Source organism: Vigna angularis, chromosome 6, assembly GCF_016808095.1.
Source record: "Vigna angularis cultivar LongXiaoDou No.4 chromosome 6, ASM1680809v1, whole genome shotgun sequence".
Taxonomy (NCBI): domain Eukaryota; kingdom Viridiplantae; phylum Streptophyta; class Magnoliopsida; order Fabales; family Fabaceae; genus Vigna; species Vigna angularis.
Genome location: NC_068975.1, coordinates 5,721,625 through 5,793,713, shown reverse-complemented (window position 1 = coordinate 5,793,713; position 72,089 = coordinate 5,721,625). Strand labels below are relative to the sequence as shown.

Here is a 72,089-nt window from a genome sequence, read left to right as displayed (position 1 = left end):
ATCGCAAAGAGGGTTAAGACAATCAAGTTGCCATTCAAGTTAATTTCTCCTTACCCAAACTGTGATAATGCTGAGCAGCGGATGAAAGCAACAATTGAGAAACTGGAAAAAGAATGTTAGCATCAAGCTAAAAAGGAGACATCCATAAATAATGATTCAGATGAAAGAGTATGTCATTGAACAAGGACAAGTTACAAAGAATTGAAAGAGAAGTCTCTCACAGCTAGCTTCCCTTTCCAATGAAGCAATTGAAGACGTCCCTAAGTTCTTAGCTGATGTTGAGTCTGTAATGTCAATCATCAACCCGCCTAAGGGGATTGAAACATTCCTCAATTGCTGCAAGAAAATGATAAGAGAAATGAAGAATGTGATGGCTAAAGCCTAAGATGGTTGACCAAGACTTCCTATGTCTCACGTTTTGGGAACTCCTGAATGATGAACCACCTCATTGACTCTGTTTCGTGTTAATTTCCAAATTATACCGGGGCCATATTTTCACAGCTTTATAATTTTTTACTAGAGAATTTGAACTACGTTGTCTTTTCTTTTTCTTTTCATTTTTATTTTCTTTTTTAATTTGTTTCGCAAAAAAAAAACTAAAATACAGCTAAACATCTAAGATACCCTAAAGCGCTCGAACCAGTTAACAAGTCTTGGAGAACCAAAGAGAAGTTCAAGAAGGGATGAAAGTCGATATCCAACAACTGAAGGGACAAATGAGCCTAATCCTAGAGGCCCTGAATGCCTTACAAAGCCCTGGAGATTCGTGCGCACCATGACTATAATAGAGAGTTCTAGAGGCACAAACTTTCCCTCCTTATTGGTCTTTCCTGAAATTACACTCCACACTGAGGGGCAGACTTGGGGCATGTTAACACTCTAAAGGCCGAAGAGAACGCAGTTGAAGGAAGAAACGAGCTTGGGGCAACCACTTTCATGGTCCTTAGGGAAATTATTAAGCCAAGTATTGTGAGCACGATGAGGACAAAGCCGCCCGAGTTGAAATCTTTTCCCCATGTCATTACATCAATGAATGTTGAGGTTATCAGGCACAAATTTGAAGTGCTAGAAAAATGGTGAAAGCCATAGAAGGTGGATGAAACGCTAAGTTTGAAAATGTTGCAAGGTTTGCTTAGTCTCGGATCTGATGATAGCTTCAAAGTTTAAATTGCCCAAATTTGAGAAATATAGAAGGACCACTTGTCCCAAGATCCATCTCATGATGTATGGTAAGAAAATGGTGGTTCATGCATGTGATGAAAAGTTGCTAATTCTTTTCTTCCGAGAGTTTGGTTAGCATGACCTTGATTGGTGTACTCATCTCGAACCTTGGTGCATCCGGTCTTGGGAGGATCTGGTGGATGCTTTCTTGAGGCATTACAAATATAACATGGATGGGACATCTCATAGATTACAACTGTGGAGCATGGTAAAGAAGGAGTATGAATCATTCAAAGAATACGTCCAAAAGAAGAAAACGATTACTACTCAAGTGGAGTCTTGTATGAGTGACAGGGAGATGGTTTCCATATTCCTAAATACTTTGCAATCACCTTCTATGAGCCTATGGAGAGTAGTGTTCCCTCAAACTTCGCAAACTTGGTGATAATTGAAGAAAGGGTTTAGATTAACGTGAGGATTGGAAAGATCACACAAGGTCATACCATGACAACAAATGCGAACGAATTGGGTCTAAGCCTAAAAAGAGAAGAGGAGGAGGATTTCAATCTTGTCCCACCACTCAAATACCATTTGCCTACCCTCCATCAAAAATGTTTCCAAGACATAATTGGAAACCAGATCCAAACTCAACTTCTCACCAAATTGCTGGGCAGAAAAATGCTGCTGAGTTTCACTACTATCCTTATGACTTACGCGCGTTGCTACCAAGTCTCCTACAAAAAGTCCTTGTCTCTACTTGTTACGTGAATCCTATAAAACCTCCATGCTCCATGACTTATGATGCAAATACAAAATTTGATTACCATGGAGAGGCTATCGGTCATTCCACCAAAAAGTGTAGGGCGTTCAAGTGCAAAGACAAACTTTGATTGATTCAAGATGGTTAAAGTTTGAAGAAAGTCAACCCAACACTAAGGCAGGGCTTGAGAATGTCTCTATAGACGCCATAAAGAAATGAAGTGGGCTTTAGGACCGCATAAGAAAACATAAGTCATCATACAAGTGAATTTGATGTTGTGAAGTGTCTTGCTACTAGGGAGGTATGCACATTAATATCGCACTTTCATCCCTGAATTTCAATGTGAACATTCACTACAGGGTTTCTCCAAGTAGTGCTAGAAATCGAGTCTTGAAAGGGTATTGCGAAAAAAAAGAAAAAAAAAAATTGAAAAAAAAAATGAAGGAAATCTTGAGTCACTTGTTTTTCCTGCAAATCGTCAAACCTTTGTTTTTCGAAAATAACAAAAAAAGAATAGAAAAATGAAAAAATGATAATAAAAAACAAAAGTTGTAGTGTCAGATTTTTCCGAAGTCAAATTTTTAATAAAAAAAACAATTTGACGTTTTTCTCAAGACGTTTGTGCGCATGTTGCTTGAAAACTCTCACCCTTCACCTTCCAAGAATAAAGGATTTCCCCTCAATAAACACTGACATTACCCGCAGTAACAAAAACTTTTACACTAGGCAGATGGGCCTGGCCAACACTATCCTCGCTTGCGCTAGTTGAGTGATCCTTGAATCCATTGAGGCAAACAAAAGAACAAAAGAATTTTCCAAAAAAAAAGGATTAAGTCCACTAGGTTGAAAACCCAAAAGGGCGGTCTAGAAAGAAAAAAAAAACAAAAAACGACTCATGTTGAGATCATCTAGTTGTAGAATTAATCTTTTGAAAATAAAGCAATCAGAGTTCGAAATGATGTGTGGCATTCTTTCTTTATCCAAAAACAAAAAAAGTAAAAGATATATCCATTGATACCAAATTTGAGCCAATAAGAAATTTCTTTTCAAAAATTTACCTAAACAAGGGTTACCATCACAATAGAAGTCAAGTCAAATTGCAAACAATAAAAAACACACTTAGTGATCAAATGAAAAGAAATCATCAAAAGTAAAGTAAAAATAGAAAGAATCACAAAGTGATGACAAACAAAGAATGAAATTTGAGAAATAGCAAAATAGTCAAAACAGATTTGACGAATAGCTGATACGAGGTGTAGATGGTAACTCTTGTTTCAAATAATCCACAAACATTTATTTGAGCCTTTATATCTTTTCTTTCAATACCATTCAGCCCAAGCCACATTACAAGCTCAATAAAAGTCCACACAGATTGAATAATGGTTGCTTAAATTTTCATAAAGCTTAATTTTGAGACAAGACAAAATGACTAACAATGCAGTTGTAAAAAATGATAAAAAAAAATAAATGTCCTCGAAAGAAGGCGACTCCCTATTGATTAAGATTATATAAAGGAAAATCAAGCCAATTGGGGCAATCCTTTTAAGCCAATCATTTCCATATCCATCACAAATTTTTGAACAAATTCATATCTCATTCAAACTCTTCCCCCAATTCCCAAACAAATTCATATCCCATTCAAACTCTTCCCTCGATTCCCAAACTAGGGGGCAACTTTGTAGGTTTTACATAACCTTTTTGCCCGTTCTCCAAAACTAGGGCAACTTTGTGAGTTTCATATGTTTTGGCCCATTCAAAATATTGGGAAACTTTGTTAATCTCACAATCTTTTCATCTATATATTCAAAGCTCATAGCAAGTGATACGACTGTCGCGGTCATACAAATTTTATGTGCATAAAAGAATGCAGTATAGTACTAGGATTTGACTCCTAGGTCGTCTCACAAGGACCAAATGTGGTTCAGTTTTGGATTTAACACGAAGTGGGGGGTGTTTTTGTGATTTTGGTTGCGGTAAAATTAAAAGCGTTAAAATAAAATTCAAAACAGTAAAACAAAATTTAAAAACAATAAAACGAAATTTAAAACAGTAATTATGAAATTACAGCAGCATAAAACAGTAAAAATAAATCTGAAACAGTAAAAACGAAAATACAGAAAAATAGAAATACAGTAATTAGTAAATACAGAAAACAGTAAAATAGAAAACAGTAAATTTTAGAAAACAGTAAAAACAAAAATACAGTAACATGGAACAGTAAAAATAAATCTGGAACAGAAAACTAAAATACAAAAAAACTAAAATACAGAAAACAGAAATACAGTAAATAGTAAATACAGAAAACAAAAAATATGGAAAAACATTAAATTTCGAAAACAGTAAAAACAGAATTAAAATTACTGCAGTAAAATACAGAGAAAATAAAATTACAGTAAAATAATCAACATGCAAAAGAAATAAAAACAACAACAAAGATTTAATTATATAAAACTGGATACAGGAATTCAAGTACAGCAGAAATAAGATTACAGCAGTAAATAGAAACAGTAAAACAGTCTTGGAAATTTAACAACGGGAAATTAAATTAGTGCATTGGATTTAAATTGTGCATGAATTTATTACAAAGAAGAAGAAGAAAAGTAAATTGGAAATTCAACATTACAAGAAGTGTGCATCAACTTTGTGTACTGTGATTCTTCAAGCCTACACCGTTCCAGCCCTCCTTCTCTACTGTCCAGCTGTTGCTGGACTTATTCTACTCAGCAGCCCCTCTCCCGGCACACCTTGGAATGTCACAGCCCTTCCTTTTTAAAGCCAAAATCTCCCACACTTTTGTCTTCTTTTGACAATTCATTTTCCCCTTAGCTTTTTAGAAATGTGGAGGACCTTACCCGTTCACAAGCACAACAGCACTGCTAAATTGCTTTTGCCAAATAAAATATTCAAATTGGGTGGCTATGCTTGTAAGCAATTAAATTGCTTCCCTTTTATTTTATTTTTTACTTTCTTTCCCAAACTTCTCTGCACTCTGCTGTGTTTGTCTCTAGGTGGGCTCACCAAAATTCATCACCTTACGCCCCTTTTCATGCGGCTGGACATGCAACCTCTGCTGTCAAACCAGGCCATAAAAACTCCATAGCTGCTAGATGATGAAGCTTTCTAAACGACCGTGAATCTCCATTAACTCCCACCTAACCACCTCTTCATTCTAAACCAATTTGGTGCAGCATTTACAAAAGGAAATCAACTATCTGAGAGAGTGGCAGCCAAAAATAAACGCAGCTGTGTGCAACTCTTGCTGGACCGTGATTGCAACTGGAGCGTGATGTGCAACTTCCTTTGCCACCACATGATGCTTCCCTTCATCTATTTTTACCCAAGCACCTTGCTAACCAAGGCCGTGAGTCACTCACTCCAAGCTGCTGGAACAAAATGAACATGTGCCTTCCTCCTCTGCTGGACAGTTTCCCACCATTCCAGCCGTGACAGTGTGCATCTTCTTCATGTGGCAGCCGTGTGCTTCACTGGATGCTCTAACACTTTGCATGCGTGTTGCTACTGACTTCTCTACTGCCATTGCTGCTTCACGTGGCTGGACTTTTCGCTCGTTGCTCTGGACCGTGTGAAGGCTGCTGGATGAGGATCTTCCTCTTGGTGGCAGTTGGACGTGTTGGTTGCTGGAAATACCACCTTTGTTGGACTGGAAGATTTGAGATAGGAACCAACGTTGGTGGCTGTTGCCTACGTGAACCAGCCCTCCTTCTGCTCTTCTTTTCTCCAACTTAATACTCTACATTTAATCACCGTCGACCATCCAACATTACATCATTCTGCATGCGTACCGTGTGCTGTGTTACCTGGAAGTGTACCTTGAGCTTGGTCACGTGCAGCTTCAATTAAAAGGATGGAATGTGCTTCCAAATTTGGCTCACCAATTTTTCAGCAAGTGTGGGCCGTATGCTTTTCCATTCACCCATTAATTACCACTTTTCCAAATTGTTCACGTGACCTTTGTGCTAAAAAATGTAATTTGAATTAATGTGTTTTCTAAGGTAAGGCTAGGTGAAATCAGCAATTTCTTTTCCCAAGCCAAATTTCCCAATCCTAGGTGGCGGCTCCACTTCCAAAAGACAAAAGATATTCCCCCATTATTTGTATTTGCAACCGTGAAGTGTCCACATTCTTTCCATATTTTCTTCAACCAAAACTAACAAGGGCACCTCCAGTGATTGATATTTCAGCCTTGCCATGTACCAAGCCAATCCAAATAAAATATTTCATCCCAAGTTTCCACTGATCACCACACAAAATAAATCTTCCAAATAAATAACACTATGTGTAAATATTCTTCCAAATATCTCTAATTGTATTTCCAATATTTTTCCTTCAATTACTAATGCAAATAATTAGCTCAGATGATTCAAATTAATCAAAATTAGAATTTCTGGTCAAGTTAAGCACAATTAGCAAAACGGGATAATACTGGATATTCTAGCACAATTCCCTGATTAAATTCGGTACAATAAGCTAAGTGAAATTGAGAAAAATATTGATTCATCAGCAAGACTGGGGCATCCCTTGTTGGGCCTCGCATGATCTTGGTTCTCCCTGAATTTCATAAATCTATTACCACCAAAATTGGGGCAATTTTTGTAAATCTCACATGATATTCTCACTCCCTGATTCATAACTTATTCCCTCACATTCCTTTTCCCAAACACCAAACTAGGGTAACCTTTGGGTATATCATATTTCACATTGACATTCACATATTACATCTTCATTGATGATTGTATGAGGAATGATGTGCCCAACAAGCCATCTCAGTCTCCTCTAAACCCTTCGAAAAATCTTTCTTACCATTTTAACCAACCTCTGATATCAAGCATGTATACACTAGTATTTCATCAGAAAATGTCTAGCACACAAGCTTCATTTTGAACATTTGACTTTAGAATTTGACACCCATTGTATAAAAGAAAATGAAGGTCTAAATCTTCAGAAATTTGATGATTTCAAAGAAAACAAATTGACTCAGTAAAAAAAAAGTGTTAGTTTCATAATCTTCCATTATGGACAAAAAAATCACAAGTCAACATCATGTACATATTTTCATAAACTTTGAATTTGTTTTCATGAATGTTTATCAAATCTTCTTCCTTCAAAAAGACAAAAAAAATCAACATGCATCAAAGTTTTCTCCTCCAATTTCAAAATTTACATCAACCATGTTTCTCTTGCATATCGAGGCTTCAAAATCCTAATCCTTGTACAAAAATGCAACACCTTGTTTATTGATTTTAAGTCATAGTTTCAACCTTATGCAAAATTTTTAAAACCTTGTTTCTCATTTCATAAAAAAAAATGGACACTCATTTCTATCTCAAGAAAAAAAAATCAAAAAATTCAACATCTCAAAATTTCAAAACTTAAAAAAAAAAGCTCATTAAAAAAAATAAACAAATTCAAAAGTTTCCAATTCAAAACTATCAAACAATTCATTTTCTTCCATTGGTATCTCGGACCTCTGTAAGACAGTGGTCGAATCCAATTTTACTTTCTGCTATTGTTATCTCGGCCCTCTACTAGACAATAGTCGAAGCCAATAATCAACTCGAATCATTCACTTATTCATAGGGTATTTACACCCTCCACGAGGTTGTTACAGCTCATTCATTCATCCATAGCGTTGTTACACCCTCCACGAGGTTGTTACAGCTCATTCCCTTATCCATAGGGTTGTTACACCCTCCACGAGGTTGTTACACCTCATTCACTTATCCATAGGGTTATTACACCCTTCACGAGGTTGTTACACCTCATTCACTCATCCATAGGGTTGTTACACCCTCCACGAGGTTGTTACACCTCATTCATTCATCCATAGGGTTGTTACACCCTCCACGATGTTGTTACACCTCATTCACTCATCCATAGGGTTGTTGCACCCTCCACGAGGTTGTTACACCTCATTCATTCATCCATAGGGTTGTTACACCCTCCACGAGGTTGTTACACCTCATTCATTCATCCATAGGGTTGTTACACCCTTCACGAGGTTGTTACACCTCATTCATTCGTTCATAGGGTTGTTACACCCTCCACGAGGTTGTTACACCTCATTCATTCATCCATAGGGTTGGTACACCCTCTGCGATGTCTGCACACCTCAATTCTTTTAGCCCTGTTCATTTTTTATTTAAAATTTCCTGTTGTTCCTTGTTCATCTTGAAATCCGGACGAAATTAGTGTTTCTTTCTTTACTTAGCTTTTACTCCAATAATACAAAAATATCCCAAAGACGTTACTCTTAGAGGTCTTGTTGCAAGGCTTTATGTTGAACTTGGAGACTATAAAAAGTTGTTACATATGAGCAAGTACATCAACTCTTATATGAGAATGTTAATCCATTGAAAGTTGCAGCTAAGGTTAGTATTTGCTTTAAGATACCATGGACATGGATTCAATTTTGTCAATAATCCGTTGCCATTAATTTTTTTGTTAACGATTATTTCTTATGGAAATCACAGTTTGCCTTGTGATGTTTTATTAATGCATTTATCACATCTGCTTGTATTTCATATGAACTATATCTATATACCGTAACTAACATCTTTGAAATGGTAAGCAAATGTTTATAAAATGTAATGTATGGTGTCCTATAACCTCAGGTCTCTTAAAGACTATTGCAACCATATGCACAAAAATCAGAATTTGTACTAGTTTTTTAAGACACCGTAGGATGTTATGAACAATGTATGTATTAGTCTGAGCAATATTTGTATGTGCAGGATTATGACACAATAGTAGGCGAAAGAGGGATTCAACTATCTGGAGGGCATAAACAACAAGTAGCAATGGCACGAGAATAGTGAAGAATACAAAAATATTACTACTAGATGAGGCCACTAGTGCATTTGATGCAGAATCTGAAAAAGTGGTTAAAGATGCACTAAAGCGTGTTATGGTGAATCGAACCACAATAGTAGTGGCTCATTGGCTATCCACTACAAAGGGTGTTGGTTTAATTGTAGTAGTAAAAAATGGTGTCATAGCATAGAAGGGAACATATTAAGCATTACTGAGCAAGGAAGGTGATTATGCTTCCTTAGTAGCATTGCACACAAGTGCTTCTACATTCTAGTTTATTTTCACCTCTTTTGATTTTATCCGAGAAATAGCGCTGTGGAATATTTCCATATCAATAATTTTGCAACTTTAAATGTCACTTCATTATGCATATGTGTATGTGTGCAACTCTTTTATGCCACAACCAAGGATTTTCCTCCTTAGCAACTAAACATGTTATACTATGACTAGATTCACTTTCAATATCAATTAAATAAATGTTATTATGCCTAACACCTTGCAAAGCAATATCAGAAGAATTCTTAAAGTAAACAGTGCATTTGTCGCTTTCAAAAGTTACCTTGAGACCTTTGTCGCATAATTGGCTTATGCTTAGGAGATTGTGTTTGAGACCTTCAACGTATAAGACGTCTTTTATTATCAACGTGTTTCCTCCTCCAATGTCTTCAGTTCCAATGATTCTACCTTCGTTGTTATCCCCATATGTTACAAATCCTTTCTTTTTCTTCTCAAAATAGATGAACCTTTTCTTGTCACCGGTCATGTGTCTTCAACAACCACTGTCAAGATACCACAATGTCTTCTTTGACTTAGTAGGTTCCTACAAAACAAATTGAGCAAGAATTTAGGTCCCCAATCTCATTATGGGTCCTTGGGGTTAGTTCATGCAAGCATACATTATTTCACAACTTTAACCCATGCATATTTGTCATTTGGAACACCAAAAAGTTTAATGTTGCATTTGTTTGATGTATGTCCATGTTTCATGCAATAAAAACAACAAACATCATGCAACTTATTTTTCACAAAAGTTCCTTTTTCAACTCAAACTCTACGAGTTCTCTTAATTTTAGACATTTTGTGATGATGCATGTTCTTACTATCATTTTTGCTTCTTTTAAAGGTAGTTTTATCATTTGAGTTAGACTTGGAAGCCTTTGCAAGTAGATTTTCAAGAATGTTAATATCAAACATATGACTCTTACAAAATAAGCAATCAACAGGTTGTTCATTTGTATTAAACTTAGACAGTTTAGTTTCTAGATTACTAACTTTATTTCTTAATACCACTTCTTCATCTAAAGCTTTCTCATATTTAATTTGCAAATCTTTAAAATCATTTTTTAGAATTTTATGAGCAGCATCTAGTTTTTCAGGTTCATTTAACAATTCAAGAAATGCCTTTTGTAAATCAAAATCATCAGTTGACTCAAAACTAGAATCACTTACTTGGCTTCCAGCATCTTCTAAGTCTGCCATTAAACAAATATTTGCTTCCTCATCTGATTCACTAGCGCTTGAAGAACTAGAAGCGTTTTCTTCCCATGCAATGTAGGCTTTCTTCTTCTTGGGAAATCTTCTTTCTTTCTTTTCTTCACTTTTCTTGTTCTTAGGACAATGAGTCTTCACGTGTCCCCTTTCTCCACATCCATAGCACTTGACGCTTGATGGAGAACCTTGATTTTCTTTTCTTTCTTCACGGTACTTATCTTTTCCTTTTGCTCTCATGAATTTTGCAAACTTCTTTATCATGAGGCTCATGTTTTCTTCATCATCGGAATCATCATCTTCAATTTTTCTTGAACTTTTTCCCTTAGAAATTTCAGATTTGAAGGCAAACACCTTTCTTTTGCCTTGATTCTCTTCTGCAGTTAATCTTTTCAACTCAAGCTCGTGCTCACGAAGCTTTCCAAAGAGAATCGCCATAGACATCTGAGTGAGGTTTTTAAACTCCAAGATGGCAGTCACCTTTGGTTGCCAAGACTTGTCCAATGATTTTAACATTTTTACATTCAATTCATCAGTGTCAAAAGTCTTACCCAACCGTGTCAAGTGGTTCACAATGCAACATGTCCAACGATTTTAACATTTTTACATTCAATTCATCAATGTCAAAAGTCTTACCCAACCGTGTCAAGTGGTTCACAATGTGAGTGAAGCGCTTTTGAACATCTGAAATTGTTTCTCCAGGTTGCATTCTGAACATCTCATACTCCTGAATGAGTGTGTTCTTTCTTGCGCGTTTCACGTCATCTGTACCCTCATGTGTGACTCTGAGGACTTCCCACATTTCCTGTGTTGTCTTACAAACTGAAATTCTATAGAATTCATCAAGTACAACAGCAGATGAAATAATATTACGAGCCTTAATATAAAATTGGGCTATTTTATTTTCCTCAACAGTCTAGTTAAAGTATGTTTTTCTACTTCTACACCGTCAACGGTACCTTTTGGAATATAAGGACCATTTTATATCCCATAAATATTTTCATTCTGACTTTCAAGAATGCATAGTTATCACCAGTAAAAAGTGGTGGTCTGTTGATGGAAGCACCTCCGGCGTACACTTAAGTTTGATGACCGGCCATTTTCGCAAAAGTTTGAAAGAATATCAAAACAAGCTCTGATACCAATTGTTGGTACAACCGGTATCGTAGAGTCGTGCAGCGGAATAAAAATTAGCGAATAGCGGAAAGCGTGTTCGATCACAACTCAAGTTAAGATGGTCCGTTTTTTATAAAATTAGTTTTCTTAGAGAAAATTTATCGAACAATTGATGCACGGAAATATAAAGAGAGTAGGGAGTAGAAAAATCACACAAATGATTTTTATCCTGGTTCGAATCAAAAGATTCTACGTCCAGTCGTTAATCACTATGAATAATGATTAACCTTTTTCACTAAAAACAGTTTTTCAGTTACAATATAGTGAATGCAATCAGAATGATAAAACCTTCCTTCGACGAACGAACCAGAAGGGTGCTTCCTTCGGCCAACAAACCGGAAGCACCCAACCACACTTTCCTTTGACCAACGAACCGAAACAGTGCAGTCAAAATCTTCCTTCGACCAACGAACCGGAAGATAGCAGCGTTGCCAACTCGAAGAGAACCGCTCCGACCTTTGACACACAAAGCGCGAGCTGATGGAAAAGCTCCATGGAGAGGCCGATTGAAGCTGCGCGAACACGAACCTGACCTCCTCGAAGCTTCTTCAATGAAGAATGACGCAGCGAAATGATTGAGAAACGTAGGAATCTAAGAAGAACTCAAGAAACTAGGGTTTGATCGGTAGAAAACCCTAGAAACATAGAAGAACACGAAGAACCCTAGAATGGTGAGGAATCACTAAACTGGACCGATTGATCGGTGGAAATCAAAGTTGAATCGGTGGAAAATGGATTTAATCAGGGAAACAAGGTTTTTAATAAGTGGAAATCGAAGGAACGGTGAAGATGAGGCGCAGATATGGAATGAGATGTATATTCGTGAAGAGAAATGAAACTTACGAAGGATGAGACGTGGATCTGTGATGGTGATGCACTCAAGAAGAAAACCCTAGCTAATGAGGTTTCTTCGAAGTGGAAAATGAGAGAAATGTGGTGAAGTTCTACGGGAGAGGAATGAAAGTGAAGCGTGAAAGATGTCATGCGTGGCTGAATGAAGAGGTGGAGGAAAGGAACGGTGACGTGTGCACGGTGGTAGATGATGTGCGCCAGAGAAAGGAGGACACGTGGCCAAGAGGTGTTGATGCCACTATGCTGAAGCGGATTGGAGTAATGGTGATGGTGTGTGATTAGAGAGAAGCACGGTGGAATGGAAAATGAAAGTGAGAGAGGTGCTTGGAAGGTGGCTAGAGGGAGTCTTTGGACTCTCTAACCTGTGACTTTCAAGAGAGAATAGTTTCTTATTTCAGAAAACTCAATTCTCATTAATCTCAAAAGTCCATTACAAAGAGAGGAGTTGGGTATTTATAGTAACGCATGCTCCTTGCAAGCTAATATTTGTCCTCAAATGTGGCAATCGCCTTATGAAAAAAACTCCACACAGTCTTGGGAGCATGGCCATCTTGAAGTGGCCTTATTCTTTTAGATCTATTTTTCTTCCTCCTGGATCAAACAGAAATATGCAATACACATCAAATATATCTTTAATTAATATTAATCCAAGAAAGAAATTTTCTATAAAAGCAAAAAAATAAGGACTTCTAATATTTTGTTTTGTAGATTTCTGAAATTTTAGAAGTCCAAATTCAATTTTGTCCTTAGTTATTTCTTTCCTTAAAGATAAGAATAACTCAAGATTTGAATTGCGATATTTTGAAAATATTTGCATAGAATATGAAATGACAATTGGTTTAAAAGAGAAATTAAAAGTTGAAGAATAAACCATGATTGGAAAAGAAGTAAAGATTTGGTAACCTTCCCTTTTAGGTTCCATTTCTTTGAAAGAATAGGACACGTAACAATTTCTCCTTTTCTTTCTTCTCTCTTTCTTGCCTTTCTCTCTTTTCTTCTTCTTTTCTCTAATTTTCTCTTCTCTCTTCTTCTTTTCTTTTCTCTTCTTCTCTTTCTTTTCTTCTTCTCTCCTCTCTTCTTTTTTTCTCCTTTCTTCTTCTCTTCTTCTCTCTTCTTCTCTTCTTAATTCCTCTCTTCTTCTATGTTCTTCTATCTTCTTCTCTTTTCTTTTTTTCTTCTCTTTCTCTCTTCTTTTCTTCTTTTCTTTCTTCCTCTTATTTTCTCTTCATCTCTCTTTCTCTTTTCTTATCCTTGATCTCTTTAACTCTTGCCCCAAATTCTAGTTCTCTACGAAGAAACCCATGATCATTTAAACCCTCAAGAAATAATTTTCCATCTTCAATGCAATCTCTAATTAATTCTAGGTTTCTTTTCATGTTTGAAGGCACAAATTTTCTTCTCATGAAAGCTTTTAATTCATACCAATCACGAATGGAGGACTTTCTACCTTTCCTAACATGATATTGTCTTTCATCCCACCACTCACTTGCATGCTTTTCTAACTTAGAGAGATATATGCTAAGAACATAAGATTCACTCTCTCTACAAAACCAAGGATTTATTTTATCAATTTCTTTTTCCCAAGCTAGGTATGTTAATGCACCTATGTCTTTACCAAAGAATTGAAGATTCCTAGCTTGATTAAAAATTTCATCACAATTTTCTATCCAAGATGACCTAGACAAACTATAACAAGACATCTTTGTTTTTAAAAGTTTTCTTAATCTAAAGGGTTAAAAGCTTCCACTTAGACAAGTCCCAGGTAAGAGATGTGAGCTAAAGAGCTGCTTAAGTACCAAGTCTTGCCTTGCCAGAAATGTCTTAGGATACTAACTAATTACCCCTTAAACTAAAATCACATTTAAAATCAAAGGACACCACTAAAAAACAAACACAATCAAAGACAATACAATAAAAAGACTAGCGGACTCTAATGACACCTAAATGTGAAACACAAATCACACAATTAATAAAAAATTCTACTCATCTGGTGAGGCTTGTAGCTTTAGCTAACAAGACACACTCACCTGTCTAGCTATGCAAAAATTAAAGCAAGTAAAGTTGCCAAGAGTTTGAAAGAGCACCAAGCACTCTTCCAAAGAACTTGGTGACGTCCAACCCCATTAGTGTAATCTGCAAGAGTTCGTCTAACATTATTATTTTCCATCTCCTCAGTGCTATGGTAAGAACCTTGTGGTGAAGGTTGTAAAAGGATTTTCGGAGGAGGGAAAAGTTCTTTAGATGTACAGATTCTTCTCTTCCGTCTAAACCTTCAAGAAGAGGTTCCGAAGTTTTCTTGCTTCTAGTTCGAATTGCCTCTTGCATACACAAGAAAACAAGTCCCTAGAAAAATTTGTTAGTACAAAAAGATATAGAAGAAATAATATAAGAGATAAGAAGATAGAAAAAAAAACAGAAAAAAAAAACAGAAAAAAAAAATTAAAATGAAAACAGAAAAATAAAAACAGAAAATAAAATAAAATAAAAACCGAAAAACAGGAAATAAAATAAAATAAAATAATAACCGAAAAATAAAATAAAATAATAACCGAAAAATAAAAACAGAAAAATAAAAACAGAAATTCAAATTTCAAAATTCAAAATTCAAGTCAAAGATAATCAATAATCACACAAATGAACTAGTTAAACCACGAGTCCCCGGCAACGGCGCCAAAAAGTTGATGACAAATTTCTGAACACCGAAAAACGGCGCCAAAAACTTGTTTAACCCTCGGCAAGTATGACCGAATCGTATCAAGTAATAAACTCGGTAAGACCAAGTATCGTTCTCCCATATATGATTTCTTGATTATTTAAGACTTGTGAACAAATTCTTGTGGTTTCAAATGCGAAAGACAATAAGTAAACATGTATGTATGAGTTTGATCAATGGACAAGAGGAACACAAACACGGAACGAATTATATGGATGAGTATGTTGTTGGGGAAATCAATTTCATCTTATCCACTCTCATATATTTTAGGAATTCATCATTCTTTTCATCAACGTTAATGCCACTCTCTAAATTACCTTAAACCCGATGTCTCGACGAAGAAAGCCTATCCTTAATTACGAGTTCATACAATTCCTAGCATCCCTAGGAATTAATTCTGAAGCACAAAAGCTTAAAGGCAACCAACACTCATATCCCTATGTCTAGGCGATATTACTTTTGGGAGAATTTCCCCGGATCTAGACTTTACCGTATGTGTCCACATCACTAAAATCAATAATCATGACATCGAATGAGTTAAACAGTGCATGCTTTGAGCAAAGAGGAAAAACCCTAACTAATGATGAAAGAAAGCATGTACCTCAAATAAGATGTTTAAACACAAATTCCATATATGAGAGTTTCACAAGATGACATTGATTCCCCAACCACAAGAAGAGTTTAGTTCATCATATTCATGGTGAAACTAGATGAACAATAATGAAATAGTGAAAGATAGAACCCTAGAAAGATGAGTAGGTAGCCTTAGCATCCAAGATCTTCCTCCAAGGGGTGGAAAGGTGTGTGTTTGCTTCGTCTTCAACCAAAGATACAAACCCTAGAAAGTCCTAAAGCTTATATATTATTCGCAATATTACAGAAAAGTGGGCCTAAGCCCAAAATACCACCGCTCAGCGGTAAACTGCCGCTCAGCAGTACCAGCGCGTAGTCAATTCTTCCCCTCTGCTGCACTTTCACCCCTCAGCGGAGCCAACGGGTGTTCTTGAGTACCGCTCAACGGTAAACTGGCGCTGAGCGGTACTTGCGGCTTCTCTTCTTTTGCACTTTTTGAGTTCTTTTTTGATTCCATCTCTATCCTTCTTCATTTCTTTCATCAAATTCACCTTAAAACTTGCATAAAACACTAAAATCAAGCATAAACCTGTCCAACTCTCTTATTTCTAAAAATATGAATAAAAGCATGATTCTAAGCTAGTTTCTAAGTGTTAAAGGTTGCTTTTAGTATCAATTTTAAGCATGAAAATAACAGTTTTTCAACTGTTATCAATACGCACTTAGACTTATTGCACAACTTTGGGGTCTCCTAGCTCTTGGGTTCAACTCTACAATCACAAATGTACAAAGCTGGATCAGAGAACTGTTAACTAAACATATTAGAAGAGGGAATTTACACTTAAGTGAGTCTTCCCTTTCTTGGGCTTGTACACTTGATGTAGAGAAAGGTTCCTATTGACTGTCCATTACAATTTGTTGCACAGAGAAAACCTGCACAGATATTCAGACCAATTCAACAGATCATGCAATCCAACAATGAACAATTTAAATCCAAAACAGTTCAAACAGTCAGAAGCAATTAAACTAGATAACTCCCGTTAGTCTCTGGCCTTCACCGTGTGAAATTGTTGTGTTGCTTCTAAATGCCTTTCAGGAAAGAACTCTTATCCCACTTAATGTTGCAGTTTATCTATACACCAAGATCCCAGAGAAAACAAAAGAATCAGTATTTATAACAGCACAATTCATATTGGATTATTATCAACACAGAAAACAAATCCCAGTCCTAATCTAAACTTTCTCCCTGCATTGGTGTTTCTGAACCCTTAAAGGATCATGTCAGCTTTCAATCAACAAGTACAACATCCAATTTATTAGTCTGAATTGACATAAAGAAACAGTTTGCGCATGTTAAATCTGCTAAGCCAACAATAACACTCGACCAACACTATTACTTAATGTATGGATGTCCAAACTTGCTAAATCAAATTCAATTTTCAGGAAAAGTGAAACCATATGATATCCAACATAATATTCAAGCAAATATGGTTTACTATTTCTAATCATGCACAAATCTAACACGAAACTACACAATAGAATAAAGAGACTCCCTATTCAGCTTGGTGTAGTTTATGCAGGCAGCAAAGCTCCTTTTGCTCCACTTTAGGTACTCTTGTGTTAGACTTCCCACACTTACAAACTGCTTTTGAAAAACTTTACTCCATGTAAATGTTAATCAGAACAAAAACTGCACAACTAAATGGTCATCACATTTCAAGTTCAAAACTTATTTCAGCACTTAAACAAGAACACACTCTCAACAAGAAATTTGGCTCTTAGATGCAGCCACGCAAAGCTCACAAACTCAGGTTTCTCTCTAAAAGCTTAAAGCACTCAAAATGGAAAGGTTTCGAAGGGAGATTCTCCCTTGGCAGTACAAAGCTGGAGAATCTTTCAGACCACCACCACCTAAGATGCTACCAAGCACACAAACATTCTTTTAAAATCCAGAAACCAAAGTATAAAAGCTTCTCAAACAGGCAAAGGCTAAAGCAAAGTCAGAGATCAGAACATATCAGGACAGCCACAACAATATAAGCACCAGATGACAGCACAACAGATCTATTGCTTAAGACAACTCTAGATAAGATGAATAAAGCAATTAAAGCAATTAAAGCTCAAATTAAGAACAACAGAACAGAATGCACATATGAATTAGACAAAACTAAGACAACCAATCAGGACAAGCAAGAAACAAGGCAATGAATAATGTGAGCACTCAAATAGAACCTAAGGAATAGAACTAGAACAGATTTTAAAAGCAATAAAAACCCAAACAAGTTTCATTTGCACCAAATTCAAACTCAGTTCAGAATTGGTTGAAAATGTACCATAAAATGCCTGAGAGAAAAGGCAGTTTTTCTAATGCATCAGCTTTCATAAAAGTCAATTGCACTGGTCTTTCAGCTTTTTAGAACTATATAAATGTTTCTTTTGAATTGTTTTACATGTAAACAGAATAACCAAGCTTTTGCTGCAATGACAACTCAATTTCGAATGCACCAGTTTTAAAATTCAGAACACAGAAACAACAACTTGTTAAAGAAAACAATGGTAAAAAATTTGGTGGTTCAAGTAGTGAAAACACACAATTCAGCTAAAACATTCATTTTCTTTGCTTCAACACGTTATAAATGCTAAAACAAACTTGTTTGTATGGCATATGGAAGCAGAAACATGCATTTATGAAATCAGATTGAGCTAACCTTGATATTTTCCTATTTCAAGCAACTTTACCACCCAAATTTTAACTCAAAGATTCAAATAGCTTTTTATCAGCTAGCTAAACTCAGAAATAAAAATTAAAATTCAAACAAGACACTAGGAAGTTAATGCAAGATGTCCAACAAGGATCTAATGCTAAACCAGATTTAAAATAGAAAAACTAGACTTAAGCAAAGTAATGCAGATCGACCAACTACAAATGAGACTCTATTAGAGTTTTCTTAGTGCAACCAAGATTTGCCAAAGCAATTCATTGCTTATATGGTATCCACATGATATTGGCTCAATCAATCAGCTGCATTTCAATGCCAAATTCTCAGTCAAGTGCACAAAATAAACAGAAACATATTAAGCACCAAATTAGTGTTGTGAACCAATGCAAAGCTGCATCTCATGTCAAACACCAAGCACCCGAGCTCTTAATGAATTTGTCATTGCTCATATGGTGTGCTGATGTTGATCAAACAGCCATAATGCAACAAAAAAAACTTAAAAACAGATTACAATTGAATGAAAGGACAAAATAAGCAAATTAACATGACTATGGAAAAACATTTTAAGATTTCTCAAGTAAATGACTCAAACAAAAATTTGCATCGAATTAAAATGATAAAAACACTTACTCAAGGCATAGAATCACAATTGGAACAGGATACAACACAAGACAGTAAAGGAAAATGCTGAACAACTCAAAAATGGAAAGAAACAGCACAAAATACTAAGAATAAAAATCAAACCGAGACAAAACAAGATGAATGAACACAAGAAAAGTTGAAACAACGCAAGAACAAAAGAAAACTCAAAACAGAGACACGACTCAAAATCAAATGAACGAAACAGAAATGCGATACTTACCTTTAAAGTGTGAACGCAACCTGAGCTCTGGTGCCAACTAATGGAAGAGCTACAAGGAAAGGCCGATTGAAGCTGCGCGAACACGAACCTTACCTCCTCGAAACTTCTCCAACAAAGAATGACTCAACAGAATGATTGAGAAACGCATGAATCTGAGAAGAACTCAAGAAACTAGTGTTTGTTCGGTAGAAAACCCTAGAAACATAAAAGAACACGAAGAACCCTAGAATGGTGAGGAATCACTAAATTGGACCGATTGATCGGTGGAAATCAAAGTTGAATCGGTGGAAAATGGATTTAATCGGGAAACAAGGTTTTTAATTAGTGGAAATCGAAGGAACGGTGAAGATGAGGCGCGGATATGGAAGGAGATGTATATTCATGAAGAGAAGAGAAACTTTCGAAGGATGAGACGTGGATCTGTGATGGTGATGCACTCAAGAAGAAAACCCTAGCTGATGAGGTTTCTTCGAAGTGGAAAATGAGAGAAATGTGGTGAAGTTCTACGGGAGAGGAATGAAAGTGAAGCGTGAAAGATGTCACGCGTGGCTGAATGAAGAGGTGGAGGAAAGGAACGTTGACGCGTGCACGGTGGTAGATGATATGCGCTAGAGAAAGGAGGACACGTGGCCAAGAGGTGTTGACGCCACTATGCTGAAGCGGATGGTGTGTGATGAGAGAGAAGCACGGTGGAATGGAAAATGAAAGTGAGAGAGGTGCTTGGAAGGTGGCTAGAGGGAGTCTTTGGACTCTCTAACCTGTGACTTTCAAGAGAGAATAGTTTTTTATTTCAGAAAACTCAATTCTCATTAATCTCAAAAGTCCATTATAAAGAGAGGAGCTGGGTATTTATAGTAACCATGCTCCTTGCAAGCTAATACACGTATACAATAAAATGTAAAAATAATAAAAGAGAACACTAAGAGAGGTACAACAAGGATTCCATCAGCAAGCTTCTCCTATTCACGAGACCAGGCAATGCAATGAACAAGCTTTTTAGAACTTCCTCAGTTACATTGTATTCTTAAAAAGCTTAGAGTTCTTTTCTAAAGTGTTTGGTGAAGGTATATAAAGCCTACTACTCTGAAACTGAAAAGACGCATTACAACTACTAGTGATAATCGATTATTGTAAGTGATAATCGATTATATGCGAGACTTGGAACAGTTTGGATTTTTAACTCTTCAACCGATTGGCTCGAGTTCTTCATCTTCAGGCGCTCAGTTTGATTTGTCACAGCCTGGCTTGGTTACTTATATCTTTCCAACGTTCGGGGCTAGCTGCTCGGTCTCAGTCATTCCTCACTACCGCTCGGTCCGAACTACTTGGTCTCAGTCAAGTCTTAAACCGTTCGGTCATGCCTTGAAGTGCTACAAATTGTTCAGTCTTTTACTGCGTTCGACCTTCAATTGTTAAACTTCGTTCGGCCTTCAATTATTACGACCGTTCGGTCTCCAACTATTACGATCGTTCGGTCTCAATTATGCCTTTGCTCTCAACTTCAGCGTCCACTCGCTCGATCTCATTCATGCCCCACTTGATCTTGGTCATGCCTTCTACAGTTCGGTCTTAAGCTGTGTTCGGCCAGGAACAGTGTCCGGCCATAAACAGTATTCGGCCTTTACTTGATTGTAGTCGTTCGGTCTTCGTCTCATAGCGACCGTTCGGTCTGCAACTTACTTTTGTTCTTTTTCTTCGCTGATCATTGTGTAGATATGCTTTTAAACTTGATGCAGCAAGAGTCTTCATATTCTTCACTTTGTAGCATCATCAAAATTACTAACTTCAAAACACCAATGCTCCTCATTGGTAACAAAGTCCCCCCTGAGGGGCGCCCAAGTGGTGTGCGGTGCACTTCTGGCGCTCAAGCCCCCCTAAGGGGCGCCCAAGCCTCGCGGATTTTTTCAACACTGCGTTTTTCTCTTTTTTCTGCAGTTCTGCTCGCTCCTTGAGTTCCGACTCCTTCATACTTTGAGTCCTCTTCCAAATCACGTCATTAACCTACTAAAACAAGGGAATTTAGTCATAAAATCATTAAGTTCAACCTCAACTCTCTTATTCACACAACTTAACAAAAAATCATGATTTCAAGCAAGTTTCTAAGCAGAAAAGGGTGCATTTAGTATCAAAATTACATCACAGATAACGGTATTTTCAACCGTTATCACAACCCCAAACTTAGAACTTTGCTTGTCCTTAAGCAAAACAAATTGTAACTCAGCTTTTCAGAACAATTACTACGATGATTCAACATTTTTCAAAACCTTTTTCCTCCAAAACAAGAAATCACTTTTATCAACTTAGCATAAGGATGTCAGTCAAGATGTGCAGATGCCTTAATCCAATCAAAATCAATGTAATGCTCATATAGTTCAACAGATGCTATCCTTAAGAATGATTAATTAACCAAGCAAAGATGTAATCAGAAATTCAAAGAACTACTCCTGACCAAGGAAAGTGTTTCACTCAAGCACTCAAAAGTGTATCACTCAAGCACTCAAAAGTGTATCACTCAACTCAAAAGTGTATAGTGAGGTGTTGGTGTCTTTTTCATTCTGCTATCACAATGTCACACAAATTAACTTTGCCTTTCATTTAACCACAATCAAACATACTCACAAGCAAGTTCTCATCACAAGGGCTTTTCATGGCTTATAACATGGCTGGGCTAGGAAGAAAATTGGCTTTTCTGGTCAGAAAAATCCTTGAGTTAAGAGAGGCATTAATGATTTCATCATTCAAGCACAAACTCACTTTCTTTTTCCCAGCTTTCCCTTGCATTGAGCTTTTCTTTTCTTTTCTTTTCATTTTTCTTTTTCTTTTGCTTTTGCTTTTCAAGTACTCACTACTTAGCTCAATGGTTTTTCTTTTTCCAACAACCCCAAACTTGAACATTTGTCAATACCCCATAAAATGTTCTCAACTCAACTCAAGGTAAAGATTTTCAAAAAAAGGTTTTTCAAACGTACATAAGGCTCAAGGTTCAAAGGTTAGAACAATTTATTCTCTTTTCAGTTGGCAAAAATTCATGTGAAGGCTAAAAGAATAATGGACAACAAAAGATTGCCTTGATCATATGAAACCTACAAGCAAGTAGTTCAATCATAGAAAATTTGGGCAAAATTATTCATGCTTCCAAAGTAATAGCAATTATTCACAAAAAACTTTGAAGCCCAAATGTCACACAAGTAAACTCACAAGTCCCAAAATTCAGAAAAACACCCTGCTCAGTATCTCAATCAAGTTTTACCTCAAGAACTTGTTTCATACACTGTGAGCCATCACTTGTATATTAGCACATCATGCATCATCTCAACATCAATCAATACACTAGAATATCACAAAGCAATATTCATCACAAAACACAGCCCAGTTGAATCAAAGTAGTGTGGTTCATTCAAGTAAAGTACAATAACAAAACAATTGATTAAATAGAAAGGATTAGAAAGTTGTGTTGCCTCCCAGTAAGCGCTTCTTTAACGTCACTAGCTTGACACCATCTTCATCATCATAGCATCCATCAATAGATTCTGTCAGTGACATCCATGAGTAGATGTCTAATCACATAGCATCCATCAGTAGATGTTAATATTTCTTATCTTCATTGGTATCCCTTAGTAGACACCAATATTTCTCATCTTCATCGACATCCATCAGTAGATGCCTAATCACCTAACATTCATCAGTAGATGTCTAGTCACCGTCCTCTTCCATAACAACATCCATTAGTAGATGTTATCATTACTATCATCAGAAGCAGCATTTAACCTAAAAAAAACTCAAACACACAAAGAAAAAAATCAAATCAAAACCATAATTAAATCAACTAAAAAGAAAAGTTCAGAAAAATGAGCTATCATTCATCGTAGCAGCATCCATCAGTAGATGTTGTTATCTGAATCCTTTTAACATCCCTCAGTAGATGTTGTCCAGCATCCATCAGCAGATGTTGTCATTACTGCAAAACAAAATCAAATCCACACCACACTACTAAATAAAAAAAACATAATCAGAAATTGGATTGCCTCCCAGGAAGCGCTTCTTTATCGTCACTAGCTTGACCCATTACAATTGCTCTATGCCTCAATTGTTCCCTTTTCTAGATATTTTTTTCTTTTTGTTGAATGTTTTTAGGAATTTAATATAACTAGGAACCTATTGCAGTGTCCCAATCATAGGAATTTTAATCTCTAATTTCTTGAAGATTTCCATGAAACGCTCAAACTGTTTTTCCTTCTCCTTCCTATGATACTTCTTTGGGTGAGGAAGGGGTTTTTCATATGATTCTTTCTTTTTTCTCTCATGCTCTTTCTCTCTCTTTTTCTTTTCTTCCCTCTCTTTTTCCTCCTTGGAGCACTCCTTAGGGTACAAAAGATTTTTCTCAATTTTTTTCTTTTCTCTCTCAACCTCTTCTGTTTCTTTTCTCTCAACCTCACTTTTTCTCTCTTCTTTTTCTTCCTCTTCCTTTACATCTTTCTCTTTTTCACTCAACCTTTCTTCTTTTCTCTCTATTTTTCTCTCCTCTAAAACTTTGTGACTTCTAGTGATAATAGCTTGACATTCCTCCATAGGGTTAACTTTCATGTTACTCCCAAGATCGTCTAGCTTCTGAATTATGTGACAAAGGTGCCCCACTATCCTTCTGAATGTTGCTTGAGTGCTTTTATGATGAGAATAAGGCATCTGCATTAACTGTTGAAGTGTGTCATCCATCTTAGCCATTCTTTTTGAAAGAGAGGGTTGTTGCTACCATTGTTGTTGTTGCAGCCTACCAAATTGTTCGGCAGCTTGCTCAAATTGACTTTAACCCATGTTTAAGTGAGGTTTCCAACAGTGGTTGAAATCACCTTGGTGGAATTGAGTGTCCATATAGTTAACTTCTTGTCCGAATTGCATCCTGCAAGCACTAGACACAAAACCCTAGAAAAGATTGTTAGCACAAAAACAAAAACAAACGACATAAAACACAAATTAAAAATAGGATAAAAAAATAAAAATAAAGTCAAAGTTAATCAAGAATCACACAAATAGAATAGTTTAAATCGTGAGTCCCCGGCAACGGCGCCAAAAACTTGTTAACAACAATTTTTATCCCCGACAACAGCGCCAAAAACTTCTTGATGGATTGGCAAATGTATCGAATCGCACAAGTAATATAAAATGGTAAGACCAAGTATCATGTCTCAAGAGACTCTCGGCACTAGACAGTCGTGTGATAACTTGATTGATTAAGACTTAAAGAAAACGAGACATTGGTTTCAAATGCAAAAACAGAAAATTAGATATGAATGCAAGTTGATCGATAGAAGAGTAGCACAATGATGAACGAATGTTGTTTAATATGAGATGAGTATGTTGTTGGGGTTAGATTTCGTCAAGTTCCCTCTCATGTATGTAAGAATTCTTCTTTATGCATTAATGTTAACGTCACTCACTAAATCACTTAAACCCGATCCCTCGACGAAATAAGCATGTCCTTAATCACTAGTCCATGCATTTCCTAGCATTCCTAGTAATTAAATGTGAAGATCAAGAGCTTTAAGACGACTAAGACTCATACCTTCATCCTTGAGAAATATTACTCTTGGGAGTAATTCAACAAGAACCTGAATTGTAAGGAACCTCCCAGCACTCATGCAATTCATAAATCATGCTATTGAATAAGTTAAACAAAGCAAGCATTGTAACAAATGAATTACTCTAACAATTAATGAAAAAGAATATTATTAAGAATCAATTCAAATACATGAGAGTTCACAAGGTTACATCATCCCTCAACAACAAATAGAGTTTAGTTCACCATAGACATGGTGAAACTAGATGAATAATGGAGAAGAATGAGATAGAAAAACCCTAAAAGTAGAAGATGGAAGCTCCCGCATCGAAATCCGCCTCTAGAGACTGAAAGAGTGTGTTGTTGCGCCCCTCTGCCAAAGATACAAAACCTAGGACGTTTAGGTCCTTCAAATAGAGCGAAAACGGAACAAAAACAAAGTCCAGCCCATGTTGTTGGCGCTCAAGCGCCCTAAATGGGGTGCCCGGGCATCGAACCTTACTTTCTAGCGCTTAAGCGCCCAAAAGGGGTGCCCAGGCGGTGTGTGATGTACTTCTGGCGCTCAAGCCCCCCTGAGGAGTGCCTAAGCCTCGCGAATTTGTTCAGCAATGCGTTTTTTTCTCTTTTTCTGCAATTCTGCTTGCTCCTTGAGTTCCGACTCCTTCATACTTTGACTCCTCTTCCAAATCATTTCATTAACCTACTAAAACAAGGGAATTTAGTCATAAAATCATTAAGTTCAACCTCAACTCTCTTATTCACACAACTTAACATAAAATCATGATTTCAAGCAAGTTTTTAAGCAGAAAAGGGTGTATTTAGTATCAAAATTACATCACAGATAACAGTATTTTCAACCAAGCGGCGAGAACGCGAGAGAGCAGCAACACTCATGGGTTTGATGGTGGTTTTATGATTTTTTTTTCTGTAGGTTTGTGTTTCAGGTGATGGCGAACTTGTGGCGGTGTGACGCCCTAAATTTCCAGGGTGTCACGGGCTAGTAAAAAATCGATAAAAATTTAAACTACAACTTTTGCGGAAATGTATTTTAAAAACTCTCAACATTTAACATCATAATTTATTTTAAAACATAATAGTTCTTAAAACATTTGTCCAATAGAAATAACGAAGGAATTAAAACAACTTCAATTACTTTGTCTAAAATTCAAATGCAATAACTTTGAATAAAAACCCTAAGTTTGTCCCCCGTCATCTCTCGAATCTATCATGTCTCAGCACCATCTACAACATCATCTGCTCACGTATAATGCATTATTCGATCATCGCCGATAATTTCATTCACAAACACACAACACAAACACATATAAGTAAGTTACCGATAAAACAATCATAATAACATTATATAAACATACTAATTAAATAAAAAATAACCAAACATCTTACACATATTAGTAATAACAATAGGATTCCTAATCCTCTAACATAACAATTCATCAAAATGAATTACTCAATCCTTAATCCTTGACCGTCGATCCTTGATCTATAATCCTTAATGTCCTCACTAACATCTCACACATAGACCCTTGGTATATTCACTCATTAACATCTATGCTAACTATTTACTATAACTATTATAGTAACACAACTATCACATAACATCACCTGGAGCATCTCAACCACTATGATCACCATCATAGATACACCACCATCATGACTATCCAAGTAATGAAAAAAACCATGAGCATTACCATACTATAAACGCCACAGTGGAAAGAATCAGTCACACTCCTGTACCCTACCTCACTGACTATAACCGCTCCTACAGCCCCATCTGTAGATTCCCCATACAGATACATTCGAGTAGTCCCGCAATCTAGCTAAGGAACATGTAATCCTGTCACACAAGGACAAGGAAAACACCTTTAACCCCCACAAGGAAGGTTCAATACCCAAATAACCCTTCCAATGCACACAAGGCAAAAGGAAGCACTTATCTGTAGATAACACCATGATTTACTAGGTACAGCAAGTAGACATATCCTTCACTCTCATGCTCATCAATCACATACTCCAATACATCCCAATACTCATTTATACTCCAATTCACAATCACAAGTCAAATCTAACCCTAAACATGCCCATTACTCTTATTCCTTGCGTACCAACGCGTTCCACTGCTTCTTAGGCTTGAACCACGTCCATTCTTCATCAAATTCACCATTTTTCACCAAAATACACTATGATAATCGATTATCACTTTTGATAATCGATTATCTCAGTAAAAATCACCCAAAAACATCACGCAAGAAGGGATAATCAATTATCATAAGTGATAATTGATTATTCCCGCAACCAGACTCAATATCAACGTGCAATAATCGATTATCATTAGTGATAATCAATTATCTACGAAACGAAACATATCTTAGACATAATTCAAGTCTGTAAACACACATGCAACAACCTTTAATCACAAGGAAACTCCCCCAAAACATCATTCATGCATTCAAGCATCACATACCCTTGTAAACATACTCAAACACATACATCACAACACTTGAATTATCCAAATTCAATCATTATACATATTATAACCCAAACAACACAATTATAATGCATATCATTATTATCATACCCTTACACATGCATTTGCATGGGAAACCCCCAAGCCTCATAACTTTATTCTCCCTTAGCATTAAACCCTCCATTGGGATAACCCAACAACCATACATACATTCATAGGAAAAACCCAACACAAATATTACATAAACCATATGCCCATGCATACATAGACCCTTGCCCAAAAAGAGCAACATACAACCATAATCATAATCATATAAACATATATCAACAAGATTATTAATCAAAATAACCAAGAACACATATAACATACAAGAATTAACAAACAAAAGTAAGCTTCCTGATACCTTGGCCAATTCTAGAGCTTTGTCTATACTCTAAAACACCACCAATCTCTAAGGTTTTTAGCAGTTCTTCCTCTTCTCTCCCCAAAATCACTTCTCTATCTCTCTCTTTTTCGTTTTTGATGTAGGACACAATTATGAACCCTAGTTTCCCTTTCTGCTTTTTTCTTATCTTTTCTTATTCTATCTTTATCTTTTTAATTAAAATAATATCAACAACCACTAAATATTTAAATTTCAGATTTATTTTTCTTTCCTTTCCTTTCTACACCCCCAAAACTTAATTTATGCACTAATTAATTAGGATAAAATGACCTTTTTTCCTTTGGGCGCACAATACAAATTAAAACCCAAAAGTTTACTTTAACTCTCTTTCCTTCTAGAATTTGGCCCACACCTATTCAATCCTAAATCATTCTTTTACCCTCAATCCAATACATCATATTAATAACAACACACTACATAAATCATTCAAATAATAATATATCAATCATATGTTTCACTTAATCAATAATAACATTAAATAATAAACTTAATAATTATAATTTTAGAAAACATGTAATCATCAATTATCAAGCAATAAGGTCCAAGTCTCATAACCATATTATTCCTTATTTACCACATTTTCCTAGGGTCTTATAGGCGGCGTATGGGTTTTGTGATGAAGGTTTTCACTGGTTTGTCATAGGGCTGGGAAACGAGGGCGGTTGTTGCATGATTAGGGCAAATCATGATTCCCATGGTGGCGCGATTCTCTGTTTCGTAATTTTGGGGACATTGCGATTAGGGTTTGCTGAATTGGGAATTTTTTTGTTTGTTGAATTTGATTGCAGGGGAGAACTCTCGCGACGAGTTTCACATTTCTGATGTGATGAAGAAGATGACGTTGCATTTTGCAATTTCTGATTGGGGTTGCGAAGAGGATGAACATGGAGGTGAAGGTTGCCATGGTTGCGCGATTTTTGTAGGTGGTTTGTTTCTGGTGGTAACACGAGTTGCGCGAGGGAGAAGACAAAGATGTGAACTCGCGTTTCGCAATTTAGGGTTGTAAGTGGGAAGGCAGTGGCACGATTTCGGGGTTTCTTTGGTAGTGGAGATGGAGGTCACCTCGCGATTTATGGTCGAGATTCATTGGAGCGCGATTGGGGCTAGAATGCTACAAGGTGATCGTCGGCGTGGTGGTGCAAGGAAGAACCCTATCGCTGTTGGGGAATTTGCAGGTAGATGAGAAGGAGAGCCTATGCTAAAGAAGTCCACATGGCATGAAACGTGGCACGCCGTTAGCCAAATCACGCCAGATCACACAAAAATTAACGTTGATAGTATTTGAAAACTAAATCTAATAGTTGCATTAAGGAGAGAGATGAAAATGAAGTAAAGTTTGAAAGATGGACTAAACCCAAAAAATTTAATAGTTGAAAGACTAAAAAAATATTTAATCAATATTTAAATTTAGAAGAATCTTAAAATTTAGTTAAACAAATAAATATATATTTTAACGTTTTTATATCTAAAATCTTTGCATATATTTTAAAATACTTGTTTATTAATTACTTCCATTCGAGTTCATAAATTCTAAGAAAAACCTTCATTTCCGTTTTCTTTTAAACAAAAAGAGTGTGAAAATCTATTTTACTTCACTCAATTCTTAAATATATTATTTAAATATATCTTGATTAGAGATGCCTGAGTATTTGACCATTAGTTCTTTATCCTCGAATAATATGATCATCCATGCATAGCCTTACAAGTCACACCTATCTATGGATTGAGACAACGTGACTATGATCACATCACATCCTACAATAATTGGAACCAATATTTTTCATATTATTCTATCAACACCATTTTTTAAAGTCAAGACACAAAGTTATAAGTCGCTCAACATTAGGTCAATTTCCAAAATATACAAGTCACTAGAGTCCTATTGCCCCAATTTTGTTATGAATATTGGTAATAAATGTTTTGGTTTAATTGTTTTTATTTCCTATATTTAAGGTAGATTTTTATTCTGATCCTCAAATTTAAAAGAAAAAAATCTAAATATAGTTTTAGTCCTTAAATATTAAATTTAATAGATTAAAAATATTTAATGTAAACATTAAAATAATATCTTTTTCAAATTTAAAAATTTATAAATACTTATTTAAATTTAAGGAAACAAAATCAAAAGTACTTCAATTTTCAGAAATAAAAAATATAATTAAGTCTAAATTGTATATTTTACAATAGGTTGAGATAAATATAGCATTAGCTAGTTGTTTGTTTTATTACAAGATTCAAATATCGCATCAAATATCTTAAATAGTTTAAATATAAGATTATAACAAAAAGATGTTTTTGTTTCGAAACTTTTTAAGACAATTATACTTTTAATTGGTGAAATTAAATATGCCTGATTACGATAAGATGATTTTATCCATTTGATTTACACATTGGATTAGTTTCATTTAGTAATACTTTTATTTCACTTATTACTAAATCAGTTGAGAACAAAAGTAATTTAATAATTAAAAATTATCCAATTACAGTATAAAAATTATTAACGACATGTGCAGATATTTTTTGTTAACAAACTACACAAATAATGTAAAGATTTAATGAAATTTTATCTACATCCTATCCAATTTAAAACTATATAACATTTCAAAATATAAGTTAAACATATACAATAGGTATATAAATACAAATATTTAATAATAAATAACAAATAAATTTTTCTTTTATATATATATATATATATATATATATATATATATATATATATATATATATATATATATATATATATATATATATATATATATATATATATATATATTTCTGTAGTTTTACATATATAGATGATACAATCATTAAAATATTAATATAAAAAATTATAAAAATAGCACATAAATCTACACATCAAAGATACACTTGAAAGGGTAAGTGATATCTTTTGAAAAATTTATATTAAGTATATCTCATTATAGAGCAAAATTTGATCTAAATCAATACTTAGATTTACAAATAAACCATAGAATAATAGATTTATTATAATTGCACATGTACACATGTCATGACCAACATCATCTTCTCAGGACATCTATCTCCATTTGCTTACATAGACCTATTTTCACTAGCACAAAAATCGCATACAACGTCGAATATTTTGGGTTTTTAACGGCGAATTCGCAAACGACGTCATATCAAGAGACACATTGAATTTAAAAAATTCGACGTTAAACTAACGTCGAATTTTGTTAATATACGACGTTAAACTAACGTCGAATTTTGTCAATATACGACGTTAACTTGATATCAAATTTTGTTAATATACGCGTTAATCAATTTTTTTTTGTTTTTTTAATTAATTGTGATCCTTTTTTACAACTCTACGAGACTTGAAAAAGCAAAAAAAAATAACAAATTTCAATTTTTGGTATTTTATAAGGTTAAATATGTTTTTAGTCCCTTAACTATCAACCTATTCGAAAGTTTTGTTCATTTTAGTCCTTAAAGTATTGAAACTCTTATAATTAGTCCTTAAAATTGAACTGTTGATGATGTGGCAAACGGTAAGTCAGCCTTCCTTCCTTACTGTTTCTCACGTTGCTTTTCTTTTTTTTTTTATATGTTTCAGACCACTCGCTGGTGGTTACCATGGACACAGCATCAACTTCTCCTTCATCGTTATTGTCCAAAAGTTGTTTCTCCAATTCCAGAAGTCGGTGATCCATGACCTTCTTCTCCGACTCAGCCACCTGAACGAGAACCAGAAGAGGACCAGAAAGTCGAACCCCATTTTGTGGCATGCCCAAATCAGAGTTCCAATAGCTTGGTAACATCAACCATCCTTTTGCTGCTGCTTTTCCAAGCTCCAAACTTTTCCACAAAAGAATCTGCATCTATTTCAAAGGTCAACACATGGCCTTGAGTCCTTCCTCTTGGAGTTAACTCCAAGCTCCAAACTTTTCCTCAAATCATCATTGACCAGTACAGAGAAAGTCCCTATGGAGATTGATTTTTCCATAAAACCACTTTTCTAGTTCATATTATAATAACATGTTGTTTTCTTTTATTCAAAAGTAGCAGTCAGTGTCGAAGTGATTACTACTAACGGTTGCGTTTATCCATAAGGGTTGGTGTTTGGCATTGAGCAATCTGTGAGGCAGGATCTAGAAACATTGCGGGAGGTTCTGTTGTTGGGTTCGGTAGAGAGGGTGGAGGTTTGCGGTGGCAGTCGCGACGTTGTTCGGGTTGTTCATGGTGGCCGCCGGAATGGATTTTCCGGTGAATCCACCGCTCCGACGAAATACTCCAACGCCCCACCTCCTCCAGTGAACCCTGGCGATGACATTCTGGGATTCTGCGAAGAAAATAAGGAAAAAGATTAGACTACCGCACTCTTTGGTCCGACCTCGAGGACTTTGGCTCCATCTTCAACCCCACCTCCGACACCGAGGTTGTCCTCCACCTCATCGCCACCTCTAAGCACCGCCCCTTCATCCTCCGCATCGTTAACGCTTGCGAGAAGCTGAAGGACGCCTACTCCCTCGTTTTTGTTATCGAGGAATAACTAGTGGTCATTCGTGACCCCTTCGGCTTCTATCCCCTCGTCATGGGGAGGAGAAGCAAGAGCGCTGTCGTCTTCGCCTTTGAAACCTGCGCGCTTGATTTGATCGAGTCTCGTAGAAGATTTGGGGATATTTTAACCAGAGTCCATTGGACTGTGATATTGTGACTGTTGTTCCTGATTCTAGGGTTGTGGGATATTGTGATTGTTGTTCCTGATTCTAGGGTTGTGGCTATGCTTAGTGCTGAAAAAGTTGGGGGTTCCCTTTCAGTAGGATTTGATTAGGTCACTCTATGTTGGGAGGACTTTCAGAGAAGAAAAGATATGTGGCACCCACCTAAAATAAGTTGGCATCACACGTGACTTGTTGTTTGTCACATTAAATAAAAGTTAACGTCGTTGAATTTTAAAGACTAAGTATAAGAGTTTCAATACTTAAAGGACTAAAATGAAGAAAACTTTTGAATAGGGACTAAACCCAAAATCGCTTGATAGTTAAGGGACTAAAAACATATTTAACACTATTTTATAAAGCAAGAACTATGAACGTGTAGTGTAGTATCAATAACAAACAACAATAACCAACAACAAACAAGTTCAATCAAACAACAACAACAAACAAGTTCAACAAAAAAACAACAAACAAGTTCAAAAAATTAGTTCTTCAAAACGAAAACGAAAAATAACTTTCAAAAGGTGGGTTCGTCGGAATAAAGTGTCGTCACCAGTGAGAGAGAAAGCAGAATGCACCAATGAAGGACAAGAGCACGAAAATAATCGGTCAAAACAAACAAAAATCATACATAAAGTAGTTAATTAACATGCATTTGTATCAAATGAAAGAAAGATTACATGTGATGATCGTCAAACTTCGTTTGAGAAAATTTTGAAAAGAGAAGAACGTCTCGCGCGCTAAGATAAAGTGAATGAATTTTCAATCTTCTGCTCAAATTTTTATTGAATTCACTAACCTTTTGACGTTGAACTCTGTGGCATTCGACGTTTTATATCTTTTTATGTCGAATTACAGTTCTAAACGACGTTTAATAATTGCTTTTATTTATAAAATTACCACCGGTCATTTTTAACCTTGGTTATTTAATGGTTGGATGTTGAACGCGTGACGTTATATGCTGTTTTTGTACTAGTGCTTGTACAATGTACAATATGCATTAATTTGTTTATGAAAAAAAGTTAGGAATGATAATGTGGATGAGTTATATGAGTTGGTCAATAATCTACATTAAAACAAAATGTTGGTGAATTAGACATTTAAGTCCAATTTCCCACATAGGTCTATCCAAAATAGATTACATATAATGCAAACTCATTTTACATAACTTGTAATTTGTATAGGTTAAAGTGTTGGCAACTTGTCTTATCCCATGACTTTAATTAAGTTTTTTAATATTTTATTGTTGTGTGAGATTAAATGTGTTAAATATGACTAAATGTTAGGGGTAAAACTTGAATACCTTGAATGTTTTGATTGAATTTAAAGCTTGAAAACATGTAGCAACTGTACTATGTCAAGTTTCACTTCAATTGATAACAAAAATAAGTATAGCAAAAGATTTTAAGTTCATAATAAATATATAGGAAGACTTTAAGTTGACACACATGAAGAATATTCCAAAGTTTGAGTTTAATGTTGGAAGTCCCACATTGACTAAAGATAAGGCCAAATTATAATATATAAGTAGGGTGCAAACCTCACCTTACAAGTAGATTTTGTGGGGTTGAGTTAGGCTTAAGAGTCCACTTCTTAATATGGTATCAAAGACATGGTTGAAGCCTATCCTAGTGATATCTCTGTGGGCATTCTGTTCTACCCGTTGTCGAGCCACTATCAGACCATCCATTAATTCTATTCTCACGCTCGAGATGTCTATACCTCGGCGTGAAGGGGGTGAGTTAGGCTTAAAATCACTTTCTTGCACTCAAGTTCAAAGACATATTCAAATATTTCTTAAGATTCATGCTAAAGTTGAAATTTTCGTTAATTTTATGACATAAGCATGTCAACTCTAACCAATCTATTTGACTAGTAAAGTGTGTTACTTTGTCAGTTAAAGAAGTAAAACACTATGCAACACATGAATATAAATGTTGTCCACTATTAACTATCAAAGAAGATAAACAAATTTAATGTTTCATCACTCAATGCTTCTCTATGTCAAAGTTAGACAAATAATAACAAAAAGAACAAAAAAGGGTTTGCAATGGTCATCTCTTATAAAGTTTATATAAAGACTCTTTTAAATATATAAGGAGAACTAAAATGATCATTTTGTAAATGCTAAAATTGTATTGAAATTTGTTGTCCTAAAACTTTGCTAAAACATTATTTATAATCATATTGCTCTTTTTAATAAGTTAAAATTGTGATATGTTGATCACTAAAATATTGTGATTTGGGTTAAATATGTTTTGTATCCTTTAACTTTCAATGAAAATTGTAATTAGTCTATTTTTAAAACTTTCGTCTAATTTAGTTTCTCAACTTTAGAAATGTGTAGATTTAGCCATTTCAACCAAAATTTGTTAAGTTTATTTGATGTTTCAAATGCATTTCATCATAACATTTGAGTTGTTTATATTATTTAATGCATTTTTTTGTTCAATGTCAATTGAAAAATGTGTTTAAAACCTCAAATAAAATTAATAAATTTTGATTAAAAGGATAAAATTCACGTTTTAAAGAGAAATTAATTTTATAAAAAAACATATTTAACCTTTTATTATAATTAAAATACAATTATTAAATTTTATGTTGAAATAATAAAAAAACGGTAAGAAAAAGCTTATAAATGAATTCATATTATTAACTTTTACAAATTATAAAACTATTATCTTTTTAAAGATGCAATTTTATCTCAATCTCGAGGACATAAAAATTTAAATCTTAAAATTAGAAAAACTTTATTTTAAATATGAAGGAATAAGAATAATAATATATTAACAAGAATAAGAATATATTAAAATAATAAAAGAAAATCTTAAAATTCTATCTTCCAAGCATCTAATCTTCCACGTCATTCCGACCTTCCCCACATCAACCAATCACAGTCATATTTCCAAAGACGTGGCGAAAATGTGCTTAAACAAGCCTTTACCGTGAGAGCCCCAAACATCACAGTTCGTGACAACAGCGTGTGCCCCCGTGACTGTGTGGATTACTCAACCGCAGTCCAAAAACCGCTATATATATATATATATATATATATATAAAGCTGAAGCGCGAGAAGTTGAAAAGGTTTGTGTGTGCGAAAAGGTTCCGTTTGTTTGATCAGAGTATTCTGGCTAAAAGGATAGAAACTGCGACAAAATTTACGGAGGGTGAAGAACGGGAAGTGAAAGAAGAAACATGAACGGCGGCGAAGAACACGTTGCAGCGGAGAGCGCCATGCCGGTGGCGACGGAGAAGGTGGTGCAGAGCGTGAAGGAGATCGTGGACTGCACAGAGCATGAGATCTACGCTGTGCTCGAGGAATGTGACATGGACTTAAACCGCGCCGTTGAGAAGCTTCTCTCTCAAGGTTTTGCTCTTCGATACTGTGTTCCTTTTCTTGCTTTCTTTGTTGCAGTGGAACGTCTTGTCCTTTTCTCGTTGTTTTGTTGCATGAGAAATTGATGAAGATGAGAAAGTGGTTGCTTCCTTTTATATTTTAAGTTTGTGTTATGATTCTGTGGAGATTATGTTTCCATACGCTATTTTAGAAATTGAAAGAAAGAAAGAATAGTCTAAAAGTGATTTCTCTGACTTCATATTGTGTATTATGATTTATCTGCATTTTTTATCTATGAAATTAATTATAACGTGTCGGCGCTTTTATAATGACTATCCTAGAAGTTTTAGTTCATGCGGTTATAGAACTAAAATCATTTCACGGATGGTGCATGAAAATTAAATTGTTAGTTTTATTCATTGTTTTTGGTAGATAACATGTGTATTTTCTGTGAGTGACAATCCTGCATCCTTTTATTTATTTGAATCTAATTAGGATGCATTGATATTGTGAATGTTTACCAAATACCACCATGCCATCCAATTATGAATTCTCTTATAATTAAGTAATTGGCTTTTGTAATAATTATTTTATAAGTTATATCTACAGTGGCGACTTAAAAATCTTACTCTGAGTGTTATGATCTATGAATTGTTGGCATGATTTATATATCTTTAAGCTTGGTAGTTTCCAATATCTTAACTGCAGATACATTTCATGAGGTGAAAAATAAACGTGAAAAGAAAAAAGAGGTATTCCTCGTATGACATTGTTCATGATCATTGAGATAAGGTTGAGCCAATTGTGGGATGAATAATCTGTTTGCTTTTTAAACTTCAAATGAAGGGCCCCTTCAATTCAAGGACTAGGGGTAAGAATGTAGGCTTGAGTCGCGGAGGCAAAACTGGCAGAGATTGCAGTGTTCTACAAAGTGGATTAGCACATGTGACTTATAACGGTATCTTCTCTGATTGCGGAACATCATGCAATTTCTGGTACACGCAGCTAGTATATTGACGTGGTTTTTTACTATTCCATTGCCTTACCTTGTCAAATATGTGTAACTTAATGTCAGAGCATAAAGCTAATGGCAAGGGGGAGGGTGGGTCAGTATGTGTTAGTGCTTCAGTTATGGGTCCTACAACTCATGATTTGATGAACAGTATTAAAAGGTGAGTTTTCTAATGCAATTTGGTAGCTTATGTGAATTCAAATTGTTATTGTTGATGGAGTGTGGTTTAATGTCACATTTTATTCCATGGGATAATCCATGTGTTGTTTTGATGCTTTGATTGTCCTATTATTGATTGTTCTGACCATTTTTTCCTTCCTTTGAATTTTATTTTTCTTTTGCTTGTTATAGTGGAAATGATTTTTTTTTTCCAAATTGGTGTATTGGAAAGGGTATTCGATATGTACATGTATAAGAGGGGAAAGTGATAAGACTTTTAAGGTGTATGTTAGGAAAAAGGTTTAAAATTAGAAGTTACAAAACAGTTAACAGTAGTTGGACAGTTTATGGGTGGTTAGAGGAAGTTATTTAGTCTAGTAGGGGTTATCTTTTAAGGAGGAAACGGTTCCTCCTGCAGGTGTGTATTTTTGTTTCAGAACAGGGCTTGTCCTGTGTAAGAGCTTTTGGATGTTTTCTGTATTATGTTTTTCCTAATTAAAGTGTGATAATACATTGTGCAGTAAGATTTGTGTGATAATTTCTTAAACTGAATTTGAAATCTGGTTTCTTGTCTCCAAGAAACCTAACAATTGGTCTGACTTGTCGGACCAAAAACACCAAGAGAGTCATGGAGAGTATAGTGAGCACGGTAGGGAGGGTAATTGAGGAAATGAGGGAGGAATCTAAAGACAACTTTCAAAGGCTCAATGATACGATGGAGGATGTTATGCGCAGACTTAAGAATATTGAAAGGGGGTCTGAAGGAAGCAGAGGTTTTGTAAACGGGGATAGAGTGGGAAGAAGAGAAGATATTGGTGACGAATGGGAGGAAGACAAAAGAGAATACTAGCGGGGGTGGATGAAAAAAGTGGAACTTCCTTCGTTTGAGGGAGGGGGTCCAAATGGGTGGGATATCTTGGGCTGAAAATTTTTTGAAGTCAAGGAGGTTTCACCGAACGAGCAGATTAAGTTGGCCTTCATTAGAATGGAAGGTGGAGCTAGTCATTGGTTCGGATTTTGGAGGAAGAAAACCAAAAATCCTTCATGGGAGTAATTGACAAAAGCATTAATAAGAAGGTCTGGAGGAAGGGATAGAGCATCGGTGTTTGAAAAATTGGCTGCTGTTAGAAAGAAAGGTGACAAGCCATGGACGTGACAAATGATCAACTGATGGGATACTTTTTTGTAGGATTGCATGTTAATATTAGAAACCAGTTCCGCCCACACAATCCCAAGAATCTATTGAGAGCCATGGAGATTGTTAGAGATGTGGATGGAGTTTTAGTGATGAAAGGTCTGGTGAGAGGACAACAATTAGAAGTAATTTGTATCAAGGACATTTTCAAGGGAATGGAGGAGTGGTTTCTGGGTAGAAGCGTTGAAAGGGACTCAGACTGAATCGGGGAGTTCTAGTCATATTAGCACGGCTTGAAGAGATGGAGGGGGAGTAACCTTAGAGTCTAAGGTGAGTCGTTCACATTCAGGAGAAAATAGAACATGGGGATGACAAAATTTACCCTACGCTAAATATATTAAGCGAAGAGAAGAGGGCATATATTTTCAATATGGAGGACCATACCGTCCTGGTCATAAATGTTCTGACAAGAACCTTCGGGTGTTAAATTTGGGGGAGAATGAAGAGGAAGATGAGCTTGAAGAAGGAGAAGATAAGGACCATTCGCGATCAATTTTTCAGATTTTCACCTTGAGGACAAGATTGTTCAGAATCTGAGGAGTATTAATAAGACTTTTAAGGTGTTCGTTAGGAAAAAGGTTCAAAATTAGAAGTTACAAAACAATTAACAGTAGTTGGACAAGTTATGAGTGGTTAAAGGAAGTTATTTAGTCTAGTAGGGGTTATCTTTTAAGGAGGAAACGGTTCCTCTTGCAGGTGTGTGTATTTTTGTTTTAGAACAGGGCTAGTCTTGTGTAGAAGGGAATTTCTTCCCTTGGAAGCTGTTGGGCAACAAGAGCGGTCTGCTAACTTTGAAATCAAGAACCAAGGACGTATATGGACTCAACATGATTCGATGAGTCATACAATGATGAAACAGAGATCTGAAGGACTTAGGGTTCCAAAACAACCAAAGGAGAAAACCCTAGGTCTGAGTTACAACCACCAAAACTAAGAAACAAGGACCAAAATGCACTCACGAGGCTCCGGCGAGACGAATGGCAGTGTCACAGTGTAATTTCGACACCGGAAAGGTGGCGCGTGACAAACACACGCTGGAAGCTGATCGTAGAGAAGTCGTGCATGACGTTGCATGTGGAGGAGAATGAGGCAACGACAACCAGGATGGGTCGCGCTCCTCGATGCGCACAAAACCCCTAACTTCGCCAGAGAAAACAAGACGGTAGCGGCGACAGAGGTTGAACAGATGTGGCGCACGTGGCGGTGCTTGGATGAGAACTAGCCCTTGACACAGGCAAGGTTGACCATGGCTCAAGGAGGCAATCCAGATCCATTGGTCGCCAGACTAAACTGTGGCGGTGGTCGGTGGCGGGTATTAGCGGACGGCGTCGGAATGACAGGAAACAGAGGTTGATGGTGACAAACTTATGTGGACAGCTCCTCACAGTGGAAAAATAGTGCCACGGTAAATGGCACCACACAACAACAAATGGCACCAGACAACGACAAACAGTGCCAGACAATTGCGGACAACAACTAGGGTTTGGAGACTAGATAGAAACCAGAACAGGACGGCTCATTGAGGCATTTAAGAAAAGATGAAATTTTTAAGGCCGCTAGTGGCAGTGGCCACAGGCCACCGGTGGCAAAGGTAGAAAAGATTCAGACAACCTGTTCTGATACCCACTTGAGAATTAAACTGTAAAATAATTCTATAGGGCTTGATTGACCCCTCTCATAATCTTCTATTTATAAAAATAAATTGACACAATATAATCATGATAAATAGGGTAACATAGACACAATATAATCATGATAAATAGGGTAACCCTAGACACAATATAATCATGATAAATAGGGTAACCCTAGACACAATATAATCATGATAAATAGGGTAAATATTATGCTGAATTTGGGAGCTTGAGTTCTTAGACCACCTTGTCTATGTGTGCAATAATTTGTAATGATCCAAAGTAATTTGGGGAGAGTTTGTAGACAACCTCAACCTTTTTACATTTCCTTTCATCTATTTCTTTTGTGTTAATTCCAAAATCTGTAGGTGATGCCTTAGCTGATCCTGGTTGGCATTAGTTAGGTCATGCTTGTGAAATAAGTGTTCTTCAAAAAGGTGGGACTTGGGAGCTTGTCCCATTATCATTTGGGAAATCTGTTGTAGGTTGTTGGTATCAAAGTTGGGTTTGATGTTACTTTTGATCATCTTTGAGCTTGCCTTGCGGCCAAAGGTTACACACAAATTTTTGGTTTGTAATATGGTGTGATGCTTTTTCTCTAGTGGCAAAAATGACTTTTGCTCTCTTATTTATAGCCATGACTGCTCTTCAACAATGATCTCTTTCTCAACTAGATGTCAAAAATGTTTTTCTTAGTGGGGATTCGTAGGAAGAAATTTATATGGAAGAACCTCTAGGTTTTGTTGCTCAAGGGGAGTCTTATGGATTAGTATGTTGTCTTCACAAATCTTTATATGGTCTCAAACAATCTTCTAGGGCTTGGTTTGGAAAATATAGAAGTTTTGTTCAACAATTTGGTCTGACTCATAGTGGTGCGGATCATTCACTCTTTTACCTTTACTCAAGTGTTGAGTGTATCAATTTAATAGTATATGTTGATGACATTGTTCTTAAAGACAATGGCTGCCACCATGACATCTCATGTATGAACCACACCTTTGTCACCACTTTCAGACCAAAGATTTTGGCAGACTTCGATATTTCTTAGGGATTGTGTATAATCCAACAATGGTATTGTTTTATTTCAAAGGAAGTATGCATTAGATATTTTAAACGAAATTGTGTTAATGAATTCAAAATTTGTTGAGACACCCATGGATCCCAATACCAAACTCCTACCTAATCTGGGGAGTATTGCTTAGATCTTAAGAAGTACAAAAGATTAGTTAGAAAGTTGAACTATCTTACTATTACTTGTCTTGAAATTTCTTTTACTGTCAGTGTGGTGAGTCAATTTCTCAGTTCTTCATGTGTAGATCATTGAAATGTAGTCATTTGTATGTTAAAGTACATTAAAGGATTTCCTAGAAAAAGTTTTCTACATGGTCACAGTAACCATACTAAAGTTGTCCATTATTCAAATGTTAATTAGGCTGAATCTCCTTTTAATAAAAGATTCACTTTTAAATATTGTGTCTCCATTGGTGTTAACTTGATCTCTTAGAAAAGTAATAAACAAAATGTTTTTATTTGCCTGCCTTTTATACATATTGATATCACTTTGATTAGATTGTTACTGTTATTAATTACTTTTTTAAATAAAATTTCTAACTACTCTCCATATGTTTTATTTTAAATTTAATGCAGTGATTATTTTAGTAATGATAATGGAAGACAGTCCTTAATAACAAGACATTCTGTATCGGATTCTGCCCAAGCCTCTTCAGGACCTCAACCCTCCATCACAGGAGTGAAAAAAGGGCATCTTTCAATGGCAGACATTGTAAAAATGGGTAGGACATCATCACAAGATGTTGTGAACAACTTTAATACCTCAGGAGTTTCTGCATGTAGAAATTTGGAGTCAAGTTTAGGTCTTCCCTGTCAAAATCATTCTGAGCAACAAGTTCTTCATGATGAATGGCCTGTAATTGAGCATCCAATTGCTAGATATTCACAGGCACCAAACATGTATGCTTCAAATTCTGATGGGTCACTCGAGCATCCTAGCTTGCATGATACTGCATTATGTTCACACAGGAATAATGAATTAGATGTAGCCCCAGTTTCATGGAGGGATGTTGCTTGTGATGATGTTGTTTCTGAAGAAACTGAATCTGCTCCTATGTCTACCAAACAGGCTCTTTTGAGCAGCAACACTGGACTACAATCTCATTCCAATTCTAACTTTGGGAATACTCTTTTCCCTGATCATCGTAGTTCTCTTAAGCATCATGAAGGTAACTCTTCATTATTCTCAGGTGTGGGAATATATAACTATTCATTTGGTCCCTATTACTCTTCCTGTTTCCAATAAGTTTTAGTTCCTACATGAGAAATCTTTAAATTTAGTTCGTGAACAGTTTTTTGTTGGAGTTTGTCATAGTCAGAAAGTCCTTGCAGTGGTTTTACACCGCAGAGAGTTTTTTCTGGTGTTAGCACAAACGACCAAAGTTTAACTTTTATACATGTGTAGGGAATAAAACTCATAGTTTCCTCATTTGAGACTAAAATGTGGACAACTATATATATAGTAGGGACTAAGTGAATGGTTTAACCTATATTTGTGAATACAAGTATAAAATTTTTAGACTTACAGCTACATGTAACTGCACATGATCGACATGTAAATGTCATGTAAAGGCACAATTACAAGTTTGAAGTGTTCGGGCTTCTTTCTAGTAGTCATATTAAAAACAGGTGTGCAGAGACTAAAATTAACTTTTTGAGAAACAACTTAAAAGGCCCACCCTAAATGGGTTTATTGGTATTGTTACAATTATAGAAATAAGGGATATCTAGATTATACACATATACACACATACATGTATACTATACAGACATATACTCACACATCTATGTATATATTAGTATTATTAGAAACGTTTTAATTTATTATATCATATCTCCTCTATTTATTTTTATTAATTTCATTTTCTCAATATAAATGAAACATCCTTGCTGTTTCAAAAACACACGGTTTCAGGCCAATGACTCTCTTTTCTATAGTTTAACAAATACTTTGTTTTTCTTACAGAACCTAGTGGTGGCATAATTGTATTTGATTCATGTAGGTGCTGCATTAGTGAGAGGGTTTGGTTGTTTCTGTGCGATGATCAACTTTTTCATTTTTTGGAGTATTGGAATTTGGAGGAGATATTTTTATAACAAACTATTCAGTGTTTAACTGGGTATTCACATTTCTTTCCTAACGACTATGAAGTTGGTTTTGGAACCTAAAAATTAAACCACCTTTGTATTGTCATTTTTTGTTAATCAGTGAATTGGGTTACACAGTAGATCACGCACCTGACATTTGAATTGTGAATGTTTTCAATGATGATGATTATAATTCATTTTCCTCACTTCTGTAAATGTTTAAGTTTTCTAGGAAGTTGTGTTGTCCTTGTATCAGAATCTGTAGAAAGGAATGAAACCAATATTTGGATATGCTGCATTATTCAATCTTCAAACATGGGAAAGCGTTGTTTCATGAAATATTTATTACTTTTTCAGTTTTTTTTTTCCTCAAAGTCTAGTAATGGATCACTATTATTCTATTGATTATTCAAATAAATTTACTGATGGTCTTTGTAGACGTGTCATCTTCTGTTTCAATTCTCCAGCGATTAAGTATAGGAGAGTCTAAACCAGAAGTGCCAACATTTGAAGATGACTCTTCAGTGGTTATTCCAATTCATTTACAAGCCTTGGGTGCTGACTGTTCACATTTGAGTTTTGGTACATATAATAGCGGCAGTAATTCTGCATCTGCGGTTCTTACTTCTAATCATCTTTCTAAAAATGTCATGGAAGTGAAGTCTGCAGCTGTAGATGATTCTTCAGCTCAGTTCCTGGATGCAAGGCAATTTATTTTTCATTTCCTATTTTTGGATATATAGTCTGTTTTGTCTACGGTACAACTTATTTTATTTTGTTGTCTCCCTTAGTTCTGTAGACTATGGTTATAAGAAGCTTGGATTTGATGTTCCTGAAGGAGCAGCAGGTGATAAAAACAGTGATTTCCTTTCGTCTCCAAAGCAATGGCCTGTGAACCATGTTATTCCTCAGGAAATTGTTGAGCATGAACACAACATCACAGCATCTGTCTCAGACCGTAGTTTCCTAACATCTCGCTGGGTGAATACGTCACTGCCTTTGAAACAGTCAGGCTTGGGGAGTCGAAACCATTTTACTTTTCCAAGAGAACTGGTGACACTATAGCCTTTCATACTTGAGTTCTTTATTTTGGTTTTCTTATTGGTATTGACGGGCTTTGTACATGAAATATATCTGTGCACATGATCTACGTGATTCTATCCTTTAATAGCTGTTTACTTGTTCATGCTTACTTTTGAAATTTAATAGCTGTTTATTCTGTTTTTACCTTGATGCAGTATGCTGACCCAAATTCAATACCTGGTGATTTGTTGTCATTTCTTACGTCACAATCACAACCCGCAAGACACAGTAATGAAGTATCATCTATAAGAAATCCTGCCATCTCCATGTCCAATGTAGAGTATTCATCTGTTCTCTCATTTTTTGTTTTTTGCCTGAGGCCATATGCTAATGAATTCATAGAACAGATATTCTTTGGTAGGAATAGTCATTTAATGATGTTTATATCTCTGGAACATTGTTTGTTGAAGAATAACCAAAAAGAGATGGTTCAAGTCTTACGTATTGCTTGGACTACTCAGAAGTTAATGATCTCCAAAATTTGTTTCAATATTTCTTATTAATCCAAACACTGTGTTATTTTATTTTCTTGATGTGCACGGATTCTGTATCGAATTAAAATGGATGAGGGGAAATACATTATGGGTTTCTTGGATACATCAAGTTGAGTTATTTCTCATGGTCCTCTTCTGGCAAATGCATTGATTTAGCAGGAAGTGGCTGCTTTAGGAGGAACGGGGACTTTTTCTCCTAGCAGAAATCGGGCTATTATGTTAATGCCAATCTGTTTACATATATAGGCTTAAAACCTAGTTACAAGTTCATTATGATTGTTAGATAACCTATCCAATAAATATCCTATGATAATTTTTTCAACTTATAACCGGGAATAACTTACTCTGTAGTCTTAATGTAGATAAGAAATGCCAAAAGAATAAGAGTTAACATTGATGGAAAGTTCTATAATATCATTTACCTAAAGTTTAAAGGTTCCAAATCAGTGCCCTAAAATCTTAGTCATAGATAAATTGGACCTAATAGTTAGTCATTGATATACTTGACAGTTGTTGAACCTTGCAGGTCATTGAGCCAAGTGCCTTTTCTCTACCTATGAGATCCGCACTTCCCCAGGATCCTACAATTCAATCCTCAACACATTTTCATCAATTTCTTGACAAGAATGGATATCTTTCCCTGCCCTCTCCGCAAGCATTTTCGGGCCATACTGCACATGAATATCCTGCAGATATGAAGTACAACCTTGTGCAAAATGGAAATGAATTCCTTACAAATAGATTGCCTCCCCGTGCCACTGCCAGAGATGCATTTGGTTACGGAAATCTTGGCTCTTCAGTTTATAGTTCTGAAAGCTTTCTGGATAGTCCTTCTCCTTCTCATGTGATACCTTCAAGTAACTTAGACGAGACTTTATCTTCTCAGTATAGAGGTGGACATAACCTGAGCTCAATTCATCGGGTATGTTGTAGTTTTTTCTGATGAAGAATGATCTTTTCCATACAGAGCTTTTGACTATAGTTCGTTCGTATTATGAGAAAAATGCCATGTAAAGTTAGCTATTCGTGCTTCATCTGCAACAAGCAAATTAAAAAAGTGACATTCAACTGTTCTTCACATCTGACGGATGGGTTATTATCCTGAAGTGTGATCATCGTTGACTAGATTTATTTGAATAAACTTTTCGATAAACAAGAAAATAAGAAAAACTAAAATTAGTTTTTCATAAACAAATATTAACATGAATATAAACTAATTTGTAAACTTTATTTCATATTAACTTTTTCAAAAACTGAGTTTTAACTTAAGAATTATTCCCGAGGTCTGATCACTGACCTTGACATATCTGTTATATAATTTCATCATTTAGGTTAATGGTTTTTTGTCGTTCTTTTAAGCAGCATGGCAGTTTTTCTCAATGGGACTATGGGTCTGAGTCAGGAACTTCGTTTATCCCGGAGAGAACCCAGTCTAACTTTCTGGGGCACCCAAATCAGGCTTTCTTGTTACAGTATGCTAGTCCTGGATATTTTAACCTTAATCATTCTCAGCCACGAGTTTTGGAAGAACATCAGCACCCACGTAGTTTTCAAGATTTGTCATCCAAGAACTTGCATCAATTTTTGCAGCACAATAACTAATACCCTTCTGCTTGTTTTATCTTATCTATTTTGGCAAGAAATTATTCTTGTAGGTTGTGAATTATTTTCATGCTATTTTCATTCAGAGCTTGAGCGTTAATTCAATTTGTACATACCTTTATAACATGTCTTCTGTAGTTCTGGTTTTCCGTTAATTTTACTGTGTATTACTGGGGTACCCTTTTCTTAGGGAAGGTTTATTTAATATACGTGTTCAATCCAGCAAAATTGTTCTAGGAAGCTGCAAGCATAAGCTAATTTGCAGTTTTATACATATATCTCATGGGAATGGGGACCCCAAACATGATGATGAGAACGTAGGCGTGAAGTGGAGCAATTATGACATTAGATATCTGTCGTGGGAGAAATTAACACGAGGTTAAGTTAGTCTTGAGTTAGGCATCGAGATTAGCGCAAAATTAAAACAATAATTTTTGGTGGGGATGGTATTGCACTATTCCCCAACTCCATTCTAAAAGCTAATAATTTTCTTAGATTCTATCAAGTTTCTTGTCGTAATGCACCTACTCAAGCTTCTATGGGGCCGAAAGTTGCTTGGTGCTGGGCACTGTTCTCTTTGGCAGAGCAATAAACTGAGCCACTTCAAATGGACCCAAAAAGAGAAAAAGGAAAGGGAAAATTTAAATATAGTATAGACATTGATGGTAATCTAGTATCTCCTCTGCCCGGAGTCTTGGAAGTACTTAACCACTTCCTTCTCATCACGTGGCTACGTAGTAGCCTAGCTAACTCTTAGTGCTACTGCCCTCATCATTATTGCCATGCAAACATTTTGGAATTGTCCTTTTCACTCAACATTTTACCTACATTCTTTACTAAACTCAGATTTTATCCTTCATAATTGGACGACTTTTTTTCTAAAATTCGAGATTCTTTGTTAGTTGATAAAGCTTAGTTGATGTTCAAATTAAAAATGAAACTTTAGAAAAGTTTTATGACATTCTTTTAATAAAATAATCTATCTATAAGATAGTTTTACCTTGTTGAGAAACTATTTTTTTTATTCTAAAATTAGTTACGTAAAAACTTACCTGTATATTATTGAAGAATGTATTAACAATGCTAGTGTATATATTTTATACAAAATATAACTTCATTAAGAATTATATGTTTTATCATATTAACGATTAAAAAAAATTACTTGTCATTAAATTTACAATTTCACTTGTTAACACTTACAAATGACGAATAATTTCTCAAGATCTCACAATAACTTTAAAGGATTTACAACGATTCTTTTCTTTCATCCTTTTTATATATACGATATTTCTAAAGAAAAAAAGGTTGGTGATTATGACAACAAAGCTTTTACCATTCATGTAATATACTCTATATTACAATCTTAAGAACTTCATCTTAGCAAAATGTAGTTGTAGTCCAAATTTGCTAGTCAAAAGTAGTTGCAGTCCAAAAAAATGTTCATCTTATACTTTTCAGCATTAGTTTTTTAATGAAGCTTGATTGTGTTGATCAAGAACTGCATATAGGTTGACATTTTAGACAAACTAGTATAAAACATATTGTAATAATATCTTTATCTTAAATCTCTTTGAATTGCATATTATTGATTTGTAGTTAACTTGAGAAGGAGAGTTTTGCCAATCTGAGTTTTACTAAGTATTTTTTACAGTAAGTGTATCGACTTAAATTTGCATGAGTGTCTTCATTAGACATTCTCTCACAAAAATTCCTTAACCAGACATTGTTAAGTTAAAATTTTGTGTAATGGCTTGTACTAGACATCAACTTTGCAATTTTTTTGAAAGTTTAAAATACACAATTAAATCATCCCTGATGTATTGCGTTTGTTTTTCAAAATACCTTTTGTTTATTATTTTCTTGTTCAAGTGAAAATTTGTTGCTCAATTAAAAGTTTTCTTGTTAGAATAGGGTTGAGAGTAAACCTTTTTCTCTTAATCATGTTTGGTCAAGCAAAAATTAGTTGCTCAGTGACATTTTTGGGATGACATTAATATAGAATTATGTATGTGATAAGAACTAGCAATGAAAAAGGAAATAGAAACACTAGTTGTATTATGGAATTTGGTCTGATCAACGTGATTCAAGATCAAGTATGTTGTTATATTAAGAAATATCATAAAAACAAAAGGAAACCAAAGAATTTAGTCTCTTTCCATAGCCCACCGTCCCCTCCCTTTTCCCCCCTCTCTCTACCATAAGTATTTTCCCCTTGTAACTAACTCCATGTGACGCATATTCCAAGCTGCCAACTGTGCAATTTCTATTATTTTTTTCCTCTCGGGTTTTGATTCACTGCATCACCCTTGTATCTCCTATACACGTATTTGACTTTGGGACTTTTCTGCTGGGCCTTATCATTCCTTTCCCCATCAAGACACACCTTGTCTCCAAGGTGGAATCCTAGAAAGTGCTTCAGTAATTCAGTCAAAGGTTCCCATGAATTTTCATATTCTGACAACTAGTGCTACTTAATTAAAACCTCCATGATCCCTTACTGATTTTGACGAATTGCTAAGGCTTTTGCAGGTTGCATGTTGAGCTCCAAATCCTCTGTCAAACACTTGGGTAGAGGTTGAGTCGGAACATCATTGCTTACTAACTTTTTGAGGAGGGACACGTGAAAAATAGGATGGATCAATCTCTTTGCTGAAAGTGCTAATTTTTTCGACAATTTAAGATGGCCCATAATAGCGTGGACTAAGTTTCTGATTGACTCTTGTCAAACTCCTCAACTTATATGGTTGAATCTTAAAAAATACTCGGTTACCCACATTGTACTCCACATCTTGCCTATATTTATCAGCCTTTGCTTCATGCAGTTCTGTACCTTAGCTATTTGTCCTTTTAACTCTTCTAACATTGTATTTCTGTCTGTTGTCATCTTGCTCACTTCTTCCACGACTGTCAATCTTACATCCCTTCTAATGATTGGTGGTGGGTCCCTACCATAAAGAGCTTTGAAAGAGGTTGTATGGATAGACTCATGATAATTAGTGTTGTACCGAAATTCAGCCCAACTTAGCGACTTAGGCCAATAATGTCTTGGTTTGGTACTAGTTAGACACCTCAGATAAGTCTTAACACACCTATTGAAGCTGAACCGAAGCTTGGTTCCAACAAGTTTGAATAATTCAATCCAGAAGGAACTAATGAAAACCCTGTCATGATCAGTCACGATGGAGGAAGGGAACCCATGTAATCTCACCACTTCTTTGAGGAATATTTCAGCAATATCCTTGGTAGTGTAAGGATGAGACGTGGCTATAAAGTGGGCATACTTTGTTAATCTATATACCACCACCAAAATTGTATCCTTCCCTCCTACTTTTTGGAGTCCTCCTATGACGTCCATGGACACTTCAAACCACATTTTTATCGGTATAAGCAGAGGCTGCAATAATCCCGAGGGATTTAAGGCCTGGTATTTATTTTGTTGACAGATTTCACACTGCTGAACATATTCTTAAATTTGTTTCTTCATTCTCTCCCAATACAACAACCTTGCAATCCTTTTGTATGTATGAAAATATCCAGAATGCCCCCTATTGCTGTATCATGAAATCCCTTAAGAATCAAGGGAATCTTAGAAGACCCCTTGGGTATTACTATTCTTCCTCTATAGTACAATCTACCGTGCTAAGAGTTTATATCCTTTATGAGCATATGAGTCTCTTAATAATTCTTGTATAATTCCCCTCAACTTCTTGTTTGCTTGAACCTCATGATCCACTTCATCCCATTCATAAAATTGGATAATGGTTAATGCCCATAGTTGCTTCTTGGAAAGTGCATCAGTTACTGTATTCTCCCTTCTCGGTTTATACTTTATTTCAAAGTCAAACCCTACAACTTTGAAACCCACTTTTGTTGTTCCTCTCCCATTAGTCGTTGCTCAACCAGGTAGTTAAGACTCCTTTAATCAGTGTGTACTTCAAAGTGCCTCCCCAACAAATAAGGCCTCTACTTTTGAATAGCTAAAACCACTGCCATAAGTTCTTTTTATATACTGATTTACTTTGGTCCCTTTTAGAGATAACCCTACTCATGTAAGCCACTGGCCTCCCCTCTTACATCAATACTGTACCAACTCCCTTACCAGAAGCATCAATTTTCACTACAAAAGGCTTCTCAAAATTAGGAACAATTAGGACATGTGTTATGGACATAGCTGCCTGAGCACACTTCCCCATTGAAACTAATCTTTCTTTAGCTGTTGTGTGAGAGGGCTCACAATTTTTTCATAGTTTTTCACAAATTTTCTATAATATCCTATGAGATCAAGGAAACCCCTTAACCCTTTAACGTCCTTGGGAGCGGGCCAAGTGAGCATATCTTGGATTTTACTAGGATCTGCAGCCACCCCATGTTCACAAATGATATGACCCAGGTATCCCAAGTGTCTCTGCCCAAAATTACATTTCTTCCTATTGGCAAATAAGTTGTGATCCCTTACCACCTATAAAACAACTCTCAAATGCCCCTCATGTTCCTTTTCATTCTTGTTGTAAACGAGAATGTCATCAAAGAAAATTAGAACAAACTTCCTCAAGTAAGGCTTGAGTACCTTATTCATAAGTGCTTGAAAAGTTGAAGGGGCGTTGGTGAGGCCAAACGACATAACTAAAAACATAAAATGACCCTCATTGGGTTCTGAATGCTGTTTTTGAAATATCTTCATCTTTCATTCTAATTTGATGATACCCGGACTTCAATTCCAGTTTCGTAAACATTACTGTCGCTCCTTACTCATCCAAAAATTCATCAATCACCGGAAACTTATATGGGATAATGAGTTTATTGAGTGCCCTATAATCCACACAAAATCGCCACCTCCCTCCATCTTTTTTTCTGACCAAAATCATTGGGCTACTGAATGGGCTATTGCTCAGCCTTATCACCCCTGCCTGCAACATTTCACTCACAATCTTCTCAATGTCATTTTTTTGGTAATATGGATACCTATATGGTCGTGTGTTGGGTATTTGTCCCTCTTCCCAAAACAATGTCGCATGATCATGATCTCTTTTTAGAGGTAATCCCCTCGGTTCTTTGAATACTGGCGTGGAAGTAAGTTGGGTTTGTTGTTGGTTTTCGGTATTCCCCAAATATTGGTAAACTAGATAATACTTTTCATCTGCAAAACGTAAAGTCTTTGTCATTGTCTTCCAAGAAGCTTGCTCTCTGCACAATGAGGGATCTCCTTTCAAAATCTACTTACGTTATCTTTCCTCCCACTAGAGTGTAAAATTTTTTAAGTTGGCCTTAATGTCTCCCAAACTAGCCAACCAATCTAGTCCTAGCACCACCTCTGTACCTCCGAGATTAAGGATAAAAAAGTCCTGCTCAATTCGGACTTCCTGCCTCTCTATTTGTTCTGCTTTACACATGCCTTTGTTCTTTTCCTTCTACCTATTACCTATCTCCACCGTATACTTTGGAGTTTTTGTCACCTGTAATTGTAACTCAGCCACTACGAGTTGGGAAATAAAGTTACTCGTGGCTTCTGAAACAATCAAAATCAACACCTCTCTCTCTCCTATTGTTCCTTTTATCTTAAAGGATTTTCTTGAAGACCTTCTCTACTTTTCAAAGATAATTGCAGATTTTTGTTTTCTAATTCTAATATTGGTTCCTCTGTTTCAGTTGGTTTACCATCTTCTTAGCCCTCCACTAATACAAGTTCATAATGTCGAAGCTTGCATATATGCTCTCATCCCCCATTCTTCTCCACACTTAAAGAAAAGCCCCTTTTGACTCCTTTCTTGTAGTTCTTCTTGAGTCAATCTTCTCCCTTCCACTAGCTTCTTCTCCCCTAAGAGGTTCATGATTATATTTTCCTCCTTTTTCTGCCATGGGTATCATTGATTTTCCCCGAGATGAATCCCCCAGAACCTTTACAAAGCTACCTTCCTTATCTCGTCACCCTTTCTTCTCTTCCCATCTTAAACCTCCTGTTCTCACAGCCATGTTTTTCTCTTCCAGCAATAAGGATCGATCCATCAATTTAGATATAGAGTCTGTTTTATATAGCTTGAGTTGAACTCTGATATCCTCCTTCAAACCGTTAAGGAAGATCCCCTTTAACATGATATGATATGCTCCTCTTAAAGGTGTTGACACTATCTCGAATTGCCCGCGATATTCCATCACTGTCCTAGTTTGTTTAATGCTTAAAAAGGGTTCAAATGAGTTTTGAGCCAATCCGAGTTGGAAGCGTTAGAGTGTCACTGTCTTGAAGTCCTCCCAACTTCGAACCATAGTCTGATATGTAAATATTCATAAATTTGATAAATCTAAATATCTGAAAGAAGCACATTTAATTATATTCAAATTTATAAGAAAGAAAAGCAGAAGTAGAAAGACCAATCTCCAGTCATTGTTGTATGTTTGCTTAAATTCTGATTTCTGAACCCTTGCTCTTAAAATACAATAGTGATGTATATGAAGTAAAGAATAGGCTCAGTGACCTGATATGAAATTTTCTGTAGTGCTCCAAAAACCATCACAGAGTATTTTATACAACGTTAGAAGATATTGTTGTGGGAATAATGGCACACCCACACATTTGAAAACGGTTTTTATTTAAAATGGACCACTTTCAGAATTTTTATTTAAAATGGACCACTTTCAGAATATTAACTGCTTTTAAAATATTAACTGAAAAGGAAATAAAATAAATGGGATAAATATATTCTTAAAATGTAACCTCTTTTCTGTATAAGGCTAACATTCTCCCACTTGGTCCATTTTATTCAACCATCAAACATAATAAGAGACCAAATATATGAATCATGGTGACAGTTCCTCTAATAATGAGTATTATCTCCCATGTATTACGATGTATTTAGTCTCACATCACAAGCTCTTAACTCTAATGAATAAATCATATGTCTATTCTAGGTCAGAATGAGTTTTCTCAAAATAACTAATTATGTGCACAAATAATTGAGAAAACATTAAATTGAATAAGAGTTTTATCAAAATGAAAGTACTTACAATGATTGTCATATCATGGAACCAAGTCCCATTCGTGTTACATGATCCTTAAAATTCTTTGGTGGCATGCCTTTAGTTAAAGGATCAGCAATCATCAACTTGGTGCTAATATGCTCAATGACCACTTTCTTTTCTTTAACACGTTCTCTTATGGCTAGATATTTAATATCGATGTGTTTACTTCGACTTCCACTTTTATTATTCTTAGCCATAAAAACAGCAGCAGAGTTATCACAATACAACTTTAGTGGCCTAGCAATTGAGTCCATAACTCTAAGCCCAGATATAAAACTCTTCAACCATACACCATGTGAAGTGGCCTCAAAACAAGAAACGAACTCAGCCTCCATAGTAGAAGTAGCAGTCAAGGTCTGCTTTTTTCTACTCCAAGATACAGCTCCACAAGCTAGCATGAAAACATAGCCAGATGTAAATTTTCTGGTATCAACACAACCAGCAAAGTCTGAATCAGAGTAGCCTACCACTTCCAAATTATCGGTTCGTCTATACATGAGCATGAAATCTTTTGTTCCTTGAAGATATCTCATTATTTTCTTTGCAGCTTTCCAGTGGTCAACACCTGGATTTGATAGCGTCCTCCTCGAGCTAGGTTGGGCCAAAGCACGAAGATGAAGCTATGGAGGTGGAATTTGTGCGGAAGCGATGGATATGGTGGTGGGCTCACAATTTTGGTGAGTATTTGTGGTAGGATGGAGGTGTTTGATGGATCTCCGGAGAGGTTGGGCCAACTCTAGAGAAGGGTGGTTAGAGGGACCTCATGGGATGCTCTAGCCTTGACTTGAGACAAGATATGTTTGCACACATTTTGGCATAATAACATTCAAATTCATCAAGTGATTTTACAAGGAAGGAGACCCTTCTATTTATAGAGAAAGGTGTCTCCAAAGTAGACAAGAAACCCTAAAAACTATCCACTCTTAAAGAGACATGTGGCAATCCTCTTTTACAAAGTTTCTCCACTCTTAGAGTACCATGTGGCAATCCACTTTTGTAAAGTCTTCTCCACTCATGTGGTAATCCACTTTTGCAAAGTTCCTCCACTCTTAAAGTGCCATGTGACAATCCACTTTTGCAAAAGCTTTCCACTCTTAGAGTGACATGTGGCAATCCACTTTAGGAAGAGTTTCTCCACTTGGAAAGTGACACATGGCCACTTCCTTTTTAAGAAGTGTCTTCACTAAGAGCTTGCCATGTGGCCATCATGTCCCATGGTGGGACACACTCTTTTAAGCTAATATTACAAACCATACAATACTTGGCCCATTATACAAGGCCTAAAAATATACCCTATACTACTTGACCCTTAATACAAGGTCTAGAAATACTTCATGATAGCCCAAGTAAATAAGAGTTTAGCTCCTTCTTTTGGAAATGATTTTAATCCTTCTTGAATTTGTTTGGCCATGCTTCTTGTGATTGGACCCTTAGCTAGGAGTTTGTCATCAGGATTACTCTGATATCTTCCTAAAACTCCAACTATAAATGCAATGTCAGGTCTAGTACAAACTTGAGCATACATAAGACTTCCGACAGCTGAAGCATATGGAATATTTTTCATCTATTCCCTCTCAAGATCATTGTTCGGGCATTGACTTAATTCAAGTTTGTCACCCTTTACAATGGGAGCTACACTTGGTGAACAATTCTTCATGTTAAACCTCTCTAAAACTTTGTTGATATAGGTCTCTTGAGACAAACCCAAAATGCCTCGAGATCTTTCTCTATGGATCTTAATGCCAATGACATAAGATGCCTCTCCCATATCCTTCATGTCAAAGTTCTTTGAGAGCAATTGTTTCACTTCATATAGCAAACCCTTGTCATTGGTTGCAAGCAAAATATCATCCACGTATAATACAAGGAAACAAATTTTACTTCCACTGACCTTTTGGTATATACATTGATCCATGACGTTTTCTTCAAAACCGAATGAAGTGATAACATCATGAAATTTTAGATACCATTGGCGGGAAGCTTGTTTTAATCCATAGATGGATTTATTAAGCTTACATACCAAGTGCTCATTGTCTTTAGAAGAGAATCCTTCAGGTTGTTTCATGTAAACCTCTTCCTCTAGATCACCATTAAGGAATGCTATTTTCACATCCATTTGATGTAACTCAAAATCAAAATGAGCTACTAATGCCATAATTACTCGGAAGGAATCTTTCTTAGATATAGGAGAAAAGGTCTATGTGTAGTCAATTCCTTCTCTTTGAGTGAATCCTTTGGCAACAAGTCTTGCCTTATGTCTCTCAATGTTGCCTTTTGAGTCTTTCTTGGTTTTAAAGACCCATCTACATCCAATGGATTTTACACCATCAGTCAACTGAACGAGATCCCAGACTTTGTTGGATGCCATAGAGTCCATCTCGTCTTTCATGGAATCATACCATAAGTTTGATTCTTTAGAACTCATGGCTTGGGAAAACGTTTCAGGATCATTTTCGGCTCCAATGTTGTAATCCGATTCTTGTAAATACACTTCATAATCACTAGAAACTGCTGGTCTTCTGATTCTAGTAGATCTTCTTAATGTTGTGTCAACATCTTGATGAGAAGCTTGTTGTTCAACATTTACTTGTTGCTCCTCATCAACAACTTGATTTATATTATCATTCTCAGCAATTTGTGGAACTTCAATTATTGGTTGTCTAATTTGCTTTTGAACTGGAGGAGCGTGAATGACTACCAATCTTTCATTTGATTGAGAGGTTTGAGCTTCATAGTGATCTTTTTCAAGATCAACGTCTTGATTTAAATCACTCCCACTAATCAAATCATTTTCAAGAAACTTTGCATTTCTTGATTCCACAATCTTAGTGTTATGAGTTGGACAATAGAATCTATAACCTTTGGACCTTTCAGCATATCCAATGAAATACCCACTAATAGTCCTTGGGTCTAGTTTCTTCTCTTGTGGATTATAAATTCTCATTTCAGACGGACATCCCCAAATGCGTACATGTCGTAAACTAGGTTTCCAACCTTTGAATAACTCAAAAGGTGTTTTTAAAACAGCCTTAGTTGGGACTCGATTTACAATATACACAGCCGTCTTAAGTGCTTCAGTCCACAAGAACTGAGGAAGTTTTGAATTACTCCTCATACTTCTCACCATATCCATCAAGGTTTGATTTCTTCTTTCTGCTACACCATTCTGATCTGGAGAGCCAGACATGGTATATTGGGCAACAATCCCATGTTCTTGAAGAAATCTAGCAAACGGACCAGGTGCTTGTCCATTCTCCGTGTATCTACCGTAGTACTCTCCACCTCTATCTGATCTCACAATCTTAATTTTCTTTCCACATTGTAACTCTACTTCAACCTTAAAAACTTTAAAGGCATCTAAGGCTTCATCCTTAGAACGAAGTAAGTACAGATACATGTATCGTGAGTAATCATCTATAAAGGTGATAAAGTATTTTGGACTACTTGCGTCCATATCCGGACAACAAATATCTGTATGAATAATTTCTAGTAAACTTGAACTCCTCTTAGCACCTCTTTTGGACTTGTTAGTTTGCTTACCCTTAATGCAATCCACGCAAGTCTCAAAATCAGTAAAATCCAAAGTACTAAGTACTCCTTCATTTACTAATCGCTTAATTCTCTCAATGGAGATATGTCCCAATCTACGGTGCCATAAAACAGAAGAATCCTCATTCATAACACATCTTTTTAACCCAGCGGAAACATGCATAGAACTATAAGCAGCGTTGTTTTGCAATTTAATAAAGTAAAGACCATCGCATAATTCCCCAAAGCCAATAACTTTGGATTTATTCAATAAAGTAAAACCAGAATCCATAAAATTAAAGGAAAAACCCAAAGGTGCAAGTTGTGAAATAGAAATCAAGTTCTTGCTAAAACCAGGAACATAAAAGGTCTTTTCTAAACATAAAACAAAACCATTGCTTAAAACTAAATTGCACGTCCCAATGGCTTTAACATGTGAACTCATCTTGCTTCCTGAATAGATGTGTTGCTCACTTCCCATCGGTTTCCTTAGGTTTTCCATACCCTGCAAGGTATTAGAAACATGGATTGTAGAACCAGAATCAATCCACCATGTGTTATGATTAAAACTAGTCAAATTAGATTCATAACAGACAAAAGCAAACAAATTACCTTTCTTTTCAAGCCAATCCTTAAACTTTTGACATTCCTTCTTCATGTGTCCCTTCTTTTTACAAAAGAAACATCTAGACTCCTTCTTAATAACTGGCTGAGCAGGAATCTTTCCCTTCTTATTAACTTGGTTCTTCTTATTCTTAAATGAAGTGGTCAAGTTCACCTTCTCCCCTTCTTCAATCAATAGCCTTTCTTCTTCTTGAACACACATGGTCAATAATTCATTAATCGACCACTTGTCCTTATGTGTGTTGTACGAGATTTTAAAGGGAGCGTAATGGTAAGGCAAAGTGCACAAAATATAGTGCACTAGGAAAGAATCAGACATGGTAACTTCCAAAGCTTTTAGTTGAGCCACAATGTCCCTTATGCGCATGATATGATCACGCACTCCCTTAATTTCAGTGAGCTTTAAGGATGAAAAATGCATTATAAGAGTGCTGGCAAGAGATTTATCAGATGTCGTAAACTGCTCATCAATAGCCCTCAGTAAATCCTTGACATTCTCATACTGATCAACCGAACCCCGGATTCCAGCGGAAATGTTGGTTTTTATGAACGTTACGGAGAGACGATTTGACCTCTCCCATTTTTCATAAAGTTCAATGGCATCTGAAGTGCTAGTTTCAGTAAAACCCGGTGGTTCAGGTTTTCTAATAGCATAGTCTATGTCCATCCAGCCTAAATGAAGAAGAACTCTCTCCTTCCAAATCTTATAATTATCTCCTTTCAATTCGGGAATACCACACTTGATATCAGAAATATTCACAGATTGAGAAACTACAAATTCAAAATTTTCATGTTCATTATCAAATTGGAGACTAAAATAAATATCATGTTTTACCAATGTAAAACATGTCTTTACCAATGAGTCTATTAACATAAAACTTGCTTGTGGGCTAAAGTCTTACTCAATTAGACTCATTTAACCTTATGATAAAACTATTAAATTATATCACATTCCTAATTCTTGTGGGAAAATTAAGAATTATAATTAATATTTTATCCTAATTAATCATACAAATGTAAGGAAAATCCTGTGGGTATATTTCATCACATCATATATAATTACTTACAATTAATGTTTCAATAAAGTGATCTTTATAATATAATTTAATTAATTAAAGATGTTGTGGCTACTCTCTAATTATTAAAAAATTATATTTATCACTAAACATTAAATTCTCTCTTATATTTAATCTAAATGAAATATAAGAGTCATATTATAAATATATAATATTTAAAAATTATTATACTAACGTATAATATCCACGCACATTTTTTTAATCCTAATTGCCTATATATAATATTCAAAATTATTATACTAACGTATAACAGCAATATATTATACGTGTAACAGCAATAAGAAAAAAAAAACATCCAATATCTAACATTAAATATTATATATTTATATATATGAAAATCAATGCGCAGAATGAAAAGAACTGTGGATTGTATTAATTAAAACCAGAAGCATACCAATCTCCAGTGTGCGCGTATGTGAACAACAGATAAAGAAGAAAAATAAAAAACTGAATATATTGTTTTGAAAGATGTCCAAAATGAAACCCAAAAAATAAATGTTGTTTCGATCATCTTTAACCTCCAGCATGGTTTCAACAAGACGTATTCAAACACGAACCCAATAATATGTGAGGGTTTTAGCACCAAAATTTCTCACAGAAAATTTTCTTCTTTCGATTCAGTTTGAAAACAATTGATAAAACTAAAAACACAATACGCAGAGGAGTGAACCAAACAAGGCAGAGGATAAACAGCTCTGATACCAAATGTGGTATTCCCGAATTGAAAGGAGATAATTATAAGATTTGGAAGGAGAGAGTTCTTCTTCATTTAGGCTGGATGGACATAGACTATGCTATTAGAAAACCTGAACCACCGGGTATTACTGAAACTAGCACTTCAGATGCCATTGAACTTTATGAAAAATGGGAGAGGTCAAATCGTCTCTCCGTAACATTCATAAAAACCAACCAACATTTCCGCTAGAATCCGGGGTTCGGTTGATTAGTATGAGAATGTCAAGGATTTACTGAGGGCTATTGATGAGCAGTTTACGACATCTGATAAATCTCTTGCCAGCACTCTTATAATGCATTTTTCATCCTTAAAGCTCACTGAAATTAAGGGAGTGCGTGATCATATCATGCGCATAAGGGACATTGTGGCTCAACTAAAAGCTTTGGAAGTTACCATGTCTGATTCTTTCCTAGTGCACTATATTTTGTGCACTTTACCTTACCATTACACTCCCTTTAAATCTCGTACAACACACATAAGGACAAGTGGTCGATTAATGAATTATTGACCATGTGTGTTCAAGAAGAAGAAAGGCTATTGATTGAAGAAGGGGAGAAGGTGAACTTGACCACTTCATTTAAGAATAAGAAGAACCAAGTTAACAAGAAGGGAAAGATTCAAACAAGCACATTTAATCATATTTAGATTTATAAGAAAGAAAAGCGGAAGCAGAAAGACCAACCTCCAGCCATTGTTTGCTTAAATTCTGGTTTCTGAACCCTTGCTCTTAAAACACGATGGTGATGTATATGAAGTAAAGAGTAGGCTCAGTGACCTGATATGAAATTTTCTGCAGTGCTCCAAAAACCATCACAAAGTATTTTATATAACGTTAGAAGAGATTGTTGTGAGAATAATGGCACACACGTTTGAAAACGGTTTTTATTTAAAATGGACCGCTTTCAGAATATTAACTGCTTTTAAAATATTAACTGAAAAGGAAATAAAATAAATGGAATAAATATATTCTTGTAACCTCTTTTCTGTATAAGGCTAACATGATCCTCCCACCATTGGTACTAATTCAGGGCTTGGCCTCTCAAAGCTACCATCACTGCATCCAACTTTTCATCCTCCAAAACTGAATTCAATTTGAAGTAACGTTCCACCCAAACGAGTCAAGTGCATGTGTCATCTTCATTAAACACCAAAATCTCCAGCTTCCTTCCCCCAAAATCATACACCTGAGGTGGGATCCCATCCCTTCTCTATGGTCGCGCTCTGGACACAAATAGTTACTCCCTTCCTCTTCCTCATCCGTAATCCTTGTCCGACTTCGTGGTTGATGGGACCATCGAGAAAATTGAGGTCCATCTCTTTGCATCAGGATCTGCTTGATCTCACTAAGCTCCGATTGTTGAGCTTGTAAGCTTCATTCTACATTCTCCATTATGCTCTCCATTGTAGATCGTGTGATAATCATTCAAGCTCTTGGGATCAAGAGCTTTGATACCAGTTGATAAGAACCAGCAATGAAATCAACACAAGAAAATAGAAACACTAGTTGTATTATGGAATTTGGTCTGATCAGCGTGATTCAAGACCAAGTTTGTTGTTATATTAAGAAATATCATAAAAACAAAAGGAAACCCAAGAATGTAGTTCCTTTCCATAACCCACCTTCCCCTCCCTTTTCCCTCTCTCTACTTTAAACATTTTCCCCTTGTAACTAACTCCATGTGATGCATAAGCTGTCAGCTGTGCATTTTTTGTTATTTCTCTCCTCTCGGATTTTGATTCGCTACATCACCCTTTATCTCCTTCTATACACGTATTTAACTTTGGGCCTTTTTTGCTTGGTCGTATCAGTATGTTACTTGAATGACCCATTTTGGATACTGTTGCCTTAGTTTGGATGTTGTGGTGATGATACTTAGGAGGTATTGTACCTATAACTCATTAAGGAAAAAGGATATCTACTTTTCTAATAACTTGATCATAGACTATGATATAGTATGTGCAACGTACCACTAAGAATAAGGAGTTGAGAAGACGTATTCTAACATGCTAAATACTAGTTTTTTCAACAACATGATGAATCTTATATTTTAGCTCAGTCAAAGGATAGAAATTTGTCATGTTTTCATTTTTCTTGAGTGAAAATATAACCCAGTCATTTTATTACTCGTAAATAAACTTAAAATGACACCTCAAAATCTCAATTTCAATTTAACATTAATACATTTAAATATGACTACCATTTTAAAGTAATCACAACATATAATAATTCACTTCAATTTAATTTAAATTATCTAAACCCACTTAATTGAGTATATAAAATTAATTAACTCTCACTTCAATCGTGCTCCTTTAGAGAAAGATCTAAAAATGTTAAGAAAAGTTAAGATTACTTCTAAAAAACCTATTTTACAAATAACAATAGGGATCTAGATTAGCATAGATACATCTATTGAACTCATATTTTACATGTAAGTACAAAATCTCGTCGTACATGTGATCAACACTAAAAATGAAAAACTTAACATTTATTGAAAAAAATTAACTCAAAGAAAATCTAATTAGATTAGATCGTCTTAAAGCTTGTTGTCTCCTGTCATACATATGATAGAAGAGGGATGAAAAAAAATTACATAATTTTTAAAAAATATATATATATAACATAAATTACCAAATTATTAAAATTCTAATTTATAGTTTACAGTTTTTATTGTTTTTAAAATAATCTTTACAAAACATATGTTGTTCTTATATATTATTTTATACAAATAAATAAGAAAAAAAAGACTAATTCCTTGCCTTTACTAGTCTATCGGTTTTAAACTTTAATTAATTGAAAAGAAATTATTTCAATATGTTTTCACTTTTATCTTTCATTTCATTTTTCAAAATGTTCTATCACATTTTATTTTTTATTTGTGAAAATAAAAGCAAAATGTATTTATGGATTAATTTTTAAAATTTTGTTGACATTTCATATCATATATGAAAAGTATAAATGATGAAAAAAGAGAGTGAAGGGGCATATCCTTGGTGACCGATATATAAAGAAAAACACAATTCAAGGGAAAAAAAAAGTTTAACTACTTAAATTTTAAAATGAAAGAATGTATATAAAAATATACACGAATGTCAATAATCTCACTCAATAAACAAACCTTGTTCATTTTAATTATAAGGCTACTTTTGCAGTATATTCATCCACTAAATGTGTTTTTTTTTTCAATAAATCATTTTTCAAATGTGATCAGAAAATCAAACTTCGATTATACTAATTGACTCTGCTGAAAGTGATACTAAGAAATATATTGGATACACTTATATGTATCTAATCAATACAGATTTTGAATCAAATCAAATAATTACACTTTTATCTCATCTTTAAAAACATTATAACACAATTTTTATATATATGGAGGAAAGTCAAGAAGTGCCTTTATTAAGAACTTGGAGAAGGCCATGATTATATTATCCCCTTAGCCATGTCTTTCTTCTTTAATTGGTCTAAAGTCCATATTAGGAAAAGATCGCTGGAGGATCACTTTTTGGGTGAACTTTCACCTCAAATCAATTAAATTTCTATCCAAATGCATGGGACAATGTTCTATTAGGAGACAAACACATCTTTAACAAAAATACTAATTAACGTATTTGTTCAAAGTTGTAAAGTTAATTGGTAATTATGTTAAACCAAAGTACTATATCATATTTTATAAAATTATTAATTAATGTAATCAACAAATATAAAATGATAAAATTAGCCATGTTGTGCAATATTTTTGTACAAGTTTTAATTTATGTTATAGATAAAATATATTGTGAGGTATTTTTGAGCCTTGTGCTTATTTAGTGTATGAACATTCACTGGAATTGAAGACGGTATGTTTTTTAGCAAGAAGAACACTCTTGGCAAGTTGTTTTAGGTATATCATGATCCATCCATGTACGGAAGTTTTTGTGTGGTGAGGATTTATTCTGAACTATACTTAATCAAGTTAAATATGTCTTTATTTTACTTATTTTTTTCTCCATTAAGTCATGTTAATTTTAAGTTTTTTTTTTAAATACAAAAAATTTACAATATTATTATTTTTATAATATTTTATTATTATAATACAAAATCTTGAATTTAAGATCTCTTGGTGAGTACTAAACATTTGCATACTTGGGTCACTTCAAAGATTTGATTCATTAAAAAAAAAGGTTCAAAGAGATTTTGACTTATATGAGGAACAAATTGTGACATGTTACATGAAAAAGTCTGCGCATATGGTTGCAACAAAACATGGAATCTTAAAATGGATTTTTTTAAGGCTTAATCATCATTTGGTTTCAAGTTTGGGGCAATATGTTCAAAGTGGTTCTATTTTTCTCGACAGTTTATTATTGTCCCATATTTTGGAAAATACAGTTCAAATTTATCCTTTTTGCTTACGACGATCAAAATCTACGACGATCAAAATCTAACAGCGTAATGTTCACTTTAGATAATAATAGCTTATCGGTCCAATTACATGGAGAGATTTCAAAAATAGAATCACTTCGAACACATCGTCTTAGACTAGAGACCAAATAACATATTAAGTTTTTTTTTTAAAAGAAGGTAGCCCAAACAAAATAAAAGTAATGATTTCGATTAAATTTTGAAACATATCAGCTGCAAGTATCAAACACAGCTTATTTATAGATGTTATTATCTAATCATTTTCTTTAAAGCACTCAATAAAAACACAATATATTTCTTTTATTGAAGAATACAATAAGTTGCAATAAAAGTCACAGACACATTTTTATTGAAGGGATATTTTTGTTTTAAAAATTACCATTTATATCATATTTAGAATAAAATAAAACGTTAGCTAATAAAATTTATTAGTTTTAATTTGTTTAAAATTTTCAAATTTTGTGTACTTTTAAAATCAAACTAATTTATAAAAGCAGATTGATTTAGTTTGAATTAATAAAAGTAATTGTTGGATAGACGTCCAAAGTTTTTTTTTAAATATTACTTTTTAAGAAAAATTACATATAATCCTGTCATTGAAAGAAGTATAAGTTATATTTTGATATAATTGACTTCTATAAACTAATAATTTAAAAAAAACTATAAAATAAGTTCATGGTTTTCTTGTAAAATTAAATACATAACAATTAATAATTAAAAGATTTCTTCATTTATTTATTTTTGAGTTATTGGATTGATAAATTATAAATCTAAAATTTGAATTAATTATTATCAAATTTAATTGATTTGATTTAAAATTTTGAATTATTTAAGTGACTGAAGAGAAAACAATAATAGAATGTACCAGCAGGACCGGGCGCCGTACGGAAAGCCACCCAAAGACGGACGCTCAGGGCACAATTATAGACCAAGCGTTCGTCCTAGTACGAAGACCGAGCGTCTGCCCAGGTGTACCATCAGGACCGAGCGTCCAACATTCAGCGACCGAGCGCCCGCCTTGGTGTACCATCAGGACCGAGCGTCCAACATTCAGCGACCGAGCGTCCGCCTTGGTGTACCATCAGGACCGAGCGTCCAACATTCAACAACCGAGTGTCTGCCCAAGATGGCAACCAGGACCGAGCGTCCACCATTCAGGAACCGAGCGTCCGCCCTGGCAATCAGGACCGAGCGTCCAGTCAGGAACCGAGCGTCCGTCCAGTGTGACCAGATGGACGCCCACCCAGGTTGGCATCCCTGGCCGGTCATCCTTCCAATCGTTCGTACTTGGGCCGTTATCAGACCCACTAAAGGTAAAAGGGCCGTTATCAGGCCCACTAAAGGTAAAAGGACTTTTCCTTACTATGCATCCATGCATCACAAACTGCTCTGTCATATTACTGACTTGAGCGTCGGAGTGCCTTTATGGAGCAGCGCCTGGAGTAGGAGGGCGTCGCCCCGCCTCGGAGCATAGAGCAGCGCTTGGAGTAGGAGGGCGTCCGCCCGGCTTGGAGTGTGGAGCAGTGCTTGGAGCAGGAGGGCGTCCGCCCGGCTTGGAGTGTGGAGTAGCGCTTGGAGCAAGAGGGCGTCCGCTCGGCTTGGAGTGTGGAGCAGCGTCCGTCCATATTTGTGTCGTCCGCCAGTTCAGCTTGCTTCGGTTCATGGGATTCAGCAGTGTCCGCCCGGTCGATGCCTCTTCGCCGCTCGTCCGCCCGCCTTTAGCGTTCGCCGTCCGTCCGTCCGTCTTCGACAAGTAAGTTTCTATGTTTTAACAGGATCCTCACGGAGCCAGTCGAAACAATAGGTATTGAAATAACATATACACTATATACCCCAATTGCAAAAAAAACACCACTTGCCATTTAAATCCTTGCATAACTAAAGGCTCACACAATTATATATTCAATTTATGCATCATATTATTGGTTAATGATCAAGCAGAGTGCCAAGTTTTTGACATAATTGGAGCAAGTTTTATATTCAGCAAAGAATAAAGGGAATGCAAAAAAGAAAAAGAAAGTGATGAAGAAGAATAATAATAAATAGCATCAATAATAAGTCCTATAAAACAGTAAAAAGAAAAGCATAGAATAGAGAAAGGTAACAGCAACTCACATCAGCACCATCATTACAGTGATCACTAACACTCACTCACCCTAAACTCCAAACACTTCCATTCTTTCTTTACTTTCTTTTCAACCCTTTTGCCCCACATTTTCCCTCCTTCTCTTGCTTGCACCCTCTCACACACCATGTTTCCTTTCTCAAATCTTCTCCTACCTTCTCTCTCACACTTCACATGCTCTATAAATTCATGTGTATCTTTTCATTCACATGAATAGCCATCAAAACACCTTTCACTGAACACCACACACATCATCTCTAGTTTATGATATCTTCATTTCTCTCTAGCTGTTTCAAGGGAAGAACAAGTGTTATTTGGGAGCCACATTGAAGAAGAAGGAACAACAAAAAGTATACCAAAGCAGCACAAGAACAAGAGTCAACATGGAAAGAAGGGTGAATTACTATGTGCTACTTCTTGTAATTGCTCATTTCCTTTGTTCAGGTAATTTAGTTTCCATTTTTCTTTCTTTGGTCTCTTTCTGCTTCTCCCCTTTTCTTCATTTGCCTCCTTACTCTCTATTCTTCTATTCTATGGATATACAATATAAAGCTAAGTTGCTTCTACTTTAAGATAATGTTCCTCTCTGCTCATTTTCTTCTGTTTTGAACTGCTTCCTTTTGTGTTCTTTATCTTTATGGTGTATTGTTTTCTGCTTTTCTCTTTTAGTCCTAGATTCTTTGTACCACTTGGATAGTGTTTTTGTATTCTGTAACCCCAAAAATGCATTTTCTGCACCAGAGTTTGGGATTTCAATAGTCTCAGTCCTTTTTCTTTCAACTTTTGTTGTTGTTCAAGTTTATTAGATAAACATGTTAGATCAGTTGGGTGCAGTTATCTTTTCCAAATTTATTTTCCCCTCTTTCATGCTGTTTATGTTGCACTGTAGTTTACCAATTGGGCACTTTTTTCTATCCATGTTTTTCTAAATAACAATAATAATACTTGTTGAATTGAAAGTGCTGTCTGTTCTGTATTTTGGTTGATATTGCAGTTTCACATGGAATAGAGTTGTTGTATTGTATTCAATCTTGCTCCAGTTCTACCGTTTCCTGAAAAGATGCAAAGGGTCCAACTTTTTTTGGCTCATGTCTCTATGCAAAAGATACCCTACTTGTCTCTAGTGGCCTTTCTAGATCCACTCTAATATCAGGATAAGGGTCTAATAATTAGTTTCTATGCAATTATGCAAAATTTTGAATATAAGTACAGTTTTGGTTTCATGCTAAGTTGAATGCTGGAGGAACAATTTGAATCCAGTCACCACTTTTAACTCCTAAGAAAAAAATGCCTACAGACTAAGTCATATTATATCTGTTTATTCCTAGTAGTTGTGAAAAAAAAAACTATTCTTCATTTCATAACACTATTCTTTAGGCAGATATATAGTGTAAAAAAAATATGCTGCAACATGTGAGATATATATAAAATTTGTAAGTGAATTTGCTATTGAAGCAAAAAAAATGCTGAAGTTTTTAAATTTGATGTGAGATGACAACACCAACTACTGGTGAGTTAATTAAGAACAAAAAAAGGGTACATCATTACAGATGCAGAATCACATGGTTGCAGTGATAAAATAGTATAATAATAAACATAGATAACCCTGTGACTGTTATCTAAAATACAGGTTCAAGTAAGCCAGAAAAGGAAGCACTAAGGCATGATGAAGAAAAAGAAGTAGAATTTAGAGGTTTAAAGTCAAGCACTCAAAGGGACATCACCACACCAATCACTACAATTCCCAACTTAGTTCCAATCACTTCATCATCTCCAATTCTGAATCCTAATTCAAACCCTGATACAGTTTCTCCAGCCTCCACACTCCCAATCATCACACCAAATAATTCTCCAATTTATTCCTCAGGTGCAAGCTGGTGCACTGCAAGTCCTACTGCCTCACAGAGAGCCTTGCAAGTTGCATTGGACTATGCTTGTGGCTATGGTGCCACTGATTGCTCTGCAATTCAACCTGGTGGAACCTGTTACTTCCCAAATTCTGTTAGAGACCATGCTTCTTATGCCTTCAATAAGTATTATCAGAAGAACCCTGTTCCTAATAGCTGCAATTTTGGTGGAGTTGCTGTCATCACTAGCACTAATCCAAGTAAGGCTTCTAGTTATGATTCTATTTCTAACTCTTATTCTCAGGAAGATGTTTAAGAGTTAATACTACTTCTTACAAGAATATTAGACATTTTGGTACAAAAGAAAAGTTTAATATTTTGATAAAGGTTTAGGGTAGGTGACTATTAATTTAAGAATAAGAGACAAATGAAAATGTGCAACAAGTCAAGAACAGGCACATTGCTTCTGATTGGTGTGATCAGAACTATCTCTGGTGGATTCTAGGGTTCCATTCTGCACAGACAGCAGAAAAATAAAATAAGCTTTTACTGCATCATCTTTTTTGGAAATATTTTACTGCATCTTTGAATGAATACACTTTCAAACTGCCTTGGGGGAATACATAGCAACTAAAAAAGTATCTCAAGCTTTTTTCCTTTCTTACTTTATTACAGAAAGTATCTCAAAAGCCTCCTATATCTTCTCAGTCTCCAAGGTAATCAATCCTTTTTATCACAATTTGTTTTCCAAAAAACATTATGTGTATAATAACAAATGTGTCTACTTTTGTAAGGACCCTTATAGTTAAAATGACATCTAATACTTAGGACTTTTTGTAAGGTTTCATTATTTTTAACTTCCAACTTTGTACAAGTTTTGATTTTGATGTTGCATGTTTTTAGTGTTTAATTTAAAGATGAAATTGAAATTCATCTTTAGTTTAAATTTTTGATATATTTTAATTTTTAAACTTTAAGAATGAATAAATATAATTTTTTTAATTTAATAATATTAATTTTTTTAACTTATTAAATGACATTTCAATCTAACATAAAACAAAAATATGTGTGGAAACAAATGTCATACTGAAACTTATTTAATATGCCAAAAATTTAAAGTAGCTGAATTTAAAAAACTATATTCACTTAATTTTACGTTATTAAAGTTAAAAAATTACAACATATTTAACATATTTTTTTCTAAATTTCGCTGAATTTGAGAAACCAAGCAGTTTGAATCTGTATATTATAAACAACTTGGTTGATTATAAACTCTTACTGATCAATTCATGTGTTACATTGCAGGTAGTGAAACATGTCAGTATGCATCCACCAGGTGACAATCTTGAACCATGTTATATCTTTCTTTCTCTCTTTCTGCAACAAAAACTTGTGAGAAATCAGAAATCATATATATGATGGTTGAATTGAAATTGCAGTATAAGTTCGTCAGTGTTAAACACAACAAACACAAGTGGTGCAAATGTTTTTGGTTCAGTACCTGTGCCCAAGGACCCTTCTGCCTCTGCTGCTGCAGCTGCAACATCACCTACATTTCTACACTTTTGCTTCATTCTGTGGCCATTATTAGCAATTTTTTAGAAGAATTATTTTTAAGAAGAATGAAGTTTAGATTTTGCATGGATTTGGTCTTTATTTTATTTAAGGGTGGGGAAGGGGTTGTGTACTAGAAAAGGAGATAGGTACAAAACCATTAATATGACATACATCATATCATAGAAAACACTTTGTAGAAAAAGTAGCAATTATATGAAGGCTTTCAGTAGATATTTATACCTCATTGCTTTTCTTTTTCCTTTTTAAGTTTATGCACTGCTTTTCCGGTATAGAGAAAAAAATATATAGGTGGAGAATAAGAAAAAAGAAAATGGTTGAAAAAAATGGAACTGCGAAGCAGAGTTCACTCAAATAGAAAATCTTGAAAAACGTTGTTTTTTCTATTAGTTCGTCAGTTTGATCATACATTTAATAAAAATAGTAAAATAAACAACGTATATGAAAGTATAGAAGAAAAAATATTCACAAAATCTTTATTTTTTCTACGTAATGGATTAGATTTTGCATTGATTTGGTCTTTATTTTAACAAAAATGAAGTTTACATTCTTGACTTGTATAACCAAACTTTAGCTCAGCTCTACACAATTATTGTTCATTGCCGTACTAGATAACACTAATCAAAAGTGTAATTTGAAAAGTGAAATGATCAAATTGGTATTCTTTTGATTCAAAAATATCTTTTAATGTCAAAGTGTATACTCAAATGGTCAAATCTAAGTTCATCAATTCAGTCAATTACAAACAACACAACCATTTTCAACATACTCAAACACTAATATTAGCAATTCAACTAATTTCATGCAACTTAAACATACAAATTCCAATTTTTTAAGCACCAAAAACTTAAAAATAAGGTAATTAGTTTTCTTTACACAATATAACCAAATAGCTCAATATATTTATGAATACCTTCAAAAGCACAAAAAGCTCTATATGTCTTTATGAAGAACAAAAAGGCAATCAACATATATCATTAGGACTAGGGGTGGACAAATGAAACTGAAATGTACTGCACTACTAAAAACTGTACTTAACTAAAAACTAATATGTTTAAACTGAACTGAATTGTAAAATAGTTCAGATAAACTGAACTGTTTTTTGTTTTATCAAACTAGACTGAACTGAACTATACTAAATTGTATAAACTACAATATAAACTGAACTACTAAATTTAAACTGAATTGTACTAATTTTAATACTGCACTAGTTCTAAAATATGATTTTAACACTATCTAATAACAAAGTAATTGTTAACTATGCATAATTAGTTTTAAAATCTGATTTTAACACTATCTAATAACAAAGTAACTGTTAATTATGCAAAATTATACGACTTACTAAACTAAGGGAAATGTAACAGAAGTTATCTGAACAAGTTCTAATTGTTGAGAATTATAAAATAATATTTATTTTTATTGAACTGAGAAAAATTGATACTCTATTATATAAAGAAAAATTTATTAAAAAGAAAAAAAGTTGACAGATTCTCTATGTAAAAAGAATGCAGTAGATTCTCTAGGTAAAAAAAATAGAGTAGATTCTTTCAACCCATCTTTTCCATTTTTCTTTCTCATTCCCCTTCAACTTCAACTCAATTCAACCCATTATTCTCTTCTTCTTTACAATGGCTGGAATTGGCTTTGAGGAGCTGCTTCCTGTCATGGCCAACAAGCTTGGTGGGAGGGGATTATGGAGGAGCTCTGCCCATTATTCAATTACAGTGATATCTTTCCAAGTCTTTCTTGTCGCATTTCTTGTAACAATAAGGGTTGATAGGATTTTACATTTGATTGGAGTTATTTTTAATAAGTATTTATACTTGAGTGTGTTTCATACTGGATGCATCTAAGTTTACTAAAATAATTCAACTCAAAGTTCTTTAGATTGAAATTGAATATAAATTTTAGTAGAACCAAATCAGTATACAAATTCTTGTTTCCATTTTAGTATTCTTTCTCGATTATCATATTCATTTACGTTTGCTCAGAGATTATTAACTTTGTTTTTTAAAATATATTGTTTCAGCGATTAAAGAAAATTTCAAATTTAAAAAGATGATGCTTTATGTATCTTCTCAAATTTAAAAAGCTAATGCTTGTCATATATAACCACATTTTTCTTTCATAATCGCTTAGAGTTTTATGAACTGTTTAATATTTATGGATGATAATGCACTCTTTCTTAAAGTTGGGATTGAGGTCATATTTTCATATTATTATGGTTTATTCCTATGACAGGTCAATTGATGATAACATTTATTAATTTTTAATAAAATATTAATTTTTTAAATAATAAAATTAGTCACTAACTTTATTAGAGACTAATTTAAAATATAGTATAAATAAGTAATTCAAATTTTAGTAACTAATATTAAAGATTAATTTAAGTTTTGATTAGAAACTAATTTAGTTAACATAATTAATATATATATATATATATATATATATATATATATATATATATATATATATAAATCAATGTTAATTCCGTAACCATGTTATATAAAAATAAATTTAATAACTATGTTAGATTTAAGGAGGAATGATTGAAAAATTGAAAATGAGAGAGATGGAAAAACACAGTACAGTTCTCGCAGTTAATTGAACTGAAAATGTTATAAGTTAAGTTTTTAAAAACTAAACTAAAAATAATATATTTAACTTTTAGTAAAAATTGATCAGTTTTTTTAGTATAATATAGTATAATTAATTATAATACAGTATAGATCGGTTATTTTTGCCCAGCCCTAATTAGGACCATTGATTACCAGAGACTCCTAGAGATAATTGCTTACATGCAACTCAAGATAATTCACATGCAAAGAAAAACAAAATAGACCAAAGAGAGAAGTAAAATACCAACTTACTTTGTTAGATGGATGTGAAGAGTTCGTCTCAAAAATCACCTTAGTCATCTTTGATCTTCAAACTAACAAGCAAAGAAAAATCCCTTATAGAGAAGTCACTTAATTTTAAAAAAGTTGTACGTAAAAAATGATTTGGTTTAAAAATATGAAAAAAATTATAAGATAACTATTTATATTAGAATCTTTTAATATTAAAATAATTAACTATTATTATTTTTAAATTAAAATACCCTTTTATAGATATTTATATGTTAGAGCCATTAAAAATGCATCCAAAATCCCTCTGAACGGACGCCAGGTGTCAAGCTAAGGAGAGTT

The 72,089-nt window shown here is 34.9% G+C and overlaps 2 protein-coding genes across 7 annotated transcripts; both read left to right on the top strand.

The window, feature by feature from the left end:
* The first annotated feature begins 35,265 nt into the window (after positions 1-35,265).
* On the top strand, positions 35,266-46,152 carry LOC108343213 (GBF-interacting protein 1-like). 5 transcript variants are annotated; one of them, XM_052879239.1, is made up of 10 exons: positions 35,266-35,669; positions 36,348-36,391; positions 36,486-36,597; positions 36,715-36,811; positions 41,284-41,876; positions 43,234-43,501; positions 43,587-43,848; positions 44,034-44,153; positions 44,899-45,294; positions 45,735-46,152. In XM_052879239.1, the coding sequence occupies exons 1-10, from the start codon at positions 35,498-35,500 to the stop codon at positions 45,972-45,974; spliced, it is 2,304 nt and encodes a 767-aa protein (XP_052735199.1). In that variant the 5' UTR covers positions 35,266-35,497; the 3' UTR covers positions 45,975-46,152. The 5 variants fall into 5 exon arrangements, with proteins under 5 accessions (XP_052735199.1, XP_052735202.1, XP_052735201.1 ...); XM_052879242.1 differs by having other exon boundaries at positions 35,267-35,669; positions 41,284-41,429; XM_052879241.1 differs by lacking the exon at positions 36,348-36,391 and having other exon boundaries at positions 35,532-35,669.
* A 19,610-nt stretch (positions 46,153-65,762) lies between these two features.
* Positions 65,763-69,122, top strand: LOC108342531 (major pollen allergen Ole e 10). Of its 2 annotated transcripts, XM_017580319.2 has the most exons (5): positions 65,763-65,923; positions 67,110-67,586; positions 68,002-68,042; positions 68,632-68,662; positions 68,766-68,903. In XM_017580319.2, exons 1-5 carry the CDS (start codon positions 65,863-65,865, stop codon positions 68,768-68,770), a joined length of 615 nt encoding a protein of 204 aa, XP_017435808.1. In that variant the 5' UTR covers positions 65,763-65,862; the 3' UTR covers positions 68,771-68,903. The 2 variants fall into 2 exon arrangements, with proteins under 2 accessions (XP_017435808.1, XP_017435807.1); XM_017580318.2 differs by lacking the exon at positions 68,002-68,042 and having other exon boundaries at positions 68,766-69,122.
* Positions 69,123-72,089: the final 2,967 nt, after the last annotated feature.

Bases quoted from the DNA above. Each gene is read 5' to 3' on its own strand.
- LOC108343213 (XM_052879239.1), top strand. From the start codon at position 35,498: ATGAACGGCGGCGAAGAACACGTTGCAGCGGAGAGCGCCATGCCGGTG. The intron at 35,670-36,347 runs GTTTTGCTCTTC...TCTTAACTGCAG, and splicing joins TGAGAAGCTTCTCTCTCAAG to ATACATTTCATGAGGTGAAA. The intron at 43,849-44,033 runs GTGACACTATAG...ACCTTGATGCAG, and splicing joins TTACTTTTCCAAGAGAACTG to TATGCTGACCCAAATTCAAT.
- LOC108342531 (XM_017580318.2), top strand. From the start codon at position 65,863: ATGGAAAGAAGGGTGAATTACTATGTGCTACTTCTTGTAATTGCTCAT. The intron at 67,587-68,631 runs GTAAGGCTTCTA...GTTACATTGCAG, and splicing joins CATCACTAGCACTAATCCAA to GTAGTGAAACATGTCAGTAT. The intron at 68,663-68,765 runs GTGACAATCTTG...TTGAAATTGCAG, and splicing joins TGTCAGTATGCATCCACCAG to TATAAGTTCGTCAGTGTTAA.